The sequence below is a fragment of the Carassius auratus genome, chromosome 44 (genome assembly GCF_003368295.1).
Source record: "Carassius auratus strain Wakin chromosome 44, ASM336829v1, whole genome shotgun sequence".
Taxonomy (NCBI): domain Eukaryota; kingdom Metazoa; phylum Chordata; class Actinopteri; order Cypriniformes; family Cyprinidae; genus Carassius; species Carassius auratus.
Genome location: NC_039286.1, coordinates 5523396 through 5595484, shown reverse-complemented (window position 1 = coordinate 5595484; position 72089 = coordinate 5523396). Strand labels below are relative to the sequence as shown.

Genomic DNA, 72089 nt, shown 5'->3' with positions numbered 1-72089 from the left:
TATTCTGCACACCGACAACCAGAACAAAGTGGAGACTGGTGGGAGCACCGCTGATGAGAGAGATGAAAAAACACAACACCATTGCAAGAGTTAACAACAATTAATAGTACAGCCCATTCAAAATGTTGGACAAGATGTTCATTTTCACAGCTCATGATTTCTGAACTTTTTTTTGCTTTATCAAAATGTTTATATAGATATTTTCAGTGTTTTAAGAAAGCCAAGATGTATGCAAGACATATCTAAACCATATGTCTCTTCTGAACAAGTAAATAGCTTTAGTTACTCCCTCTTTTTGATGAAATCTCAGAATAATTCATTCAACTGATTCATTCAGAAGTGAATATGTATTAATGAGTCATTGAATCTTTCACTATAGCCACTGTAATTCTTCCACGAACAGAACAAGAGTCATTTGAGTTGTTCATTGAACAGATTTATTTGAAAACACTGATTGTGTCAGGAACAAAAAAGTGAGTGTCATCTAAATCATTCACTCAACCAGTTCACTAAAAAAAAAAAAATCTTTCTGATATAAAACACATGACTTGTATGTAATTTATTAGTGAATTATTGAATATTTCTCTTTACCATTTGATTCAAAAACACAACTTTTTATGAGACAGTCATTTGAATCATTCTCTGTTTTCTTTCTCTCTGTATGTACATCATTCATATCTAATGTTTTGGCTTTAGCCCAAGCTGCAGATTAAAGAAAAGGCAAGTAACTATTGTAGAATTTGTATGGCAAATCACAAACAGCACTTTCAGCAATCCTCTCCTGGAAGAGACATGGCCCACGAGAGCAGAGATGGGCTTTGATTGAGCTCCATCGCTCAGTACGGTGTAAAAGGCCTCAGTTCTGTTTACTGTTCTGGCCTGCTGAGCACACGAGTGAGGGCCCTCACCTCAGCTTCGAGCTCTAAGGGGGAAAAAAGTGACATTTGAGGGGCACTTTACAAAACTCGCTGTGCGAAAGATCTTCTGTATCACCTAAAGAGCCTTTGTCAGTCATTGGAAAGCTGTCACCTGGCAGGGAGATACAGCCAGGCGACCGGATGACAGGTTGGAATTAATGAGAAGAGTATGACAGCAGCCAAAGGAGAGATGGGGGTAAAAGAGAGAAAGAAAGAGAGAGAAACTTAGAAAGGGGTAGAATGGAAAAGGATGACATGGAGGTCTTTGTTTCTTATAAAGAAATGTAGTCAAGGGGTTGTGGACCTGCAGAAATGAGGGATGAGAAAGAGGGCAAGAGGAAAGATACTAAAAGAAGAGTGTTTGCAGTGGATATTGTTAATGGGTGACAATGTGTCTGGTGCAATATCAATGTATTGTACTCCTCCTCTTGGGAACTGGAATCAAATTTTCCTATAGTTCCTATATTTTCATATTGCTATGTTTTTGCAGACTCTAGTAAAAGTGACAGTTCATCTAGAAATGGAAACTTTGTCATAAAGAATATTATGGCAACTTTTTCCTTGAAAAAGTAAATGAAGACAATGACTATCATAAAAGTGATCTTTGTGTCATATGAAGATTTTATCCAATCACTCCAGAAAATGTAACTCTCTCATATTATTTTAAAATAATAATCAAAACAAATAATTTATATGGTATATATATATATATATATATATATATATATATATATATATATATATATATATATATATATATATATATATATATATATATATATATATATATATATATATAAAATAGAAGTATGCACCCCTAAACAAAACAGTCACTGGGTTGTCAGCAGATACAAAAATGTATGCATGTGATCATGTGACTTTATTCAAACTAGCCACCAATTTGCCAAAATATAAAATAGCTATGAATTGCCATGAAATTGTGATGGGTATTTTGGTGATTATTCACTTCATTTTAATAATCTAAGGAGTCATTTTCCACTATAAAGATTTTTTTTTTCATTAGAAAGGTCCCATAAATGTTAAATATTCTTCATGGAACCGTAGGGGCCAATAAAGAACCTTACTTTTTAGTAGTGTAGTTGCTGACGGCACATTCATCAGAGTTCATGAAAGCAGTGGCAATGTCCGATTCATGAACGAATCAGTCATGTAATTCACAACTTGCTCTGATATGCTTCTTGAGTTCAACTCAATGATTCAATGATCTAGTCACTTTATTTTTATGTGCTTTTGTGTATCACAGAGGACAAAAGTCAAATGGATTTGAAACAACATGAGGACTAGTCAATATTGACAGAAATTTCATTTTTGTATGATATAATCTTTTAAGAATCCAGTTTTTCTAAGGTGGTAATCATCTGAATTCTGCATTAGCTGCACTGTAGTGCCATTCACACCGTGCAACTTGTCAGTCTAAAAAGCGGCAAAAGCTCTTTTCAAAGCCTGACAGTCTTTAAATCTAATCAATCTCACATCGTGTTTCAGCATCCACGTAAATGCCTCAAACAGGTTCTCTGTTTAAAAAGCAATCAGTGCATCAAGCAGGAGCAGTGCGGCCTGCATGTGTGCATTTGCAAGTGGGTTTATATTATTGTAACAATTTGTGTACTGTGGACGGAAACATACCTCTCCAAAACAGTAAATGAGTTCTGTCAATGTTTGCACATCTCACTTAATCAAGGGGAACAATGGCCAGTGGGGCTAGAGGCTGTCAGGGACAGTTTGTTGGCGACACGTCAAAAAGAGACACTGCAGGCTGAAAGACATCTCCACTCTCCCCGGCTCTTAGATTTTCCAAGACTTTAATTGAACACGTGTCTAAAATGAAGAGTTGGCTACCTAAAGTCAACATGAAATAAAAATTTAATACTAATTACTTTCATCGTATTGTTCTTGTCACAGTGCATGTTATTCACTGTGTCTAGGCTTGCCACAGAAAATGTATTGAAAATGATACATTTTATTTTAATTAAATTTAAACCTAAATATTTGAATAAATTATTATTTTTTTTTTAAATTGACTAATTAACATACATATTAAATGGTTTAATTTGTTTAGAAATTCTTAAGTACAACAAATAAAATGAATTATATATTTTAAAAAAAATTGTTAGTTTTGCAAAATGCTCTTATGAAAAAACAGATAAATTATAAATAATTATATTATTTACAAAAAGAAAAGAATTATAACAACAATAATCATATTAAATATTATTATAATTATTTGTAATACATTATTAATAAAATGTATTATTTATTTGTTTGTTCGTTTGTCTGTTGAGTTAATAAATGGCATTGGTCAGTTTAATCATGGAATTAACCAATGAACATTCCATTTTGTTTTAAGGCACACCCCTTGCCAGCATCATTGGACAGAATGACAAAACATGTCATCATGAAAGCAGGAACTTTGTGTGCGTGTGTTTGACTTTAATGCTCCTTGGATCCGCTTTATGCAGCCCTGCTGATTTTTTTTATTATTATATATTTTTTTTATGTTACAAATTAGATGTGCATACATAACATGGGTCAGAGATTTATTACTTTGGGTGTATATCAAATATTGCTATAATTGATGATAAAACTGCGACTCTTGCTTATTTCTAGATAATATAAGCACCGGACAAACTCCACCCCACCACTCGACGACAAAGGAAACTGTGCAGGTATGTAATAAGCTATCAAGACTTAACACTTTTTGTTTTCATCACATCTTGAGATTTGTCAAATTGGATCTCGTTACACTAATTAAAATACCTAGGGGATGGAGACTTAACCATGTCAGTGAGACAGAGAGAAGGAGAAAAGAGGGAGAAGAGGAGATAAAGATAAATGGCGCATCAGAAACCAATTATCACAGGAAGCAGATTAAAATGGTTTCGCATTTTCACACACAAAAGAGAAAGCGAGTCACTTTTTACTGATTACACCTTCCATCTCTCTCCACAATCGTTAACGTGTTTGTTAAATCCCCTCTTGTGTTCATTAGCTTCTTCGTTTAGCTATAATGCTGACATTTGCTCTTTCAGCACTGTTTGTCCAACAAGATCTCCCTCCTACCCGTTTGAAGGCGGAGAGATGGTGTTAGCAGTTATTCCGTTCAGGCCTCAGCAGAGATCACACGTTGGGGTGACACCAGTGAAACTGATAAAGCTATCTGTCAGTGGAACCTGAGGAACCAGATTTAGCAAGTACTTACGACATGTTAAAATATTTTCATGAATAACTATTATCTGCCAAAATATCACTTCAGTTGCATGTTTCCTCCTCCTCTCTCACTCTCTGTCATCAGTCTACTTTATCTTTTTCTACTGTATTATTTGTCACCACAGTACTCTCTAGTAGAAGCAGTTTCTCCTATCCACTAACCTTTTTAATTAATTTTTTTGGCCATCTTTATTTAAGCAGAATAGAGAGGGCAGAAAATTATGGTGAGAAAGGGAACCGTGAGCATGATTCGAACTTGCATTATCCACATGAGCACCACAGCTCAATAGTAGTGCATAAATCAAATGTGTTTCCTTCATTCAAAAATGTGCACTGACTAACGGATCATTTTCAATTTGTGGCCCATAATTGTAAAATAAACAACAGAGTTACCAACTGTACATCTGCTTATTACCTGGCAAAAATAACAAATTAATTAATAAATTAATGAATGAACATGGAATACCGCATAAAAATAAATATAGTGGTGCACGTAAATGATGCGACCAGATCGAAAAACTTTTGTGCTCCCCTGTACATACACACACACATATATATATATATATATATATATATATATATATATATATATATATATATATATATATATATATATATATATATATATATATATATACATGTGAGAAGAGAGCATGGAGTGATATGAGAGACATGCAAATTGGTTGCCAGATACAACAGTCAGTTATAGTTTAGTGGTTGTTATGCAAAAATAATTGAACTCAGAATGATGCAACGGATCGATCAAAATAAAGTATTCCAGAGAGCGAAAAAAAAAAAAAAAAAAAAAAATTATAACATTTACATTCTAACATTTATTCTTTCATTATTTTTTGACTATTATCACAACTAGCACAGTAACTTTTATGATAATAATTACAACATTTTTATTCAAAAGACAGTAATTTTTCCATTAAATAGAGTAACAAAACTTCAAGTTTATCTGCATATCGCTTTTTACGATACAAATCATTTGCAAAGCAAATTTACAGACAATTAAGTTTCTACAATATTTACTACTAGCTTATCAGTGGTGACTGTCAGTTGGGGGAAGTCATGGCCTAGTGGTTAGAGAGTTTGACTTCTAACCCTAGGGTTGTGGGTTTGAGTCTCAGGCTGGCAGTTCCATGACTGAGGTGCCCTTGAGCAAGGCACCGAACCCCCAACTGCTCCCGGGAACTGCAGGATAAATGGCTGCCCACTGCTCCTGGTGTGTGTGCACTTTGGATGGGTTAAATGCAGAGCACGAATTCTGAGTATGGGCCACCATACTTGGCTGTATGTCACATCACTTTTTTTTAATCACTTTTATGTGAATATGACAGAAATGTTCAGAAAAATGAAAACAATCACACTTGTAGCAATATTTGGTAGTTCTGTATGTTGTTTCAGGGTAAGCATCATCTGAGGTCCTCTGAGGGGTTTGCATCACCTCTTCTCAGGTGTTCTGGATCCAGACTGAAGCTTGTGTAAATCCTAGTTACCACGGGATGTAAATCCTGTGGCAAAACAGAGAAACAAATAGAGACATAATTAGCGTAGCTGCTGTTCCAACCAAGTAAGACTTATTAGTTTAACCCAAGCTAAAGAATAATAATGTGCATTTGATCAGATACAACTGCAGTCACAAATTATGAGATGCATTATTTGAATGCTTGGTGAAAGAGATGTGTTTTTAATCTAGATTTAAACAGGGAGAATGTGTCTGAACCCTGAACATTATCAGGAAGGCTATTCCAGATTTTGGGAGCCAAATGCGAAAAAGCTCTACCTCCTTTAGTGGACTTTGCTATCCTAGGAACTACCAAAAGCCCAGCATTTTGTGACCTTAGGGAGCGTGATGGATTGTAGCGTGTTATAAGGCTAGTTAGGTATGCAGGAGCTAAACCATTTAGTGCCTTATAGGTAAGTAATAATAATTAACTGATATAAGTAACTGATACGGAACTTAATAGGTAGTCAGTGCAGAGACTGTAAAATTGGGGTAATATGATCATATTTTCTTGACCTGGTAAGGTCTAGCTGCTGCATTTTGGACTACCTGTAGCTTGTTTATTGAAGATGAAGAACAACCACCTACAAGTGCATTACAATAGTCCAGTCTAGAGGTCATGAATGCATGAACTAGCTTTTCTGCATCAGAAACAGGTAACATGTTTCGTAGCTTGGAAATGTTTCTAAGATGGAAGAATGCTGTTTTTGTAACATCGGAAATATGTTTTTCAAAAGACAATTTGATGTCTAATATAACACCCAGATTTTTGACTGTAGAGGAAGTAACAGTACATCCGTCTATTTGCAAACTGTAATCTACGAGATTCTGTGTATTTTTTTCTTTTGTTCCAATATGACCAATATGTAATATGAGTATCATCAGCATAACAGTGGAAACTAATCCTGTATTTTATAATAATATTACCAAGGGGCAACATGTATATTGAAAATAGCAGAGGACCTAGGACAGATCCTTGTGGCACTCCATATTTTACTGTTGATAAATGAGATGGCTCCCCATTTAAATAAACAAAATGTTAGCGATCGGACAGGTAGGATCTAAACCATATTAGTGCCTGCCCTTGAATACCTGTATAGTTTTGTAAATGATCTATGAGTATGTCATTATCTATGTTGTCGAACGCAGCACTAAGATCAAGTAAATCTAGCAATGAGATGCAGCCTTGATCTGATGCTAGAAGCAAGTCATTTTTTAATTTTAACAAGTGCAGTTTCTGTGCTATGGTGGGGCCTGAAACCTACTGAAATTCTTCATACAGACCTTTTTTTTCCGCAGGAAGGAGCACAATTGAGCAGACACAACTTTTAGATATTTAGCATGTTGTTGGTTTAGATGCAGTGATAAGTTTATTTAGCTCTTCCTGTCCTATAGTTGTAAAGCACTGCAAGTTAGTTTTTTTTCTCCATTTGCACTCAACACTACGAATTTCTTTCTTGAGAGAGTGGGTATTACTGTTATACCATGGCACAGTAAATTTTTCTCTAACCCTTTTCAATTTGATGGGGGCAAAAGCTTCTAATGTATTAGAGAAGATAGTGCCTATGTTGGCAGTATTTTCACCTATTTTTTTGGGTACACATAGCAGTCTATATCAGTAAGATCGATTCCATGCGATATAATTAAATCTAAAGTATAATTAAAATGATTAGTGGGCCCTTTGACATTTTGCTTGACTCAAAAAGAGTTTATTAGGTCAGTAAATGCAAGTCCTAATGCATCATTTGTATTATTAATGTGAACATTAAAATCTCAGATGATTAGCGCTTTATCAACTGTAACCAAGGTCTGAGAGGAAATCTGCAAATTTTTAGGAATTCTGTATACGGCCCTGCTGGTCTATACACAGTAGCCAGAGCAAGAGATACATTAGATTTCTTTTGTAAATCTGACATTGTAACATTAAGCAGAAGTATTTCAAATGAGTTAAACCTGTATCCTGTTTTCTGGGTAACATTGAGAATATCACTATATATTGTTGCAACACCTCCACCACGACCAGTCTGACGGGTCTCATGCTTATGGAGTAACAGTAGTTTGGTGGAGTAAACACATTTAGACCAATATAATCATTTGGTTTTAGCCAGGTTTCAGTAAAGCAGAGTGCATCAAAATTGTGATCTGTGATCATTTCTTTAACAATAACTGCTTTGGGTTTGAGTGATCTAATATTTATGAGCCCAAACTTTAAAAATTGTTTTTATTCATTTATTTAAAATTTTTCTGGTTTAATCACGATAATTTTTCTTGATCCTACATTAATTGTATATATTGACCCCACTATTCGGGGAACAGACACAGTCTTAATAGATTGGACAGCACAAGTCCTTCTTTCATTTAAGCGGGCAGAACAGAAGTCATCATAGTAGTTATTTGAGAATTGGCTTACTAGTCATATCGACTAGTCAAACCGAACGGAAACTGCACCTGCACTTAATGCTGTCTCTTTTGAGTCCTGCTTTAGCTCAGCTAAGATAAACATCCTAGATTAATTGGGACTCTTTCTGTGGTACTTACCTGAGTTGCCTGCCTTTGAAGTCTTCAGCTGGTGCAAATGTGCTGCTCTCTTTTAGCATGTGACAGATTGACTCTATTTTAAGCTGCGATGAACTGTTACGGTGAGAGAGACGTTGCAATTTGATGTATAATCTGTGACAAATGGTACGAAATGTGTGACAATAATAAAAGTCTAGTTAGTTGAGATATTGTGTGTGTTCATATAAACGTTTTCATCAGGTATCATCTTGTTAGAGTGCACGCCATTGTTTCTAGCAGACTAAACTGTATTCAACTGTAATGTATTCAGTGTGGGCTGTTATGTACAGTTCATGGACAAATGACTCTTATGAACTGGTTCATTTTAATGATACTGTAAAAAAGTTTTACAAAACCCATTAATGAGTTAGTGATTCACTAGTTAGTGATGTTACTAAGTGTAGAGCCGACTCACTCAGTGAGCCTTGAGTCATTTTTCAGTTATGTCTGATTCAAAATGAAGCTATGCGTTTGTGAATGGTTAGTCATATGACAAAGTATAATTCAAGATACGTTCAGTTGTTTTGTTTTATTGACATTAATAATAATAATAATAATTATTATATTCTTAAAACACCCTTAATTTTTATATATATATAGTATGAGGTCTGTTTGAAAGGTTGAATTTATTCTTAAAACTTTGTTTGGACAACATGTTGGAACCACGATATCCAGAACATCATTCATTCATTCATTTCATGCAGAAATACTATTACAAAACAGAGCCAGTGGTATTTATTTGGCTGAGATAAAATCTGGATCACTGTGACAGCATTAAATTTGAATAAATGTATACATAATACACTTAGAAAAACATCCTAGATTCTTTTAAAAGAAATTAATGATTTTGTTCCTAAAAGTGACAGTACAGGCATCTATAAAATAAAGAAATTTTAACAATGTATTCTTATTGCAAATAAATGTTGTTCTTTTGAAATTTATATTCATCAACAAATCACGTATCATGAAAAATGTATAATTGTTTCCAAAAAAAAAAAAAAAAAAATACGCTTGTTTTTACCATTGATAATAATAAGAAATGTTTCCTGAGCAGCATATTGGACTTATTTCTGAAGGATCATGTGACACTGAAAGCTGTAATAATGATTGCTAAAAATTAAGCTTTGCCAAGATTAAATTACATTTTTAAATAAATTAAAGTAGAAAACAGTTAATTTAAAATGTAATAATATTTCACAGTATTCATGCTTTTGTATTTTTAATCAAATAAATGCAGCATTGGTGAGCATAAGAGGCTAAGCATAAGATTTTGTCATTTATGAACTATCAAAGTCATTTGGCTCCTAAATATTTCATTTCAGAAGTCAATAGCTCTCTTAAAGTGGTAAAAAGAGAAAAAAATTTGCATCCCTTCGTTCAACACAGAAGTAAGAAAAAGCCAGTAATATCAGAGGCAGAGATACCCACCAACCGTTAGAAGTGGGATCAAAGAGATAAATAAAAAGTGTATGAAATATTCGGGAGGACAGGCGGGCATGATGGGGAGGGGAATCCTCATGCTCTTGTCCCTATGGCCTGTCTCTGGCCTGTGGATGACCTCTCATTACACCCTTCTCGCGTACACTTACTATCTTTCTCCACATGTTGCCATGGAGAACAGGATCTAACTCATAACACACTAACCCCTCTCTCTCTCTCTCTCTCTCTCTCTCTCTCTGTCTGTCTCTCATATTCACTCTCTTTTTTGCACTATAGAGGGGGACCATAAAAGCTACCTCGCCCTGGGCTCCCTGTCTCTTATTGGTAAAAAAATAAATAAAATTAAATCGACCTGATCTCACACTATCGTGTGGTGCACAGCCTTTGATCGCCCCGCTGTGTCTCTCTCGTTTATGCGCCGTGTGGACAAATGATTAGATACAGATGCTCAGCTAAACTACATGGGGGAGCATGCACAGTAAATTTGTTTGTTTAAGGTCGGGTTTAGCATATTGTGTGCGGGGAGACGAGATGATAGAAAGAGGGAGGATCTGAAACATCATTGCAAAACTAGATGAAGCAGGGCAAGGACAGATGAAGCCAGTGCATTTGGTCATTTGTCATTTAGCAGATGCTTGTTATGGATTCCATTTGAACAATTAAATTATATAATATATATATATATATATATATATATATATATATATATATATATATATATATATATATATATATATATATGTATCTCATGTCTAATGCTAATACTTTAAAAATGTATTTATTAAGAGTTAAAGAGATTTAAAAAATTATATTTTGTGTTGGTTCTCGTACCAACGTTTGTTTATGAGATTTTTAACAAGGTTACGAGCTTGTTTTAACACCTAAAGGTATTTGATTCAATTTCTTTATGCCAGCTTTTGTTGGGATGATTAGACGTTATAATGGATAAAATTCATAGCAATCAGTTAACACATAATATTTGCAAATTAAATAATACAGGGAAAACAAAATGGCTTGAGGGTTGGTTTTGATTAGTGTTTCGCTGTGATTGTCTGAAAATGTGTGTTGGGAAGTAACTAAATTAGATTAAAAGTTGCGACAACTAATTTGACTTTGTTTTTTTTTGTTTTTGTTTTTTTGTAGTGTGACAGTAGTTTGGCTATTTTCATTGAAGCTTTTCTAAGTAACAAGCTACATTTTCCAGTAAGAAATGGTGTAGCATGACGAAATGTTTTTCTCACATTGTATTGCAGGTGCAATTTCTAAAGTCAACAATCAAATACACTCTACACGCAACTTTCGTAAAAGTCATATCTCTCACACACAAAATACTGGGAAATATTTTAGTGAATAAGCTCATTCAGATGTAAAATTAACCAGTTCAGAAATGATTCACTGACTCACTTGAGTCTCGATATGACATTTTAAGTCTGTATGTATTTCTTTTTTTCTGTGGAACACGAAAGAAGAGTTTGAAAACTAAACAACATTAGAGTCATATATCATATAGAGCCATTTTTTTTTTGTATAATAACAAATCCATACATTTTTTGAATGATATTGGGTGATCAAATGATGGCAGGAGTTTATTTTTTTTTTGAGTTAATTATCCCTCATTGTTTTTGCGCTGGATATTGATTACAGAAATTGATACACTACCATTCAAAAGTTAGCATTTTTTTATATATATTATGCTCACAAGGGCTTCTTTCATTTTTTTTATTTGATTTATTTATTAATTTAGTTTTTTGCAAATACAATAATTTTGCTAACTAATATTGTGAAATATTATTTAAAATTCTATTTTAATGTATTTTATTTAAAATACATAAATTACATTTATTCCAGTGATGGCATATTTAATTTTTAGTAGCCATTACTTCAGTCTTCAGTATCACATGGTCCTTCAGAAATCATAATTATATGCTGATTTGCTGCTCAATAAACATTTATTATTATTTTGAATATTGAAAAGAGCTGTGTTGCTTACAGTCGATACTTTTTCTCAGGATTCATTGATGAATAGAAAGTTCAAAAGTTCAGTATTTATTTAAAATCAAAATGTAAAGCATCGTTGCTTCATTTTTTTTTTCAAATAAAATATAAATCTAAAGTGACCACCAACTTTTGAACAGTAGTGAATACTGTAAAAACTATAGAAAATATATATATATATATATTGTAAATTTTTTTTTGCCATTTTACATAGCAACAACTATTTTTTTTTAGTAGAGTTCCAAACTACATTTTCAAAAATAGATTTTGATTATAGTTTCTCCAACCTGGTCTAACTTCTGGATAAAAAGTATAGCTAATTAAAGACACACACACACACACACACAGAGAGAAAGAGAGAGACTCGGAAGATTAAAGAAAGGTCTGATAAAAGGATGTACTACAAAGAGTGCAGGTAAAAAGGTAAAATATATGGTCAGTAGTTCACTCTAAGCAGAAATTAATTACGTAACCTATTGCAGAGAGCTTCAAAAGTTCACGGTGCATGAAAAATTACTGTGAGCTACCTCCACCTTTATGGGATCATAAAATTATACTGTTGTACTAAAAATTTTTAATAAAGTGACAGAACATTTATTAAGACTGGCATATGTTGATGATCTAAGGAACAGGCATCGAGTCTTTAAAAACAGTCTAAGGCTGGTCTAGTGTCGCTTCTCAAAGGTCAATAATATTTTTATAATACACCTTTAATGGTTTCTCTCCTCTTCAGGGACTTCCTCAAGATGCAGAGTCGTGCACAGAAATGAAAAGCAGATTCGTTAAATGAACATCCTAATGAATGAGTGTCAAATATGACCTACGTATAATATGGGATGGCTCAGAGTATTATTTGATATACAAAATGTTGTGTGTATAAGTGTAAATAAGATGACCAGCAAAGAAATGGAAGGTCTGTATTGTGGCCTGATCAGACGAGGTTGGTGTAGATCAGAGCTCGACCCATCTCCTGTGGGATTTCAGGGTCCTGGTGCCATCTGAGGAACGAGTACACACTACACTTGTTATTGGGTGACTCAATAAGATGCAAGATTGGGAAATCCTGTGTTTGCCATGTGAGATCACAGCACCAGAGACTGTTTACATGTTGTTTATTCCATGTCCATGTGGTACAGTGTACAAACCGATCGACAATTTGTTCTTTGGCAAGGCAAAATATAGGTTTGGCAACTGTAAATTTGTGTAATTGGTATCTTAAAATGGACAGTTCATTGAAAATTGAAAATTGTCATAATTTACTTATTCACATCATTCCGAACAGCTAGCTTTGTTCCCGTGGAAAACAAAATGAGATATTTTGAACAGTATTCATAATAGTGACCAGACGCTGTCAGTGTCCATAAAATTGGTCCATACAACTCGTATATTCTTCTGAAGCCAAAGTGTTGTAATTCTCAAAAAATGTTTCCATCTGCTGTAACTCTCAAATCTCATTTGCACTTGCACACTATTCATGACTCGATGTGTGGAGACACTTTCATGACAGTCATGCAAATTGTAGCATTGTTATTTAAGTGATTAATATTTTTATTTCACACGGATGCATTAAATGAATCAAGAGTGACAGTAAAGACTTTACATTGTTACAAAAAATTTCTTTGAAATATATAGTGTTTTTTTTTATGTATTTTTCAAAGAATGTATCGTGCTTTCCAAAAAAATATTAAGCAGCACAACTGTTTTCAATGTTAATAATTACGATAATGATTAATAATAATTAATAATTATTTTAAATAAAAGCAGCCTTGGTCAACATAAGAGAAATACTGAAAAATCTTATCAAGCCCAAAACGTTTCCATGTTATATTTATTCAATCATCAAACTTAAAAGGAGAGATTTGCATGCATGCATAAAATGCATAATGTTGTAAAGAATAACTATTTTATCTTGTAAAAAGGATGCTACAGGGTAAAAGCATCAGAAGGTGACAAAAATGTTCAATGAAATTGTGTCATGTGATCATAGTCTTTTAAAATATTGAAAAATGGCTCAGCCGTGGCTGGATTGTTATTTGTGCATGAGCTGAAGTATGTTTAGATGCAGCGCAGCCCCTACATCCGAATGAAGCCCTGCGCCCGCAGACATGCCTGACTCTCCCATCAGGCCTTGCTGCCTGCGTCTGACAACACTCCAGCCTGTTAAGGTCAAGACCAACAGAGTGTCAGCGAGGATGATGATGATGTATTTTTTGACTCCCTTGTTTTTTTTCCTCCTGTCTACTCGACTTTATACTTTCTCCTTGTGCCAGTGTCAGCGGTCCATCTGCCCACTGCCGACTCAAGCGCCGGCACGGGCGAGCTGATCCGTCTGAACCCTGTATCCAGCGATCCCCCCACCCCTCCTCCACTGCCCGCCTGCCATCTTCGACTCCCCCCGTTTCAAAGCCACGATTGTGTGAACAAGAAAACACACAAATACACACATATGCCACCGAACTCATGTCAGGTAAACCACAACAATTACAATCTCACAGTCATAATGAAACAGTGACAAAATTATACCCTCCGATCCCCCTGAGAGTCACAAGATTTTAATATCTGACATTTCTGCACATTGACACATGTGCGGCAGCATCTGCTGCCTGGCTGTGAAATCTGCTCATCTACGGTGTCTGTCTTTGAGTGGGTGGGTGTGTGCGTTGTTTCTGTAAATATATATGTGTGCGTTTCTCAGTTTTTCCAAATTCATGTGGCTCTGTATTTGTATTTATACAACCTAGTGATATGCTTAGGATACATAATTTTTGGCCAAATTGTATGTACCCCTCACAGAGAAGACCAGAATGCATTGCAATTAGCTCAGTTAAAAAAAAGTCAAGGCATGAAAACATACTAATTATATCAGTGTGACTTTGGTACTACTTATATATTATTTAGTTGTTGTATATTTATTGTTTAGTGTAGGTTAAAGGGGTCATATGATGCGATTCAAATTTTTCCTTTCTCTTTGGAGTGTTGCAAGCTCCTGGTACATAAAGAAGATCTGTAAAGTTGCAGAGTAAAGTCTCAAAGAGATATTCTTTATAAAAGTTTATATTTTTTATAATCGTTTATAAAAATCTCATCCACGCAACCCTAAAATGGCTCATTCAAACACGCCCTCACATCTCTACGTCACTATGTATGGAGATTTGCATAACGCTTGCCCAGATGTTCATGCAAAGAAAGAAAGCAAACCTTTTATTCTCGTTGTAGTATTATTGTTGCCGCTGCTACCATGTTGTATAGACGAGATTACTTTGGCCTTCAAAAAGAGGATGATATCCGCTTGGTCATGCCTAGAGCTGAACCGTGCTGGTCACTGAGGAAATCAACTTTGCACTACGGATCACCATATTGGCTTTCACTGTGGACAAATCAGATTCTAGCCCAGGGTTGTCACGTGGTTGCCGCAAGCTCAACAGATGCTCCTTCATAGAATCTACCGGCCGTGCTGTTCTCAAGCCCCCTGCCTCTTCCCACTCAAGCCCGTCTCCATTCACTCTGGGCCACGGCTCACTCTAGGCCTCCGGCCTCCGCTCACTCAAAGCTGCGTTGTGTGATGCTGTTTCATTGAGAAAGCGAAACTACTTTGTTTGGTATTCAAAAAGAGGACACGACAAGAAATCATGTTTATATCATGTTTATAATGGGTTTTATGTTTATGTCTCATCGCTCTGGCCGGACAGGGCATCACAATATGTTAAGGGGTGTAACATTTCGGGCACATGCTTGAGATACAGTATTCGGCCAATCACAATGCACTGGATAGCTGGCCGATGAGCCTTGTAAAAATCAACGTGTTTCAGAAGGCGGGGCATAGAGGAAAAACAATAATGTACATTATGGAAAATAATGTTTTTTTTTTTTACATCAAAACATTTCACTACACCAAATAATGTTCTTTTTAGCAGCATCATATGACCTCTATAATGTTTTTTTTAACATTAAAGATTTTTTTCAAAAGACAGAATTTTGAAAAACTATTTACCATTATTTACTATTTGTAAATTTAAAAACATGCTAATTGACAATTATTTAAAAAGTGGTTTGTATTTAAGGTATACAATATCACTCCTTCCTTTGGGAACAAACCAACAACCTTGACATTGCTATGGAAAACTCCACTGAAAAAAGTTAGGGGCATGTTATTCTTGTAGCACTTCCTATTGAGAGTGTTCCCAATTAGTAAGTTAGGATGCTGTCTTAGAAGGCAGCTGCCTAAGTAGGCAGTATGCAGCACGACAGCTCACTAGCTCTAGGAAAATGTGCACCTTATGTGTTTGTCTATTTGTGGCTATGTATGTGTGAGCACTACATCACTGTGTCTACACATAATTAGACCTCGCCAACCGAACCAGCAGTCAGACTGCCAGTCGCTGGGATTGAATGAGAGAGACACTGGGCTGAGCAGTAGAGTTCCATAAACATCTCTGGGTTTGAGTCTAAGTGTTTGAGACTGCTGCCTTAGGGTGACATGAGTGTGTGTGATTCTGAGTGGGAGCCCGGAGCTAAAGGCTGAGGGCGGCATGAAAGATACGCTGGCGTCTCCCTTCCACCACAGGCTGCACACTTTCCCAGTTCTCCCCACAGAGCAGCCTCACTCTTCCCCTGCAAAGCTGTCAGTGCCACTTCAGCGATGCCGCTTGTCTTTGTTCCAGTCAGATGAGGATGATACAGATGAGAAGATAGATAAGATAGACTGCAGGCTGGAGAGGAAGTGTCGGCCGCTGTTTGGGAGTCTGCGGCTTGAAACGCCTCGCGCGTGCTTTCTGGTGGCACGGAGGAAGTGTTAAATTGAATCTGTGCTCTGTGTAGTGTGAACTACTCGACGTATCTTAATGTCTTAACTCGAAGCCCCCTTGCCAACTCAACACATCAAAGTCGTCCTTACCTTTTGTGTGTTATATACAGTAACTATTTCGAGGCGCTGTAAGAGGAAGAGGCCTATATATGCACACATTTTGATCTAAAGTGATAGTTAGGCACAATAAGAATAATAAACAATAATAGATATAATAATACAACAAAGAGAAGGCTGCATAAATTGGATGTGACATTACATCCAATATATGTAGTTTTAGTACACAAAACTATATATATATATATATATATATATATATATATATATATATATATGCACACATATATATTTAAATATCTGCATGTGTGTGTATATGAATAATAAATATGCATACTTTATAAACAGATTATGTAGTTTTCTAGTTTATCTTTATAAAACTGAAAATGAATATACACAATTGCATTTAGTATTCATTAAATTAAAATTTGTTTTAATTTAATTATTCATTCAAATTGTATTTAGTATATATTTATTGTATAAAAACACAACATATTCTAAAAATATAAATTGATGTTTAATTTGATTTATTTATATAAATTTTAAGTTTTTATAACTCAATATATAAATGTACCATTAGACAAATATATACAAATAACTTTTTTTTTTTTTATCACGTCTTATCACGCCATGTGTACAGAATGAGTCAGGACAACCACAGTTCCTCCTCAGAAAAGGTGCAAGAACCGTTTTTTATTTAGTCTCACCTGAGCCTCTTGGGTTAAACAAGGTGTTTACTTTAATTCCAAGAGCCAGTTTCAATGTTAAACATGCTCTCAACACGCACCACTACATGATAGTTTCTGTATTTTAGTGAACAGAGAATCTTTTGTCTTGTGAGGAGGCATTCATTTATCTTTGCAGTGGGCCTTGACTGTGGTAATTGTTGTGTGAGGGCAAGTGGTGTTTCTCGAGTAAATCTCTGTCTCTCTCTCTCTCTCTCTCGCTCTCTTTCTCTTTGAGGCATGTAGATTCACTCTTTCCGACATGTGTGCATGCAAGAACCTTAAACTCAAACCTGCAGCACGTCATGTTGAGCACATCAGTCAGAATGGAGCACCAACACAAAATAAATATTTCCAAGTTCAGGACAACAAAGGCTTTGGAAGTCCTAAAGAAAGTATTAATAGTGGCCTTTCATGTTACAGTACACTACAGCTGCTGTTCACGTGTGTGTTTGCAATCTCTTTCTATAGCGCATCTGAAACATTTGTAGTAGTGCGCAGAAAGTATGTTTGCTGCTGTGTTTTCTCTTTATGTAGTATGTATGGCAATTTGTGAGTTTCAGTATATAGTCAAGAACAGCCTACAAAGATTCAATACGGTAACCATCATTTCCAGAACAATGCTATAGTTACCACTACCTACAGTTCTTGTTTTCATATTAACAACTGCTGTCAATTAAAAAGTTTATGGAAAGGTTTCTTACATTATTAAAATGGGAACCTGTGTGAATTTAATATGAATTTACAGTTGTAGCAGCTTTGTTTTTTTATAGATACTTAATAAACAAACATTAAACTTAAAAAAAAATGTAGCGGAAAATGGGAGGTTGGATAATGGTGGATTGTGAAAATTCACTATTTGACACAAAAATGTTATTATTATTATTATTTTTTTAAGACTGAATGTATAAATTAAAATATTTTTCTTTAGAATAATGCACAGTAATGTAAATTATTAAAAGCAAATAAGTACAGATATTATGTTGACATAACATTATACTTTTGTAATTGGGAGGTGTAAGTGACAGACTGTGTTGATATAATGAACAAAGAATTTTTAACATTTTTTTAAATTCACAAATTATCATATTAAGAATGCACTTTCTGCCTGAACACTATCCATATTTCACTGCTGTCACACAACAAATAACATCTTCCCTAACATAACCCATAATCAAAACCCCCATGCGGTCATGATTTTTCATAATCAACCCAAATACTCTGACAATCCCTTTTTGCTTTCCCCAAATTTCCCTCTGAATCTCCCAGTGAGCTTGGAAGAAAGATCTCGGGAGTGTTTTCCACTGCTTGTGCTATTGAGGCTAAACAATTTCACTGCACTAATTGGCCAATGTCAGGCGTGACACTAGGATAAACAAACGCTGCTCTGAAAAACTGAGACAAATGTTGGCTAATTAAACTGATGGGGGAGAGAGAAAAGTTGACAAAAAAAAAAACATTTGAAAAAAGAAAGAAGAAAAATCCCACCCTGTGAGGCAGGCTTCATATTTCCAAATGTCTTTGCTTCTCTATTTAGTCTTTATTTGGCAGACAGAAGAATGAAATAAATGTATGTAGAGGTAAATAAATAAAAGCAGTTGTGTGGCAAAAGTCAAAGCGATTTTGCGATTTTGCGCTTTCGCGTCGTGACCTATGAAAGAGGACAGAACGGTTGTTTTAGTGAAGGACTCAGATCTCCTGTATGATCGCTTCTCTTCATCTCCTTTATTCACTTCTGTCAATTTATTACTCTCTGTCTGGTTTGTGAAATAAACAGCTTGACGACGGACCTTGGCTTTGTTTGCGTTGGACTTTGAGATGCGCTGGCACTCACAGATACATTCTTGTTACCTTCCCTTCGTTTCTAAATCATTCCTCCATCTCTTCTTCCATAATCTCTCATGCTGTCTCTCTCCCTGTCTGAATTCCTGGTTTTACCACCCCGGCTCCTCCATCTCCTACTCTGGAGCGCGTGTCACTGGATGTTTATAGGCTGTTGTTTTCGACGCTGATGACCATTGTCACACAGTGTTTCTATTACCCATCTGCCCTGATGGATGGCCCCTCTCTGCGCTCATGCTGATATGAGTGTCCTTGATCAGCAGAGGAAGAGAGTGGGAGAGAGAGATGGAGGAGGGGGGCCGGCTGAGGTGGGGTTGGCACTACCTGTCCATCCACGGTCTCGGCAGACTGCAAACTTCAGCCATGACACATGTAGATCAGCCCACTTACAGACACGCAGTGACACGCCGGTTGTAAATTGGGCCGCTGCCAGCTGAGGTGGGTGTGGACACAGAGTCCCTTTCACTGGTTAATTGGCAACCAGCAGTCTGCTGAGGACAGAGCCTTCTTCACCGTACAGCTATGTTTAAAAGGATTCTGTGGGACAATGGAGTTGTAACGGGCTAAAGCTTGAATTAAAGACATAAGTTGGCTGTCTCTGTTGTGGTTCTGTGTTTAGCAAACATCTACAGATGTTGCTTTTATTTTAAATACAGATTTCAATGAACAATATTAATTCTTAAAACTAAAAAAAATGACTTAACTTTTGGCAGGGTTTAACAGACAATGGAGTCTGATTCAGGAACAAATGACTCTTACGAACCAGTTCTTTTGATTCTTAGTGATTCGTTATCCCACACTGATTCAGGAGTCTTATAAGCAGGTTATTTTAATGAATCATTCAAAGAGACTCCTGAAATATGTGTGATTTTATGATTTAAAAATTATGTCATTAATAATAAGAAATTATATATATATATATATATATAACATTTATAGGAAATTGTTGTAATGTACAAACTTAAAAGGTTCCCTGTATTTGTTTCGTATGTAAGCAAAAGGGACATTGAGTCTCATGAGTCGGTTGTTTTAATGAATAATTTAAAAAGAAATCCTTAATTATATATCATTTTAGTACTACTAATTTTAGAGTATCTGAAGCTTAACATGAAAAGGCTTGAAAATGTATGGTTAGGATGAGGTCACTTTAAGAAGTGGATTGTGGGCCATATGTGGAGTCGTTTTGAGTGTGTTTCATCTCTGATAAGAGTCATATTAATGATATTCTGTGTGGGACCAATGATAGCAGCGATTTACCTCAGCATTGTCATTTACTGATTGATTATCCCGTGATTTATGTTTTAATATAAACGGGTGGGGGGGTGGGGGGCGCACATAATACAATATCCACAGTTAAAATAACTTAACGAGCTGGAGGGAGGGAAAAAACAATGAAATTTCAAATGGATAGAACAGCTTATCAGTTATGACCCCTCTACACATACGCTCTAAGTGTGCGCGTGTATGTGTACATGAAGAAGAGACAGCGAGAAAGCAGAAGATTGAGAGCGAGTGCGTGTGTTTCCTCTGTAGACAGTAGGCTGATGATGAATTTTTAAACAGATCACACTGATAATTGTATTTCATATCTGTCAGTGACGAGAGGAGACTGGCCACTGAGATGCTATTTATGTCAGCGCACCTCGCTCAGTACAGCCCTCAATAAAACTCAAATCATGAGGGAGATTGTTAAGTCTCCCACAAGAATGATTAAATCGAAGGAAAATTTATGGATGACACTTTATAACAATTAATCAAGAGATGTTGATTAATAAAGTTCTCCTCCTCCTCCTCCTGTCAGGCAGCTGAGGCGTCGTTGTCGTCTGATATGGTTTTGTCGTTCTTTCTGATTAATGCAGCCCAGACAGACACCTCCTCCTTTGCCCACCACACCCCAGCCCGGCGGCCCGACACACTCCAAGCATTTTCTACCTGTTAACCTTGAGAAAAGATCGGAACGAGTGGGGCAACAGAGAGCGAAGGAGATCATGTGGGACTGACTGAAAAAATACAAAATAATAAAAATGGAGATTTTTGAGAATGTCACCCAGCCAACCTTGTCACTGTGATTAGGCCACTGTGATTAATTAGTTTAGTAAGATTGAGCAATTAGGTCAGAATTGTGTGTATATGTGCAGGGACATCATGTACTTTTTAGTGGAAGTGGAAGACTATATATATATATATATATATATATATATATATATATATATATATGTATATATTAATTATTATTATTAGTAAATTTTTATAGACACACATAGTGCGTTATAAATGCAAATTTAGAATATTTATAAAAATTATAAATTAATATAAACATTCAAAATGATTGATATAGTTAAACATGAGTTTCATGAGCCAGTTTTCTTTCAAAAAACCTCAATAAATATAATGACAGATATAGTATAGATGACTAATGAGCTGGTTATAGTTCAAAAAGACTCAAAAGATATATAATGCATATTATATATAGTTTATTGTTTGTAGTACATACTATGTACATCGTATGGATAGTTGTTGTATTAATTAAAATAGTATAAACAATATTAAAATACATAGAAGTACATATTTATCTATTATTACAATGTTACTAATATATTATTGTGTGTGTGTATGTATATATATATATATATATATATATATATATATATATATATATATATATATATATATATATATATATATATATATAACATTTATTTTTTACTTGCCTTTACAGTATATTGCTATCAAATCTGAAGTGCCCTGAATTGGGCATAAAACGTCTGTATATGTGTGTGTATAAATAAAGGAGAATTTCAGTTGACGAGACCTCGAGAAAGAGAAAAATGTAGGAAAACCTCTGGCTTGTGACCTGGCCAGTACTTGTTGAACAAAAAAAGCTCTCATTGAGAAAGATGTGCTTCGTGTGAACGTTTGCAGGGTAGTGTTGGGGTGGAGCAGGTCCGTATACGTCTGATTTGCTGATCTAGTCTTGAGGCTGGCGTCATCGGTCGATGCCGCTGCAGAGACCAGCCAGAGCCAGCCGAGGCTTTTGGGAAGACAGGGACAGCGTTCAGGCTCCTGCCCAGGGTGTGGAGGGACAAAGTAGGGCTGGAAAACCTAGCCTGGTTCAACACCCGGATCAAAGCTAGTGAAACTCTATAGAGTCGTCTGTGTGAATCAAACTATTTCTGGCTGAGAGGGTGAAGGGACGTTCAGTGTGGGAGATGGGGGACTGAAATGGTGCGTACGGAGCCTCCTCAGTGTTACATAAACCAAAAACCCCTATATAAACACCTCCTGACTACTGAATTGTGTTTTGATAGGCAGACATATGTACTAAAATAAACACATATTGCAGGATTTGGCTGCGTTTGCTAGGCAAATTTTTTTGGGTTGTATTTATCATATCATTTTACTAAAACTCTAAAGATAGTTTCCCCCATGTCTTTCTAGTAAAAAAAACATCAATTTGAATGGTCTTGAATAAGCTGTTAACATATAACAGTTTGGCATCGTATGGGATATTTTAGCTTGTCAATGGAGAAAAGAGGAAACATTTCTTGTTGTTCTTATTAATGCTTTTAGATCTTTTATAAAAACAAACACATTTCCACTAAGCGTCAGAAGTAGAGCACTCGGAGCAGCTTTAGGGGGTTGTTTTTCTTTTTGTTGCATCAGTAGTGAGGAGAGATCTCTCTCAAACTGAAACCCCACAGGTTCCGAGATTAACTGAAGCAAAATACAAATAAAAAATCCTATTTTGTTTCTCTTAAAAACCATACATTATCAAAGGTGCCTCATGCATATCTTTGAACTAAAACGGTTACATCTTAATAATTACAGATCAGATGAATAAAGGAACCAAATGTTTCTGTTTTTCATTCCGGAATCGTTCGAAAATTTTCAGCGTTAAAATAAGACCTAACAAACAAATAAATAAAAACCAACAGAACTGCACTACTATATTATTTAATGACAAGATATGGAAAGAGGAGAAATATGCTTAAAAAAAAAAAAGAATATAAATCACGGTGTGTAGCTTTTGTTTTTCTCATTTCATTTCTTTCACTTTTTATAACAAATCATCCGGTTAATAAAACGCTGAGAGTTATTTCCATTAATCCTATATTCTTAAATATAACTCCAAGAGTATATCTGTACCACGTTTTCTGGCCACTCTCTTTCCGAGCTTCTGCGGAAAATGATGTTTTTACAGAACATTTCCCTTTGCAACCAATCAAAGAGGTGCAGTCAGTGGTAATGAAACAGGAAAACATTTCAGCACTCCTCTCTCCTCTTTAATGGCTGAAAAATGCTAATTGGAAGAAGACCGCATGTGTCAAAGAAAACAAAAAGAGGTGGTATGGCAGGCAGCGGGACTCATGTTGGAGGATGGTATTTTGAAATGTGAAATGTGTCACTTAACTCCTGCTGAAACGCACAGGGTTTGGAGGGGAGGATTGAGGAATGGAAGCCCCTCCTGAGCGTAGAGGTGCAGCGGAGCAGGAAGAGACGTTTATGAGGTAATAACCAGACACATTCACACAGAGTATGAAAATCTGCTTAAAGAAACCTGAAAGGTCCAACTACATACTGATCCAGTCGTTCCTGACACGTATCAGTCATTGATTTTCATGTGCATGACTTGTTACATACATACATTCATACATTACATCTGTTTAAATTGTTTTCATTTCAGATCCCTATTTGGATTCTAAAAATGTCCTTTGGTAGCATTTATTCTTTAAAACACTTTAATGCATTTAGCTGTATAGCAATAGGATTTTTCTTAACATTTCAAACTATTTTTAAAAAATTAATCCCTATGTGCCATTTCTGGATTCTCAAGTCAAATAAGTTTTGCGATCAGCATTTAGTGAAAGTACAAAAGTAATGAGTTACGTAAAGCTGTGTGATGGGCCTCCTTCCTCCAGAGAAAGGTGACATTTTAATTACCCTGCCTTATCTGATGGATTTCAAGATTTTCTTCCCTGTAAAAGCCTTCTCTTTATTATTTTTGTATTATATATTCGAAGTTTTTGCCTGTCAGTGACTGAACAAAATTCATTTGACCCAGTAGTTGATTGAAGGTGGAAGTTTTTATATTGCATAGAACAGCTTTCATGTGAGAAGCGTCTCCTGCTTTCATGACAAAAGACAAAATCCCTACGAAGGAATAATTGGGATCAAAAATATTTTTCACTTGAACAACATAAAACTTGCTAACTCGATTTTTTTTTTCTTTTTATACCACCTTTTCATGAAGTAATAAAAAATACATTTCATATATAATTTAAAATGATACCAAAGACACCATAACTTTGTCCACTATCCTTTATTTGCATGATTGTATACATAACAACAGCAAATAAATGAAGCAGCAAATTCTTTCTATATTATTTCAAACACTAAAATTAACAATTATTTAAAGTCAAAATACAATTGTGTAATATGTATTTTATTAATACACTAAAATGTAAAAAAGTTAATTATTAGCAATATAATAAAAATCTCAAGAATAAATAGCAACAACAGCTGATCCATTGATCGAGGCCTATAAGTGTAATACTGTATACATTTTTATGGGTGAATGCAGAGATGTTGTAATATTAGTTTTAATAAAAATAATTGCAGTGGTGGCATGTGAAATGGCTTTGATCGTGATCGCAGACTTAAGGTTACACCGCACAGCCGGTGTGGTGTATTATTACAACTATTTGGGTTGCCCCGTTTAAGTGCAGTTATAATTTTAGCTGTACTGAGGTTAATACCAAATTCTAATAACTATCAATAACCGCATGGCTTCATGTACAATTGTGAACAGTGTGCAGCTTTACAAAAAAAGTTATAATATTCAAATTATTTTAAATACAAGTGTTGCTGACCTCTGACCTGCAATATTGTCCTTTTTGGAGAATGGCAACATCGCCTATAAGACAAGAACAACATTTTGGAAGCACAATCAATACATCTGAGTCAAATGCAATGTTAGAATACTTTTTCACAAGAGTCACAAAGCTATATCTTTAACCCCATGGGGGAGATGTGTTGCTGAAAATGCAGTATCCTGTAATTGGTATTTATCTTGCCTGCTGATTTTGTGAAATGCATAATATATATATATATATATAAAACATGCATATATACATAAAACATTTTTTTTTTGTCAAAAACATTGTCATTGACAGGCTATAGTGTTTCTCTATTCAGAATTACAGCAGTGACAGTATGCTATGTTTTTGTTTATTAACCTTCAGATTTCATCTTACGTTTCTGTGGACACGTATGACGGCATTTTGCCTCGTGTAGCGTGCGAGCAATTTGGATCATAATTTGCTGATGTGATATGACATGCTACATATATATAAAAAACTACTTCAAAGACTATCACCTCAAATCTCCCTGGCTTTTTTAGTTCAAGTCTTGTAACATCCGTGAGAGGTCCTTTAAGCAGACAGCGTAATATTAAGACATGAAGAATTTCCACGACATATAATGTGCATTATAGCATGTCCTGGCATTTTAATGCAAATAGGGCCATCTCAACATCTACAGTAAATAGCCGATCAGATTGAAAAGCGTATAAATCTGAGGGTATTTTTCATAGCATAAGGGAAATGAACCAAATCCAGTTGCTGTCAGTCATTATAAAGTATCCACATATAAAAACTGTGAAAGAGAATTAGTTTAAAACATTATAGAACACCATAAAAAGCATAACGTATATAATCCCTTAGTTTGATGCTGCTCTCTTTAAATACATTAAATTGATAAATTAAAAATTAATATATGTATTACTTATAATAAATGCATGTTGTGGGTGAGGACGTAGATTGAGGGACCCAATTTTTTTATATTTTTTTTTAAATACAATTCACTGATGCTTAAATGCTCTTTTTTTTCAATCATCTCGAATCATTCATTTAATAAGAAACTAAAGAACTTGTGCAGGAAAGACAAACGTGAACATTTCTTCTATTAGAGATTTAACTAGGACTGTAGAGCTGAAAATGGCACAGTTCAGGCTCCACATGAACCTTTCAAAGTGTGTTGGCATTGCATCTCGAGGTTTATGCTTGTGTTTGCGTGGCATACCTTCAAACATGGCATTTTACAAAACAATAAGATGTACTACACCGAATAAGATGATAGGTACACACAAACATTTATATATTATATATGGACAGCCATTCCCAAAACACATAAAACACACACACACAAGCATACACTGACCTGTCGACACTAACTAATGCTCACTACCAAAATTTGCGTTGCCGATGATTTGTGCTGGCACATATTAATAAAATACAAAGTGCATAAATAATGGCTTGTTTAGAAAAAGATGTGACCATTACAATTCTCTTACACATCAATAAAAATACTGTAACTATTTGTATATCTATTCATCTAAAATTATTTCTACAGGATTGTAGCAGATCATCAGCATGCGATGAGCACAGCTGTGGATAATTCACCATGCCAAGACAATCTCGTCTGGGTTTGGTGAACGATAAGAAACCCAGCATGAATTTTTTTTAATGCATGTTTTTTTTGTTTACACTTTACATTACAGTGATAATGTTACAGTTAAATTACTGTTACAAATGAACAATACATATACAATGTGTAATAATTTGGGGGGGATTTGTAAATTCATATTGTTATTGTTGCTGCTTAATATATGTTTCGCACAGACACTGTTATATTTAAGCATTACATTCCTTTTAAGTGCACACTAACACCTTGAAGGAACATCATCACAAAAATCTCAAAAAAAAAAAAAAAAAAAATCTCTAAGGCAATGCCACAAGCTCCAAACAAAAAAGAAGAAGAAAAACAAGTAACTGACTTTAAAGTCTGCTGGGATAGACTTAATAATGCGCAATGATATGAATAACACGAAAAAAAGAAGGAAAAAAAACTGCATTTATTTCTGAAGAATGCAAATTAATTTCAATGGGACAGTTGCACAAGTGAGCAACGGTTTAAGAAAAGTGAAAGAACAGTGAAGAGCTTCCTCAAATGTTTTTGAAGATTTATTTTTTTCACGTTGATAATAATAATACATATACTAATTATTAATAGCAGTGTTATCAAAATTATATGTAATAAAAGTTGAAAATAATTGGATTGCTAGAAAATACACAGAAATCGCACGTTTATTTAAAAAAGAAAAGCTAATTATCATTGTGCTGTCGTCTTTCATCGACACCGAAGAAAATCTGTTGTTTAACAAGCAATAATCTCGGGAAACCGTAGCATTTTAACCCAGTGATCCTCCTGCTCTACAGCGGGAAAAATCTCGGCTTCTTGGAGCCCGATGAGTTTCTGATGGGAGATTGGTGACGTAAGAGCCATCAACAGCGACAGGCTGATCGAGGTAGTCGCGAGGATGGATAGATGGACAGATGTTGGGGCGGAACTTGGACATATTTCCACATTATTATCCCCTACCGACAAGCGTACAGCATAAATGATCAGTTAGATTGCAACTGGCAATAGCTCAAGGATGCGCAGCACCGTCAAAGGTAAGAACATGATTTAAACGTCGCGTGCAGAAATATCAACGCTTTGGCAGCGGTGGTGATGGTGTGTAATATCTTAGCCTGGCTTGTTCGTACATTTACACTACACTAACAAATGTGTACACTCACCGGGATACGATATGCAAGGCGAAGCTCTAGCGTCGGTCCACAAACTGAATGATCCACTGAAATAGGAGCAGAATCCCCGCGTGCCGAGCCACCGCGCGACGAAGAACCTTAAAATCCGTTAGAAACATCAGGCGACCGGAGCGAGCAAAGGCCACCTCAAAAAATCCCTCGTATTTCTCGTGTTCCCCTTCCGAGCGACTTAAAAAACGCACCCACCCACTCGCCGACTTCTAGAAAGAGTGGACATTGCGCCAACGCTGGTATAAAGACAAAAACAAAGTTGAGATTTAAGTCTGATTTTGGGGGGTGTCAGGTTCACCGGTGTCAACAAAGTACTGAAGAGCAGATATGCGGTGGATTTATTATAGGTCTTAACCTAATAGGATCCGAAATGTCTAACACCGTGGACTCGTTATTTAATTTGTGGATGTTTTGCAATCGATGAATAAGTAATGTGTAAGCGTTGTAGAGAGGCTTGTTACGGTCATACTCAACTTGTTCCAGGAGTCCCTCCCCTTCCCGTGCAAAGTGTTCACTTCCTAGTAAGGTGTAACGAATCAATCCGTAACTTCCAACTGTCCTTTTTTTCGGCGATGAAAAAAAAAGGTCGCAAATAATTTCCTTTAAGCGTTTGAGTGCGTGGAATAGTTCGCGGGGTTGTTCGCCCCGGCAAACGTGCGCGAGACATAAACAAAACTGGCAAAAAAGGGGTGAAAGGATCAATAAATGTTAAATGCATGGAAATAAAATGAAATGTTTACAGCGGACTGCCCCTCCTCTATGCGTTTGAATGTTTGCGCGTGACGTGAAACTTATTTTATTTTCAAGATGACGAACTGGAAGAACAGTAGGCTAGTACAACCATAGTACATTTTTAATACCACTGTCTTGTTGTTGTTGATGTTTTAATAAAACCGCATCCTGAGTATATTCATGTGAATGGACAACATCCAAACAAGTGATGTATTCTCCAAAAAGGCAGTTCGTTGTCTTTCAAACGCTCCTGTTTTGTGGGGAGGGAGAAAACAGAACAATTAAAAAGATTGACAGGTGGGTTTTCACTGTCAGAGTGACGCTCCGGAGGGGTGGAGTAAAGAGAGGCAGGAAAGGCAACTCGATGTGTCTGTCTATCAGTTGAGACTGTCTGAACCGCTCACGCATCCTGAACGCGCGATACATGTTTCAGCGTAGAGCCGCGAGACCAAGAACGCCGTTTCACTCCCTCGAGTTTTCTTTCCTTTTTTTGTTGAAGAGTAATTAGTTCACGTTCGTTGCGAGATAGTGTTTTTTGTTTATATATCGCTCTGTAGTAAACGCGTCACGCTCGCCCGAATCAACTGTCCACATGTTTCCCTGAGCGTGGACGGACAGTGTGTTTGGTGAATATCGTGGAGGAGCACGAGCAGAGACTCTCAACTGCGCGCGTGGGGAATTTCTAGTCCGTTGAAAATGCGCACTGAGCTCGAGCTCAGTGACTGACATTAACTGTCTCCTGTCTGCCTGTCTCTTCCCTTGGTTTTGTACCATTTTTAGGCTTTTCACCGAACGAGAGGACGGAAATACAGCTGGACGGGCTCTCCATGACTGGAAGTTTCTTCCGTTTTGCTACAAACTATTGCCATAATCTAAGGAAAACCTAAGGAAGCCTTTTTTTTTTCTTTTTTTTCCCCTGCACCGTTAGACATGGACGGGAGATATTTCTATGCTCTTGGTAATCATGCTATGACTTAGAATTATTTAAGGTGTCGGCCAGATACACCTCCTTTTGTGTTTACAGACGTCTTAAGTCTGTAAAAACATCAACCCCTTGACCCCTCTTAGACTTCGCATCGGCTCAAAAGTGACTTTAAAGAGGTGGAATAAAAAAAAAAGACTGAAGAAAAGAGGAGCGCGTTAATACATGTTTTATTACATCTTTTTTTTTTTTTAATTAATTCTTTCCCCTCCGTCACTGGCATTTTGATTCTGTATGAGAAGTCAAGTGGAGGGGACGACGACAGTATGCCGCGGAGAAAGCAGCAAGCGCCGAGGCGCTCTTCAGGTAAGCGGTGCATGCATGGTTTGTTTACTAATAATAGTGCATAGGGAGGTATTGCTTGCACTTCATTATAGTGTTGTTTGAAATGCTTAATCTAAATATTACATGCAGTTTTTAGACTCTTTTTTTTTTTTTTACTTAAAAGCATGTCAGAACAAATGTAAGCCTACTTTCCTTAAGAATGCATTCGATTTGCTTTAAAAAAAAAAAAAAAACTTGAGTAGAACGCGTGAGTAACTTTTTTTTTGAAGTTGTGCCAGATTAAAACTTATTACTCCACCGTGGCCTATATAGTCGATTGAAAATGTAGTTTCAAAGTGCTCCAGTTCGTCTGTTTAGACGCGGATTGCCATTCTTGATTTGATGCTTGATTGATCGCCTGTCATGTGGCCGCCTTTGATCTATTCATTCCTGATAAACATCAGTAAATCATTCACCATGGAAACACGCATGCGCCGTTGGGCCGCAGCCACTCAAAGGACAACTTTTGCCCCCGTCGTGCGGGAAAACAGAAAGAAAGAAGTTTTCGGCAGGGTTATACTATTTTTTTCCCCCTCATTCAAAGAGAGGGAGAGAAAAGGGTGATAAGGGATTGCTGGGGCGTGTCGAGAGCACAAAATGTAGCAGAGAGAACATTTCTTCCCTTCACTGAGCAAGGCCTGTGTACTAAGATCTGTTTTCCTCTCAGTTCAATTTATTCATGCGAAAGGTACCTGTGCTCTTTGATGTTACAAAAGAGAGCTGGTTTCAGTTTTTAATTAATCTTCCATGAAGAGCAAGAGAGCGAACCTCTGATTTGTGATAATAAACTTGGATTTGTTTTGGGGTGATTAAACACAAAATAGCCATATATTTTAAACCATTTTTGTTGTATTGTACTAAGGGAGTTCTTACCTAGTCCCTTTGGCTTTCTTTTTTCTGCATTTTTTTATTCCCCTAGTTTTATTTAATCTCTGTGACTAACAGGTCCATTCTCTCCCGAATGAAGGCTCTCTTTCAAGTTCAAGCGTCAGCAGAGTTACAGACCTGCAGAATTAGGCCCCGGTATTTGACTGATGAGGGAACAACCGACATACCAGACAATCTGCTAACACTTAGAACTGTGATACATAGTTGAGGTTTCATTCCTTTGCACTGAAAAACATTTATTATTCCTTTATTTTACATTTACCTTTCTGTTCAGCAGGGGGAAGTGGTGTTTTGAAGGGATTATGTCGTCTCCCAGGCTGTATGGTGAGACTGACATGGGGAGTTCGAAAGCTCACAGAGGTGAGATGGCGCCTGGTAATCTGACCTGGCAGCTCCTCCACAAAAACAAGCCATCAGCCCCCTCCACCTCAGCTGAATATTGATTTAATTTTCTCTGTTCTGACAGGCATGTTCATCATTTGCTTTAATGGTCATTCAAAAGTTGGCAGGCACATTGTTTCCGTTTTTCCCAGAGCCTGACACTTTCCCCTCTCCATCAAAATAAAAATGTTAGGAATTATTGATTGAGGGAATAAAAAGAAAAACCGCTTAACTTGACAAGGTGATTTGTTTTTACTAAAACTTCTTCCAAATCATTCAAGCTGCCTTAGAATTTTTTTTTATTTTTATGTTGCACTCTGCGTTAAAAGCACTTTACCATTGCTCCAGCGCTTCACTCTTCCGTTATGCTCCACCTCTTTTAACGGATGACTTTGCCTCGATCTGGTTGCTATCATTGCCATTGTTTGCTCTGGGTGATTTACATGCGTCGGCTGTGGGCTCAGGTCGTTTTGGTGCAGTGGGATCGGAGTGGCCCTCTCTGTGTTGGGCTGCTGCAGTCATTTGTATTTATTTGCTGGCTTTTCTCTGAAATAGACACAGGCCTCCCACATAGAGCACAGACTGTGTCTGTGAGTTTCAGGTCTAGCAGAGAGGAGCCAGGGGAGGACTCGGCAATGAATGTGCTATCTCTCCGCTGCTCCAGGTTTCATTTGGTTTTGTGTTTTAACGACCTCCCACACAGATAGAGACACGCTCAGTTCATGTCCATTCCACGCACCTCTGTCCTCTGGAAAGCCGGGACATAAACACTGCCATGAGGTGGTTTGCAGTGTTTTTTTCCTGTTATTACTTTAACTTCTTTATATATATATATATATATATATATATATATATATATATATATATATATATATATACACACACACACACACACACACACACACACACACATATATAAATAGCTAAACACAAAAACACTTGAAAGAAAATAAAACGTGAGGAGTGGGAACCAGCACAGGGAGTCATTAAAACGCATCCTGTCCTCAGCACCAGAGGCTTCTTAATTATCCGACTTAAAGGTAAAGGTTCCTCTGCTGGCTTCATTAGGGAGGAACCCTAATTATCTGAGCTCCTGATGGATTTGTGACAGGCTCTACCGATTAAAGCTGACAAATTCAGCGAAGTGTCAGGTCTGCAGCTGCCTTGATGTAATCAAGTTGATATTATACAGTCCCTTTAGCCTGTAGTGCTGAATTAACTCAATTTTCTGGTGCAGGTGACAAATGGACTTTGCTACCTGACTAATCACGTCACCGTGGCAATGCTGCCTAATGACCTCGGTAATCCAGGCTCTTAACCGCACCGCTGGGCCCAGAAAGCATTTGAGGCAACCAATCAGAACAGCCCCTGCGTTAGCCAATCGAGACTGGCGCTCGGCAAACACAACATCATTCTGTCTCAGTGCTGATGGACGTACCGCTGTTCTGTGTCATTGGTCGCACTGCCGTTTGAGCTCTGAGTGTACAAACACACCATGCTCCTGCTGACAATAATCGCACTACCACGCTTTCGAAATCTGAAAATACTGTCAGAATTTGAGTGCTGTTGCGTGGCTCGCTTTGCTTAAGTCTTTCAGTGCAGTGTTGCATACAAATCAGCCAGCTTTGAATTTACAGATTATTTCTTGTGCAGGGCTGTTAACAGCTCAATTGTGATTTCTGTTTTTGTAGCAAGAGTATGAGGTTAATCCCTTTTATTCTTTTAAACAGATTTATTATATTGCATTAAAGATGTGGAGGTTTTGTTGTAGTTTGTTAAAAAAGCGTGGTGCCTCTTGTCTTTATATTCATTCTCATATCAGGTGAGAAATGTGAAATATCCTGAATTATCTTTTCTCATTTTGGGATGTATTTGTATTAAGAGATAGGCGTTGATGCCCATCATTTGTTTTGTGTGTACGGCACAAATAATAGAAATAAATCTGTAGGGGTACATTTAGATGACATTTAGATTACATTTAGTTTTGTCTGTTGTGCTTTCTTTATGCCTTTTTTCATGCGGGCAAAAGACGTAAAAATGCAGCATGACATCTTGGCTCACCTTGGGTTGGCTTCTCTGGAGGGTAGACATGAGAGAGGATGAGTCATTAACAGTTGACATTGACCCATTTAGTCAATATTCATGTTGGGACCCACCACTTACAACTAATAGTTTAATTTGCATTTGGGGATCAAGCCAGTGGCCTATAGGAAATCAAAGCGTGTCCAGTTATTCTGAGTCCTGAGTTTGCCGTTCCCCTTGTCCGAGATCGTAGAGGTTGAGTTTGATTAATGAAGATCGATGACAGGTTTTGTGGTAAGAGTGGATCAAAATTAAAATATGTTGGGACTTTGCATGAGCCAAGTGCGATGGTACACAGTCTGCGGTAAACAGTGCTTTGTGTGTGGTTTTAATGAGCTTAGCCACATTTGGGAGTTATCTGGTTTCCGCAAGTTTAGTACAGTCTAAAATTAAGAATACTTCCAGACGTGTGTTTGTGCGTGAAAAAAAGCGAGTGTGTCTGCTGATAGATGCTGAAAAACGAGAGCACAGAGGACCACAAAAAGCTAGCGTGGCACCAGAGGAGGTTTGGATTAGAAGTACTGAAGCATTATGGGAACTCCAAACTATCAAAAGGGCCAGCTGTATTCTCTCTCTCTCTCTCTCTCTCTCTCTCTCTCTCTCCTCATCCTGTCTGTTTTGATCCCCCAAGTTTCATTTCTCCGCTAATTTAGTCCACAGCGAGTCCGTAAGATGAGGGGGGACAAAAGAGAGAAAAGCTTAAGTCATGACCCAGCAACGGGAGTCTCCAAGCTAGAGGAGTACACGGAGGTCAACGTGTACCCAGGGGATCCCGTGTCTGCCTTCTCTCTGTCCTGCCCTGAACTCATCTGTTGCTGCCTACCCTTGCTTTTTTCCCTGGCTCACAGGAAGGATGGTGTGTTTTTAAAGGTTCGGCAGAGTTTTCTCATCCCAGTATGCCTTTTCCTCATGGTGTGCCTTATACATCCTCATCAGATAAAACACAAACAGCTTGGCCAACAGATCTGTGCTGATGTTTACAACGGGCCAGCAGGAGATTGAGCTTTGATGCTTGTGTTGAAGGATCTGAGGAGTGTGTGGCGTCGCGAACAGGATGATGCTGTTTGTGACAGTATCTGATTAGTTGTGTATTTTTATAGATGGCTTAGTTATTGTGATATTTCAATGGTTGACATCATTTTATCAAGAACGGCCTGGTGTACTAAGGATCAAGCCTTGCGGACATACATTCATATTTAGCAACATTCATTTTGACAGCATGAAACGAAAGGAAGCTCTTTGATGATGTTAAGTAAACACCCATGAAGCCCCCTCAAACTCGGGAAAGTCACGTCCTGGGACTCACTGTTCCTCCTCCCAACAACCACTGTATCCTCCACTCAAAATATCCTGCCTGTCTGAACACAAAAGACCAGCTAAAGACAGATGAAAGAGAGAAAGCACACTTTGTAGTTTCGTCTGCTGGTCCCTTTGCCTTATTTTCGTAAACCAAAGTTGTACATTGTTTGAGGTCATAAGAAAAAGTACTGTCTATGCCGCACAAAACTGCAAAAATATTGACTGTTTTCAAACACGTTTTTAAAATGCTTCCCCTTCTGTCATTGGCCAGAAAAAAGAAAAAAAATCCAGCCTCCCATCGTTTGTTTGGGCTATTCGGGATGTTTAAACCGTACTGGGTCTCATCCACTAATAATTGCATTTTAAATAATTCCATTTTAACATTCTTTTAAATTTGTACTCATAGGAGAAGTTCCCAAATAAATTTTTTGCCTAGATATTATGAAAATTAAAAAAAAAATGTACAAAAGTTAACTGGTGAACCAAAAATGTTTAAATGCAGATTTTATGCACATTTGATGAATTAGACCCAGTGTTATGATAGCTTATTTGCTCTGAATATGAAACTTGTGTATGCCATTTTTATATTAGATAATGACACGTTCAACTCCAAGAAAGGGCCTCGGGAACAAGATTGTGAATCTGAGGGTTTTGTGAGAAAGCAGAGATGTTCAAAAATGCAGAAAGTAAGGGGAAAGAAGGAAGAAGTGAAAAACAAATGAAGGAAGTGAGCGATAGAAGAAAGGAGTGGTGCTCAGAAAGGTATTAGAGCTGACAGATGAAGAGGAGTGGGGAGAAATTCTCCCGCAGCAGCTGGGACTGCAGTCATTATCCTGACAGGTGTCAATTAAGAATTACTGCCTGCCTCAGTCCTCTGCGCAGCCCAGCTGTCTGCGCAGCAAAGAAATAACACTTTACCCTTGTCACTTTGTTAGTTCGTAGCCATAGCCTCCGAAAATGAGTCGCCCCAACACTAATCGATAACCAGTGTATTAGCAATTATTTTGCACATTGATTTACGAGGGCCAACGACTTCTTCTGTGCTGTTATTAGCCCTTGATTAGATCTGCCCGCGCACACACACATTTACACACACATTCATAGCATGCTGCCCTGTTGCCAGGTGGATATATGTTTCCTGCGAGGCCCTGAGGTCTAGAACAATCTTAGTGCACAGTCTTAGTGGCCCTGTTGGGCCTTCCATCACCCGTGGCCGTTACAGAGACAGGCCCCTGTTAAGCCCCCACATGCACCCACACACACACAAACATGTACAACACCTCTGTGTGGGTTGAAATACAGCCTCATTTCAGGCTGGCCCAGGATAAACGCTGATAGAGTTTGAGTATGTGTGTGTGAGAGAGGGGCTTGTAAAAGGCAAGAGTATTAGTGTGGTGTCGTGGTCCGTTTCAGCTAAATGAATGGCCCTTTGCTGTAGAAGGTGCTCCTGGTTACCGAGAGTTATGGTTGACCAGATAGGGGGCTTCTGGGTAATGTCTGTGTGAAGGAGTGCTGATCCTTTGTTACACTTATTTTCATGCCTGCGGTTATTTAATACTCAACTTTAAGGCCGTCGTCAAGAACTTTGTTGGTGTCTTTATGGCTCTGTAACAAGTTTGATGGTGCGAGATCTAAATTTTGGGATTTATTTGTTGTAAAAGAGCTAGTTCACCCATAAAAAAAGATTCTGTCATAATTTACTCTCCCTTGGGTCGTTCTAAACAACTTCTGTAGATACTAAAACGAGAAAGTTGTGTCCATACAGTTACAAAGAACAAGAGCTAAAGCTTTCAAACTTCTAATTGATATAATACCATTCGAAAATGTATTCTGCAAGGATGCATTAAAATGATCAGAAGTGATAGTAAAACATTTATGATGTGACACTGAAGACTGGATTAATGGCTGCTGAAAATTCAGCTTTGCCATCACATGAATAAATCATGTTTTAAAATGTATGAAAACAAAATAATTATAGTTTTACTGCATTTTGATCGAATAAATGCAAGCCCTGGAGAGCATGAGACTTCAAACAGATTTCAAAAACATAAAAAAAATCTTCTCAGTCCTGACTTTATATTAATGTGTGCATGTATATTTTTAAATGTATAAGCTTCAGTCATCATTTATTGTAATTAAATAGAAAAGTTTGACCAGCACAGTATTCAAACCTTAATTTTTGTTTCATAGAAGAAAGTAAGTCATACTGCTTTGAAATGAAATTTGAGGTGAGTAAATTACATTACAGGTGATTAAATGATGGCAGAATTTTATTTTTTGGTGAACTATGGCTGTAAATATTGTACTTTCACAATGAGGTAACTAGGTTATAATGTCTCCCAAGTCTGAAATCGTCCTCTCACCCTTACATAGTGGTGGATTGTTCTTTATACTTGAGAGTGGGATTCGTGGTTGCTCGAGTGTGACCTTTGACCTACAGGAACTAAAAAGAGAACCTAATCCCTGGGTCCCCCTGATGTGGCAATGTAAGAATGGAGATCCCTTTCCCTCCACTCTTGATCAGAGGCGTTACGATTCTCCTCTATGAGCGCTAAGCCAGTGGACACACAATGAGTGGATAAAGATAAGCCTCCAGCTTGTGTTGACACTCTCATTGAGCCCCATAATGCACTGCTCCGGATCGCTCTCATAAAGACCAGGCTCCTCTTTTTACAAGGCGTCTTTGAACGGTCGCACAAAATGCCTCGATTTTCTGTGTTTTTATCCTGACACTTTCATTGCTCGTTTTTCATGTGATGTTTAAGACCGCAGTTGTAGTCCATCACCCCTAAAGCTAGGTAAAGAGCTACGTGTCACCCCCATCTCCTGCTGAGGGTCACTTTTATTAGCTTCATTGATAAAAGCCTGCCTGTACACACAGACAATAGCTGGTGGATCTTGGCTGTATTTTTATTTTATTTTTCTTCTGGATTAAGAAGTGTTTTATTTAACTGATAGGATGTTATCCTTTTTTTTTATTGTCCCCAGTTTTATGGTGCTGATAAGGCATCTGGGGAAAGTGTAGCCTATAGGAAATCGGTACAGTTTCTTTTGAAGAGGACAGCTGGTAGGATGGTTCCTTGTCTCACTATATATCCTCACTGTATACACTTTCCAATCTTTGATTTGTATATTAACGCAAAATATTAATCTCTAACTTACATATTTCAGAGTTAATATCAGTTTTAAAATTACTAATGTGACTAAAATAACATCTGGTTTTCACTTCATTCATGCACAGAAGCCCTGAGGAACATGAACTGTATTCAAATCTTCCTCATATCTGTTAAAAGATAGGCGAACATGTCGTGACTAGACTCCCAGACTAAACTTTATAGGTATTAACAGTGATTTGGACACAATCACATTCAAATGCCAAATGCCACATGTTTTGAGAGGCCCAAAGCTCATTTTGAGACGGACTCGTCCAGACAGTGTCAATCATAGTGCTAAGCCTTTGCTCTGAATCTTCTGTCTGAGAAACCAGCGGGGGGTGTCCTCTCCAAATCTGCTCCCACCTCCCCTCCCCTTCCTGTTTTTGCCCTCTTTTCCAGTGGCCACCCCTTTTTAAAAAAAGCCATATGCCTCCCAATTAGACTTCAGCGTGTGCACACATACACATACGCCAAGACTATGACATAAATGAGGATCACCTATTAACCTTGTCCAGCTGACTGGACAACTTTAACCGAGGGACGCATCATTGATCATTGAATTGTTCTCTTCGGCTTTTGAAGTCTGTGAGCTTGAGAACTTGAGATGAACAGATGTGCTTTAAAGAAGAAAAGTCAGGTGACTCAAAACGAGGAACGCAAACATTTACTCTTCCATTAACAGATCTGGGCTTTATAAAAGCAAGACAAACTATTTAGGGAAGAATTAAATCAACAATAGAGGTTCTAGACCTTAGTACAGATTGAAAGTCTTGACATGTCAGGTCAGAAAGTCAGTATCTCAGGCCTAAACTGGTTCTAAACCAAAACATTGTGATGTGTCAATCATATTTGATAAAAACATAAGGAATGTGCCAGGGAATTTTTTTTTTTTTTGACCGACAATAGGAGACAAGCAGTTTCAGTGTTCTGCTGAAATGTAGAGTTGACGTATCGGTGTGTTTTTGCATATATGTGTGTGTGTGTAGATCTTCACTAGCACACCGTCTCCATGTTAAATTGGTTATGGCAGCGCAATCCAGCCCTACTTAGAGCCGTCAGAGCAACCGCTGTGTGACGAGCCTCAGCGAGGACGTGTCATAAATACTGAGGTGTCGTTTCTTTCATGTAAATATACCTCTTTTTCAAGTATCGTCCATCAATACTGCACATGGGGGGAGATATCTAGCTGCTGCACAAAGTGTGTTCTCTGGAAAACTGCAGCAGCTCCTATTAGGCCTGGTTTTGTCTGGGAGTAAAATAAACACTTTTAGAAAAAAAGAAAAACAAGGGGGCATATATAAGGTGTTTTTTATTGTTATTTTTTTCTTTCTTTGCTTAGGCATTCCCCTCCACCACTAACCTTTGTTTTATTGTGCCCCAAAATGTTTTATTTAGTTTTCCATGACCATTTTCCACTCTGTCTCAGATCCAGAGAATTAAAGGTAACATAAACATATATACATAAAGCTAGTGTCAGCTGAGAAAATAGTTTTAGTTATTGGTTTTTTTTTAAACAGATACAGACAATTTTTATTTATATTACATGCACTGAAGAACTGTTCATACTACTAAAAATAATTTTGAATTCCTGGTATTGCTTCTGTACATTTTAAGATTTAAACTACTGTTCACAAGTTTGTGGTCTGAAAGATTTTTTTTTTTTTTTTTTTTTTATGTTTTAAAAGAATTATCTTATGCACACCAAGTCTTAATTTGTTAATGGAAAATTATGGATAATTTAATTTGACACTTATTATTGTGGAATAAAATGTTTAAATTATTGTTTTCACTTATAATATTTGAAAATTCCATTTATTCCTTTGATGGGAAAACACATTATAAATGTCTTTGCTGTCACTTCTAAATTTAATGCACCCTTGCTGAATAAAATAAATCAATAACTCTTGCTTGACCTGTTGTGATCGTCTAACCTCTTTTAAAATTTTTCACTTTCAGTTATCAGGACGGGCCAAGCTGCTAAATTGTTATTACAGCAACAGACAGCATCATATCAATGGTTGACATATCCATGATGATTTCTGAATGAACCATTTTTTTCTTAGGCTCCATTTACACTAGTGTGTTTTCATTTTAAAACAGTGTTTTAGAAAGAAAACGATCATAGTCTACACTGGCGTGTCCGCTGCGTTTCAGAAACAATCTCCGTTTACACTACACAACCTAAAACGCATGTCACGTGACCATTCATGTAGGTACAGCCATAGATATGAATAGGCAGATTCCCTATGATTTAAATTGCGGACGCGTCTAAGTACTTGACAACAGTGTGCATGATGTTATTGTTTACACAGTCATCAAGGATACGCAGAGCGAATGTGGGCAGCCACGCCATCATTTTCAAAAGTCTCAGTTTTGGTCCGTTTACACTGAAACGCAACCCCAGAGCTTTCAAACTAAATGGGGTCTGCAGCATTTTCAAAAGTCTCCGTTTTCGAGGGTCGAAAACACCGGAGTAGTGTAAATGATAGTCGTACCCGTAGCAAACGTTATGGGTTTAAAAAAAAAATGCACTAGTGTAAACAGGGCCTCAGTTTCTAGAATTAATGTTGCGTGGACCTGCAAGTTAGTTGGAGTTTGTCTGTATAGCATACATTATACAAACTAGGAAAATTCAAGCTTTCCTTGATATGCTCGTTTAAAATCACTGTACCTTGAAGGATTTGGCATTTACTGCCAGACAGTGAGGAACCAGAGCCACTTTGCAGGTTCAGTGTGACGTTTCCAGCCATTTGCCTTCGAAATGGTGGTGATTTGAAGTTTAAGTGAATAGTGGCTCTCAAGCCAAATGTTTGGACACTGTTGTGGGACAGACAGTGCAAGGAGGAGGGGCCAGCAGTCTAAAACCCATCATTCATTGGTTAATGATACTCTCCTCTCATTTAGTCTCTCCACTCATCCATTCCCTCCTTCTTTTAACCCTTCACAAATCAGACGCGGGGTCATCCACAGTTCACGACCCCCAGGTGGTGAGGAAAGCACTACCACGCCCTGGAGGGTCCGTTTGATAGTGTGTGTCTGTGTGTATGTTTTTCCTAAACTGTTGTCCAGGTGCCGATTTCTCCACAACTTCATCGCCACTGCTCTGTTTTTTGTCTCACCGCCTGTTTGTCTGGTGTCAGTCTCACGGCTTGTGCGCGCGAGGTGTTTTTTGAACCCGGTGGCAGATTTATTGCCTTGGAGCTGTTATTGCGGTGTAAGAGCTGAAAAGTGTCTTTCTGTTCCTGTCACTAAAGTATGTCAGATGTTTTTCCTTCGTCGTTTTAAGGTGTCTGTTGATTGTAACCCACTGGCTGTATAAAGTTCAGGATTGCAGATGAAGACATGTAAAGCATTTGCCTCGTGTATGTTTGCTGTTTGTATTAGGATTTAAACATGCGACAATCAAAGTTCTGCATAAGCCCCGCCTCTTGTGTTTGTTAGTTGTATTTTTTGACTAATTTGCGTTCAGCTACCAATAAGAGTATAATACATTTTACCATGGTTAAAACCATTTTAAATCCCGACCACATCAGCGCTGCAAATGTGAAAATTGTCATCAAATTCCGTTTTTGGTCTTGCAAAAATATTAGTCTGCACAAACAATTTTTTGTGTGGCTCACTGACGTCCATCCTTGAGCTTTTCCTGCAAACTGTCAACTAACTAAATGCAAAATGAAAACCTCCCTCCCTCCTGCACTCCCCCTCTCTCTCTCTCTCTCTCTCTCTTCCCTTCCACAGTATCCTCTTTTCTCACACTACATTTAGGTCACAGCTGTAAAGACAATGAGGCTGATTTGAGTATTTCTCTAGTACTTCCTCTGATGTTTGGTTTTTGTCTGCAAATAGACATGTTTCTTCAAAGTAGAGATTGGTAGTTTCTCAGTAGTGATAATGTGTCTGTTCGTTTCCTATCAGGTAAAGAGAAACCCCAGAACTGTAGAATTAAAGCCTTTTACCCATAATCCATCAGACATGGGTTTGTTATTCCCTCACTGCAAACCTTAAATCAATCTGCAAATTCAGTTTTGTATCCCTGCTCATAAAAGACTCTCATTTCGCTTTAAAAAAAATGAAGAGAAAAGAATGGGAGAAGAAAAAGCAGCCGTGTAGGAAAGCAGGGACCTTATATAAAGGGCATGGTCTGCGTCCATGCCAGAAAAGCCTGATTTCCTTTTGCAGTGCGGCCATACATCAGAGGCCCTCCCAGCTGGACTGTCACACTCTGACAGAATGACATGTGTCATTTATCAAAGGGGCCAGAGCTTGGGAAAACTCGTATGACAAAGCCTGGGAGAGTTCATTCCCCCTTATCCACGACACACACACATATAATCCATCTCTCTCGTTCTTTCACTCTCTCACACACACAATTCCCTCCCACCTATTCACTGTCCTGTTGCCAAAAAATGAGTCTGTAATATTTCTGTCATCTACACACCAACTTGCTGTTCTTTTCCTCTTTCTCTCTTTCACTTTCTTTCAAAGTTTTCACTGTGTGTTCTTCTCAAAAGCTGTTTTGCAGTAGCAACCCTTCATCCGCATAATTCCAGCGTTAATTACAGAATCGTGTGCATTTAAAGTGATTAAACCCTGTGTAATGAAGCTGAAGATCTCAGATATCCTATATTGCGCGAACGTTCTGCTGGAATCCATTCGTCATCTCAAGCAAACTTCATTCTTAAGTCTACTTACACCAGCTGAGCGAGAGCGGGAAGGAGAGGGGTCAAATATAGTTCACACCGCTGTGTACTACTCTACAGGGCACATTCACCCATCACTCAAAATGTGCTTTCTGTCTCTCACTCTGAGGGGTGGGAATAGATGAATTCCACAGGCTCTGAGCTCTAAGTTCCAGCGCTGCGTGGCTGACCTTCGACCCCTTAAATGAACTCTGAATATGTGGAGTGTAATGATCCTCGCGCTGTAAACATTTAATGATGCAGTGACTGTCATGGGAATCTTCACAGTCCCCACCCAGAGAGAATGTCAAAGAGAAGATCCTGTTTGTGAGTTTAAGTTTATGTAGTATGACTTTTTGTTTGCTTTAAGCATGAATCTTTGTGTACCAATCTTTGTTCTGAATTAGTCAAACATCTTAACAACAAAGTGTTTGAGTCATGGCTATTGGCAATTTGAGCTACAATGCTTATGTAGGTGATAAATTAATTATCACTAATTTTCTATTAATTTATGAAGTCAAATCTGGCTCAGTTTCAGTACGAATCCTCTGCTCTGAGAAGCGATTCATGCTCTTATCAAAACTTTGAGTGTGAATCTTTTGCTCAGAGTACAAATCTTATACATTGAGCCATGTTTTCTTTATGTGATGTTGAATCTAGCTTGTTCTCAGAACAAATCTTCTGCTCTGTGCTTTGAGCAAAGATTCAAGATTGGAGGAAAAGATTTCTTCGTGGAGTACCAGTCTACTTCTCTAATTATGAATCTTCTTCTTTGAGTCAAATCTAGCTCGCTCTCAGTATATGAATCGTCTGCTTGGAGAAAACTATGTGAGCTCAAAGCATTAATCTTTGTATGAGTCTTCGAACAAATCTTTGCTCTGAGCATGAGTTTTTGTGCAAGTCTTTGTTCTAAATCAGACACATAACATCTTTATTAAATGTAAACATCAATTTAAAAAAAAGCGTTAAAGTTGGCAAGTGAAAATAAAAGTTGCATGGCAAATGTAGGCTTATGTAAATGATATGAAGTTGAATTTGGCTCACTCTTAGTTCAGATTTTCTGCTCTGAGCAGTGAATCTTTGGCTTGGAGAACAAATCTGTTGATACATTGAGCCATGCCACTTATTTCTGTGATTCAGTGTCGAATCTGGTTCGCTCATAGTATTAATCTTTTGCTCTGAACAAATTTGTTTCCTCCGAGCAAAAGATTCATACTCAGATTGCCAGTCTTATGCTCGGAGTATGAATCTTCTGCTTTGAATGTGAATCTGTCGGTCAGATCAAATCTTTTACATTATACATTAAGCCATAGGGTGAAAACTAATGTGTCTGATGCCATTCCCCCTTTCTTCTCCACATCCATCCCGAGGACGAATCTTCATTCCAAGTACGAATTAGTTAGAACTAATTAGTTCGTCCAAATACTTCATTCACAGGCCATTTTGTTGAGCTCTTTTCCGCAGGATATGAAAATTATGAATAAAAAATGGAAAGAACAAGATTAAATGAATAAAAATCTGTATTGGTACGTGGTGCTGTACAACGTCATCTTCCCTTCAGGAGGAAATCTCTCTCTCTCAGCAGGTTGCCGCTGCTCCTTTCACAAATGTTCTTTTCTCTCTCTCTCTCCCCTCCACTTCTCCTCATGTTCCCCTCCCTCCCTCCATCTCTCCCTCCCTCGCGGTGGCAGGGCAGGCCTTTTCATTTGTCTTCATAAGCCTAATTTATTTTTGCAGCCAGATGTGAGCTGACAGGCATCAGTCAGTGGGGCCGTTGGTCCCCCCCCACCATACTCAGGTCAGCAAAGCAGTCACGTCTCTCCGTTTGACTGAGTCCCCCATCAACATTACACAAGATGGATGTGTCTTTAAAGGCCAGATTGATTGTGGATATCGGAGTTATGGCATCATTTATCATGGTGAATATTATTTAGGTGCACAGGAAGAACAAGAGAGAGGAGATGGGGGGACGGCGTATTGTTAGAGGGCAATTGGAAAGCTGTGAATGTTTAATTGTGTGTGTGTGTGTGTGTGTGTGTGTGTGTGTGTGTGTGTGTGTGTGTGAAAGAGAGCGAGAGGAAGGAGAGGTTGTTTGTTCTAGAAGGTTTAGCGAGTTTTGCTATGATTTCGCTTCTGCCTGGGAATATCATGTTGTGTTGAGAGATGAGCTTTTTGCACCCCCCCCCCCCACTTATTTTTTTCTCTCTCCTGCTCACTCGCTCTCTCAGTCTCTGATGTGTTGTTATTGATTGTGTGTGATGTGGGCCTCTCTGTGATTTAGTGCTCCTCTCAGGACCCTCCATACACTCCGCTTCCCTCTCAGCCCACTTTCACGCCCATCACAGAAGCTTCTGGAAAAAAAGAAAGAGTCTCCAGCTCTTTGTGTGGCTGGGCCCAGGGTCAGCGAAGAGTGTTCGGGACACCAAACAACAAATTAATCATTTTCCGTCCCTCAGCTTAAGTCTCTCAATGTGTCGAAGCTGAGGTAAGGTTTATTGTTAGATACAGCAACACATTTTCCTTTCTGCTTTTCTCTAGTCATCTTTCATCTCTCTTTAGGAAGGGGGATGTTCTATTAGAATCATAACTTATTGTGAAGTGTGATTGTAGACAGTGTAGAGCAGTTGCAGCAGACACCTTGACACCTCTGACACCTTGAGCCATGGTGCTCATGTGGACGATGCAGGTTCAGATCTCGGTGGTGTCCTTTTTTTTTATTTTTATTTTATTTTTAGTCCTTTTCCATATGTTTTCTGCTCCAAATCTTTTTTTTCTTCTATTTTACAGATTTAGTATATTATATTGTTTCTCTTATTGTTATTATTTTTTAATTTGTCATGTTATTTTCTGATTCAGTTCCATTTTACTACCATCTCTACAGATTTTTAATGAAATTTTACTAAATTAGTATATTTACTCTGTAGTCTAATCTCTACTGTATTTTTTATATTTCTTTTTGTGTCTTTAGAAGTTTACCCTTTTTTTGATTAAACAAAATTAGTGTAATTCAGTATTTTGTTTCTAATGTTGTTGTTACTTGATAATGCATATTTTTTATTAGTATCATACATTTGCCACACATTTGACATTTAACCAGAATTTTTTAAAGTGCTTTCAAGATTTGCATGTTAATGTATAATGTTTAATATGTTTATTCATTAGTAATCAACTCCTTTATCTTGCATTGCTAGCGTTATGCTCTCTACCAGTTGCTCTACTATGGCCATGAACCATTTTCTATTTATTTAAAATACTTTTTTTGTGTATGTTTTTGAGTGTGTGTGTATTTTGGCACAGCAAATACCATGACTGGTCCATTCGTTTTTCCCTGCTCACTTCACTGATGTCATTGGACATTACAGGAGCCAGTAGTTGCCCCTGAGCAGACCAAGGGCAAATGCAACACCAACAAGTGCTTCTCAGAGCAGGCGTGAATTGAACAAAAAAAGAGAATACGGATGACATCAGATATAGGCAGTAAAAGGTAGACTGTAGAGGAGAGCAGAACATTTTGTGGGATGGTATGGAGCATTATTTATGACACCGGCCCCTTTTTTCCCCCAGCTTGGAAACGCTCTTTGGAGCGCAACCTGATATCCAGTAGTAACAGTCTGGTCTTCAGAGAGCTGCTAAAGTTTACAGTGATCTGACCCTCAGGGGCCTCCATCACAGATCATATACAACAGGAAATCAGGAATAATGTTTTTAATTCTGTGCTCCTATAGCATTACAGGATGTTGAAAGGCAAAGTTCCAGGGTGTATATGTGTGAAGGGGCTCTCCAGTGAACACTGACTGTCCATATTTTTTCTGTATCCTACAGTATTTCAGTGATTTTGCCATATGTATATATGTGTGCGTCCGGGGATCTCCACCAAACTGCTGCTGCCCATATTTGTCTCACATGTGCAGGGTTTCCCGGTCAGGGAAGGGTCAGGCTCTGGGGATGTATGTGTGTGTTAGATGAGGGGTGGGATGACGGCACTGGCACATTTGATTGATGGGTAATTGTGCAACCAGACTCAGCTAGACTGAACTGGGGAGGTCACGGCCCAAGAGAGTAGGTGCTTTTTGTCTTTCTCAATTTTTCTTGTCCCTCTCTGTGACGTCTTGCCATTATCTTTTTATTTTTTTATTAAGTACTAGTAGTTGATCTTTCTTTTTTTTCTTTCTCTCTCTCAGCTGACCATCTTCTTTTCTCTCCTCCACTTCGCTGTTTACTTTGTCCCTCTTGCCAGGATTCCTCCTGTAGATTTTTTTCTTTTTTTCTTTTTACGTTAATTATTTTCTGTAGTCACATGTTGATTATGGAAGTGTCCTCTTTCAAGAAACTTTTTCGACAAAGTGCTCTCATCGCAATCACTTTTGTTATGGTTTAGAGTAGATCTTAATCTATGATCTGCTATCGAACCCTGTTTTTACTTTGCTTCAGTTATATTTTATCCCTCAAAGTTAGGAACTTGTCGCACAGCGATTGTTGGATGCTCCCCTCGCCGCGTTTACAGGTGCTGAACGGAACCTTGCTTCACGGCTGTTTTTCCTCTGATACACTCCAGATTAGATTAAAACCCACAACCCACCTATCACCAAACAGCTGCATTTCAGTCACAGATTTGACAGGAAGTCTTTAGCTCATGATAAATAGGAACACATCAACAAACACGTGTATCGCATTCCTGCTAAATTTGATTTCTTTTTTGCTACTTTTAGAAATAAAGTAACCGGTTTGGGAAATTTCACCAGTAAGATTCGAACTTTGTACTGCAGGCTCTACTGTTTTTCATCTTTTTCTTTCCGAGCAGCTTGATTCATGTTAATTATCCATATTTAGGATCATCTATCAACTGGTAGTTGCTAGGCAATGGGAGCAGCTGCTGTGTGTGTGTGTGTGTGTTTGGGCTGGCGAGTTTTCTGTCAGGTACTCTGCTTAGGTGATGGCCTAGTGGAGAGGCTGTGCTAGGGGATTTAAAGAGACAAAAAACACATTTTTTTCCTTCATCCTTGTTTTCTAGCTCTCTTTCCCCTGCTCTCAGTTTCCTTCATAGCTCCCTCCACATGGGGGTTCTCTGTCTGTTCTGACATTGTTGTGTCTCTGAGCACCAGGGTGGATGGTGTGTTATCTGTTTTCTCAGTGAGGGCACGGCGTTGGGGAGGCTCTTTATACGGCTGGTGTGTTTGGACTCCAAACCTCTGGATTTAACTCAGGATTAGGGTAGCTTTTGAACCTGTGTGACCAAAACGCAAGCATTTTTTTTTTCAACTGAAAGAACTGTTTCCCCATAAAGGGCCAGATGGGGACGAGACTGCAGTGCTTAGGATATAATGGCCATTGTCTCACGGCTGGGCTGTTCCTCTATGACAATGGCGAAGGGTGATTTATTGACTGCGCCTGACCACTGACGGCCCACCAACCACTATGACCAAACCTCGAGAAAAACCCTGGAGAAATCAAGAAGCATAAAGAAATAGAAAAAAACACTGCAATGCAGGAACAAGCAGCAGAAGATTGAGGATAAACGAACAATATGAAATATGTGTTTATTTTACAGCTGAAGAGATTAATAGAGTCCGCTGCATAGATGTTTGGAAAATCGCTTATTGAAGTCATTATTGATTACAATGCACATGCTGGCTTTGTTCTTCTCCTGCCTCAGATACCAGGATCAAGCAGAACCCCTGGACTTCAGGCCTGTTATATTCATTCTTCTCTCGTCTGAATGCTAGCATAGCTCTTCACCTCAGTTCAAGGGAACCACAAGTCCTGCTTATCGAAAACACATTTTTAATTATGTGTGCGAAATGGGATGCATTAACAATAAAACTAAATGTCTTGTTTACAAACATTAATTTACCTCAATTCCATTAATTTTCCAAGCCATTCAAATATTTGATTTGATATCTTCCTTGAATTCCAACTGAAACTTGCGTTGTGTATCAGATGTGTGTCGCACGCAAACACTCTATCAGCAGCGCTAATTACAAGAAGGTAATTATTTGTGGAAGTGTTCAGGTGAAGATTGAGGCACCTTCAATTACTCAGCAATCATGAGTGCTGTTTAATTAGCTAACATGCACTCGGTTAGCCTCTCCTTGTTTACTCGGCTCTCCATAATTCAGTGTGGAGCTCGCACAATAACATCAGGCAGCACAGCTGCTTCACTCAGAATGGAAACGACTTGGGGTGATTCTTCACTTGAGGGAACTTTTTGTCCCCTAGGATATATTTAAAAAGAAAAAAAATGATTCTAGTTTTAAAGTATACGTTACAGTAGCTTTCAAATATATATATTTTTTAATGTCATAAACATTTGTTTTTATTGGCATTTATTTGAATGTTATATTAATTTTCAATTTTGACAGTGTTTTTCAAAAATTTCAAAAATTTACGGTTTCAGTGATCTGGTGTTGGCGTTTGTGTCTGGACAAACTGACAAACCGCATTGAAAAAGCTGTGGTTTTTGAAACTACCTGCGCTCTTGTGCACAGGGCCTTGGTGTTACAGTCAGGAAAATATTATTGTGTACTTTTATAAAGAACTTAATATAATGATAATTTGGGGAGCCAATCTACAAGGACAGTACTGTAGAATAAATAGATTTAGATTTAGATTTTTTACATCTCATTACAAAATTGGTTAGTATTTAAGATTTTTAATTGAGGAAAAAAACAATTTAAATTGATTTTTGTATATGAAAAATACATAGAGACAGGAAACAACAATTTGAAGTTATTTTTCAAAATTAAGCAGGCAATGGTTATTCCTATCTGAAGAATCATTCTTTAACTGACAAAGGCTCAGTAAGAAAAGCTGGATTTTTTTTTTTTTTTTTCAACCAGAGATGATTTTTTTTTTTTTTTTTTTTATCTAGTATCAACATTTTGTGCTTTACAAACATCTGTAGTAGATTTCTTTTAAAAGTGTATATTGTTTTACTAATCATTTTATCCAATAAAGTGCCTTTTTTTTTTTAAAGTTAACTTTAATTCAGTTGAGGAGATATAGTGTTGAGCTACGTATATCTCTGGCCTAGTGAGGGCATTACAGTAACGTGCTAATTTATGCTATCAACTTTTCTAGATAACTTTGTTTTATCTCGACTCAGGGCCAAGTATTAAATCAAATAAATGTAAACTGCAAATACATTTTTTGGTTTATCTTCCTTTTTTCTACAACCAGCACAGCTATTCATGCTATATTTAAGTAGTGAAGCAAACGTTAGCTACGCACACGTGCTTCCTCTCTTTAAACTATGTCTGACCTCACCGTACTCTTGCAGGGTGGATTACCTAAGTAAAGTAAATTGCTGTTAATAATCCGTTAATTGAGCCCTTTCATTATTCAGCAAGCATTTTGATATCAGTGTTCAGCAGTCTTGGGGGATGACGGGACGTGAGCGCCTTGTTGTGGTTTGTGCGGCTATGAGACTTCCATTCACAGGCTGCTCTGAATGAGGACATAACTGTGGCTAAAGGAGACAGACCCCGTCTCACTCCCCCGGTGCTGCTGTCACCTCTGCTTTACGCTTCCCTCCCTATTGTTTGAAGCTAATGTAAAATGCACTGTCTATATGACCCATTTTAGCAGCCCATTAGCATAATTTGGCTGTCGCATGGCCACCGAGTTAATGTACTTGCAAATGACAGGGAAAGTGTGTTATACGACCTTAGGGTTTTTAAAAATTAAATGACAAAGTAGGCCGCACTTTGCATAAGTATGGACTTGACATTGGAGCGTGTGTGCGCGCGTCTGTGTGTGTTATCAAGTGAATGAGTGATTTTGTAGTGTGTCAGTATGAGGTGAAAGCATTTACACAGTAGTATTTTAGTTTGCTCATCTACTTATCAAAACTTAATTTCTTTTTTAATTTTTTATTGGTAGAGATACAGAAAGCATTAGTCAAATTTGATATTTTAGCTTTTTTAATGGCTTATGAACTTAGGAAAGACCTTTGACATGGGTTATTATATTTAAAAACTGAAACTAAAATTTAAGACCATAAAAACACACTAAAAAACTAAAACTGAAATAAATTTATGAAACTATATAGACATATTAAAAATGACAAAAAAAAAACAGAAAACTGCAAAAACTTTAACAAAAATGGAAAAAATAGAAATAAAATTGTATTAAAATTATAAAAATTATAAATTAAAAACTATTAACTGTATTAACAATAGATATATTTATTTATTATTGTTTAGTATTTCACACCCAAATATTCTAAAATACTGACATTTTAAAATAATCAAATGTAATCTGAAGGAATAACTTTTAAATCACTAGTGCACAATTATCAGGCTATTTTTCTTGTGTTCTCTTTTCTGTTTGATGTAATTCCCTGTATTTTTAATAGAGCGTTCTGTTGGCCTAGTTATATGCCTCCATCCATACTCGTCCACAAGTATCTAAAGCAAAAAGATGAATTTGGAGCGCAGAATGGAATGCCACACCAGTTCTTCAGGGGCCTGAAGCTATTCCGCCATATGGTAGCCTGTTCCACACGGAGGATGGTGAGAGGGGGCTGGGCCAGCCTTTTACAAGAGATGCTTAAAGAGGCAAAGCAGATATTAATTCAGAGAGCCTACTCCAGAGTGTCCGCAGGAGCACAAATCACTGTCAGCGGATACGGAGAGGTGGGCAGGGTCCGTGTAAAACGCCCGTCTGCACTTCAAAGCCTTCTTTTGTTTAGTCTGTAATAAAGTTAGATGTGTCTCGCAGAGAAAAGGGATGAAAAAAGCCTGGAGACAGAGCACAAAGGAAGTCCTCAAAGAGGACGATTGTGTGGAAGATGGTGAAAAATGTGAAGGCTTTTCTCCTCTCATAGGTTCACATTGGGCTAGAGAGAGAGAGAGAAAGAGGGTGTGGGGGTCAGATCTACAAGCCAAAGCCCCCTCAGAAATCTGTCCATCTCCACAGTGCCCTTATTACTTTGAACAGCAGCCATCAATCAGTGAGCGTCCGCAGAATAGAAACAACGATCATTATTCACAGTTCATAATAAATGGAACAAAGGAAGTAAGTGCAAAAAAAGGTTTACAGGAAGGGTCCAAAAGGAACACTTGCCAAGCAACAAATGGGAGTTAGAATTACCCTTGGAGATTAATTTTAACAACGTTACTTCCATTGAACTGCAACATAATGCACGGCTTGAATCAAATCGTAAGAATGATAATCTGACCCTCACTGATGAAGTGACGTAAGTGTTTCAGCACAAACCAAAGCCAAAAAACCCATCAGTTGTTACCTTTACCTCAGTAAATAACTTGAATGTATCAATACAAAATTAGAAACATATACTAGGATGCAAGTTATGTAATGACTTGCACAGTTTGTAACTAATATGCATAATATGCAAAAAAGAAACAAAACTAAACACTATTCTGATAAACATACATTTTTAATGGCTTTTTCTTTATTTACCAGCAAAATTAACAAAATGTTGATTTTGGACTCTTTTACAGCTACCTATCTGAGAAACTGGCACAATTCACTACACCTACACAACATATTGTCGATCTCTGTTTACTGTGGTATATTTAGAAAAAGATTTCACCCAGGAGTTCTGATATGTTGTAACACTCACATTCTGCATTAATTTCTAGAAGCGGCGCAGTTGCGATCGCCAGTTTCACAGACAGCCCTGCCAGATTGCAGCAGGCCATAAGTGGACTGGGGCAGACAGCATCATGCTACCGAAGCCTTGTTTTAACTGCCCTGGAAAAAGGGGAGAGAGAGAGAGATTGCTGCATTCTCACTGACATGCAGAGCATTACCATAATTGGCTTTTCTACATGATAGGACAGAGGAAATAATAATGTCATTTTATTTACAGCCTTCAGTGTCCTGCCCCCCTCCTCCTTTTCTCTTTCTCTCTCCATCTCTTCTCCCTGTCTGCCTTCAGCATGCTGCGTAGGTCAGAAGACATGGTTTGATCAACCCTGTCCAAAGGCATCAAAGTTGAGTGGCATGTAATGGAGACCCAGTGACAAACCACATCGACCAGCCAAATAAGGCTTGCCAGTTTTCCCATTAAAATGTCGGGTAAACGGCGCAGCTTTCCTCTGCACACTCCAAAACCACTCTGACCGGCTAAATCAGCCGACTGAGGGAAGGCAGAATTGGACATTAGTAGTGCAAATGACTGTAGTGATTGCCCCCTCTCCTCCTTGATAAAATAAATAAATAAGAGGAAGGAGGCGGGGGAGAGAGAGAGGTGTCGGTGGGCTGCGTTAGTGACAGTCGAGGAAGGAGAGGCCTTCGGCTTCTCTGCTCTGTCCATGAGCATTCTTGTTCCCCTTTTCGAGTTTGAATACTTAGGCCTGACACGTCTCAAGTGCACAAGCCAGCTCAATCAGACAGACCTGGTTTTGTCAAGCAGACCACTTGGAAGCAGCAGAAAATATGTATTTTTGAAGAACAACAAATGTTTTTGGCCCTCCAAAATCACTTTGTTCCAATACGTAACAAGCTATTTAGGCAACGTTTTGAGGCATCACAAGTAAGCAAGATGGCTATTAAAGTTCTTTAGTGTTATATGGTGTTTAATGTACGTTTATGTAATTTAGTTGTTAGCATTGTGTTCTGCAGTTCATATGGGAAATTTGAGTTTGAATCCAGTCTGCAATTCAATTCCTGTTATTTCAACCTGAAGTAATTGTTAAACAGAGCTTTAATGTTTTTTTTTTTTTAGACTTTTGTTTGCAGAAACAATTCAATTTCTTCTAGAGTCACGGCCTGCTAATTTTCCGCTGTTTGTTGGGCAACTGCATGCAAATCTCAGTGCTCGTATGTGGGTGGTGTTTCTAAGAGCTGGCATTGGCTGTGTTTGTGTGTGCAGTGTCATGGGTGTCTATAGCAAGAAGGTTCACTCTTCGGCTGATCTTTGTTGGCTGAGACGGTGAGCTCTGCTCGTGTGCGTATGTGTGTGTATGTCCCGCTCATGCCCTGTTGCTGTGTCACCTGTCTAAACTCAGTGAGATCTCAGCAGCCACAGTGACAGCTCCACTCTGGACACAGATGGCCACGCTTTCCTGCACAACACACATACGCGCACACACCTCGTACATGCACACAAGCACAAGGACCCGGTGCTCTGGCTGATCGTTTTAGATGTTGGTGGGCACTCAAGAACATACACACCTTTGTTCTGTCTGTCCGTACTGGAGTGTTGTGTGTACAAGCACACAGAAGTAAGAACAATCCTAAAATTGGGTTGAGGGGGAATTGCACATTCAAAATATTATCAGCCTAAATATTAATTAGATGCCATCATTCTTGTCAGGTAGTTTTAAATGATTAGCTGGAAGGCATGTGAGTGTGTGTGGGTGTGTGCACCTACATAATGTTTGTTTAAATATTTTTAAATTAGGAAAAAAATGTGGTGTGTACTGAAATCTAATGAATTGAAAAAAAAAAAAAATGTTTTTCTTTTGTCGTCCTGAATTTGATGAATTTTGTTGAAAAAGAGTTTCAGGCCTTGTTTTGTATGCTATCCCTGGAAAGTGCCTGCTTCACTCAGTAAATCAAACTCTTTCTCATTCCCCAACACATCAAAAGCATCGTCTTTTTATAGCAACTATTGATTCGCTTAATTGTGTGTATTCTTAACAACTTATCTGTGCCGTTTTCTCCTGACAGTACAATGCGGGCTTATTTTTGACTGACAAACACAACAAGCCCCCCTCCCCCTCCCTCTCCTCTTAATCCCTCTCTCATTGTTTGGCGTGATGTTTAAAAGCAGGCCCCCGATAAGAGATGTCAGCAGTCAAACTTCTGATTGGGTTATTAAGTGTGAGCTGTCGTTGCCGTCGTCTGGCGGGTTTCTTTTTTTTTTTTTTTGACGTAGATGGCAAAAAATTGCCAAGTCGTGTTTGACGGCTTGATGCGAGGACAGTGACATGCCAACGCACATGCCTGTCAGATGCCACGCGGTGTCAGGGGCTGAGGAGACGCGCTCGATTTAGTGTCAGGTTCTGCCCATCTCTTTGCGAAAAAAGCCTTCCCGTTCTAGCTTTCTACTGCGCCCCCCCTCTCACTTTTCTCTCTCTCACGGCCCCTCTATCACGCTCTCTGTAATTACAGCAAAGATGAAGAACTTCTCTGTTTGTTTTAACGTGATAAGCTGTCTTAAATGCTGCAGTTACTTGAAGGAATTATCAGGGCTTCAATCCACTGAACCGTGTTTCAGCGTGAACATTTCTTTTAAAGCGATATTTGGATAAGCTATTTATTTGACAGTTCGTAATGTTTGTTTCACCACATCCTTTTATTTTTTTGGTATAATGCCGCCGCCTTGATTTCTCAGAGGAACTGACAGATTGAAATCTGTCAGAGAGCTTGGGAGGTATCAGTGATTCTTTAGGATCAGAAGCCGTCCTTAAAGAATATCCGAATAACGGGAACACCATGTTTTCCAGCTGTTCACGCCCCATACAGTTTCCTCCACGCAGCTGTAAATGGCACCTTCCAAACATCAGGTACGGAGTCCGTTCTGATTACGTGTGCTCAGCTGCACGCCGTTTGAAGCTGACAGCACATCTGCTTCAACCAGTGAGACGGATCTTGGCATCTCGGACAGACATCTCCTGGTGGCTCGCTGAGATAAAGGAACAACTCTCCATGCACTGCCTGTCTCTTTTTCTTCTCTTTACTCTCTCAATCTCCTCTTCTGCTACTGCTTTTTCCTGCTCTGTCTCTTCCTATTGCCTTCAAAGTTGGGCAGGCTGTTGTTGTGGCTTTTCTTTTTCGTGTTCAAAATGGCTGATAGTAACAAAACCGCTCTCACAAAGCGAACAGGAGGAGTTTTTGTGGCTGGACACGCTGTGAAGATGCACGCGCACACAAACACACAAGCACGCTCGAAAGAGGTACTTTGATGTGTTTAGATGACGGAGAGCTCATTTTGTTTATCTCGCACTGCAGATCGAAACCAGCTGATGAAACAGGAATTTAATCCTACCGCTCCTCATTAAGCACTTGGTCTCATGGACCTTTATTCTCTTTTCATTAAGCGAATTAAACGAGTAGCATTCTCTCCCTCTCTCTCCCTCTTTTTGTCTCGCAGCTGTGGGTGCCGACAGTGGGCTATCACTCTGTTCTTTTCTGTCATAGCTTTGTCGGCACACAATAGCGTGAAGGAGCTTTTTGTGGCTGAAACATGAAACCTTACATTTGTGAACATTATTGTTCTGTTCCTTTTCCCCTATGTAATACATCTGACAGTACATCTTATTACCACACATTTAGCTGAGGAAAATAAGCATTTTCTGGTGTGTGGTGTAGGCAACATTTTTCAGTATGCTCTTTTTTTTTTTTTTTTTTTTTTTTTTTTTTTTTTTTACCTTGAGAAATAAATGTGCACTTAGCAGTAATATTCAGAGCAAAAAAGAGGCGTATTGGCTCAAATAAGCAGAAATGTGCGTTTCTGAAGCAGGCATTTGTGGGCCGATGCTGTTTTCACTAAATAACAATGCATTAAATGGTTCTGATCAATCCGTTGGGACTCTTTTGGTCAAAATATTGACTACGGAAGAAGACATCGATGCCAATGCTTAGAGAGCAGGTGGCCGATATAGTACAGATATACATATAAAGCAATTTAAAAGCAACATGAAATCCAAAATTACCCTAGTCACTTTATTTAAAGGATATTTCATCCAAAAATTTAAATGTCATTAAATCACCCAATGTCATTCCAAACCTGCTTGACTTTTCCAAAAGAAAATATTTTAAAGAATGTTTCAACAGTTTTTGTACAAATAATTTAAGTAATTTTGCTCCAAAACAACAATGTACCACACTGACTTTTGTTGCATGGACCAAAAACAACAACAACAAAAACAACCTTCCATTTAATTTTTAAAGTTAATTAAGTTATTGACAATTTGGAAGTAGATTTTGAGACTGATGCAAAAACAAATCCTGCTTAATCCATAGTTATCAATCAGTAATTAAATACTGTCCAATTAACCAGCCTAACACTAGAAGGAAGGTTCTCTAAAGATGGTTATGTATCGTCCTGTATTTTCTCTCACTCTCTTTTTTTTCCCCTGTTGCTGCACACTCTCTTGACTCCCTGAAAGTTAGTACAGTATGGACCATGACAACATGACATGCCATTTCCACTTGCATTTTAGCATGATTCGCTGCAAGAACTTCCATCGCCTCTGCCAATAGCATTGAGGCAAGCTGCACCCCGTGCTGCATCCCTGGCAATAACTCCGACACAATCTCACACTCAGAGGAGTCTAGCTTGGCTAGTGCAAGGGAGAACTGGATCAATGTCACACACAGTCTGTGCCCTCTAACTACAGGGAAAAGGAGGATGAGAAAGAGAGAAGGAGAATAGTCAATATGGTGGTGTTCATGTGGAGTTAATTTTTGTAAACAAAAGGGTTGGGGGGTAAATTTGGTGATTATTGGTTGTAAATTATGATTTTTATTTGGAATGATATACTAATAATTATAATAGAATTTTATTTTATTTTTTTGACAGTACTATCACATTACCATTTTGGCTTTAGCATATACTTATAATATTCATCTGTATAAAAAAATTGCTTCAGAGAAATGATTTCCAAGGGAGGACTCTCCTCTGCCCTCTTTACCCTTGCTGAGCTGTTACACAGGATAGCTTTGTTAGTCTCAACAGTGAAGGGTGCTATCTGTCATAGTCAAGATATGGATGTTTGCCACTTTATAATTGCAAACCTGCGTCCTCTGCCAGGACTATTGACAAAAAATATCTTTAGGATCATTATGTAGGCATGCTCACACACGTACAGTTATACATTTTCTACACCTAGTCCAAATAAAGTGAATTAACTTATTCAACAATCTATGTTAAGTTGCACATTTGGGGGGCTCTTTTGTCTCACCATCTGTTTTTTCCCTTTTGTTTTCTCAGCCTATGTGCCGGAGGACGAGCTTAAGGCAGCGAAGATAGATGAGGAGCACCTGCAGGACGACGGACTCTCCTTAGACGGTCAGGACGCAGAGTACCTGTGTAATGAAGATGATGATGGCCGTGAACAGCTGAGCTACCAGAACTCTCCACTCAGCAATGGCACCAACCCAGATGCTGGCTACGGCTCACCCCTCAGCGACACCAGCGATCACCTGGCTGACTTCAAAAGCACCTCCTCCAAAGAGGGCCAGGATAAAGAGGAGGTTGAAGACATGGAGTCAGATGCTGGACTATCTTTGCAGGACAGCCTGGCACAGATGAAAGCAGTCTATGCAAACCTGATTTCTGATGCTTCCTGGTCGAGTATCACAAAGGACATTATGAAAGGCAAGCAGGTTAGCGCTAGTAGCACTAACAGTACTCAAAGCAGCCACAAGGGGAACAACAACATTGCAAATAGCCATGCAAGCAGCATGACTAGCAATGGAGCTAGCAGCAATAGCAACGCTAGTGCTAGCATGAAGACAAATGTGTCGCCAAGCAGCAATTCTACAAAAGCCACCGCATTAAACAATGCCAGCAATGGACCCATCAACGGTGCTAACAGTGGGGGTGTTGCATATGACTGGCACCAAGCAGCTCTTGCTAAAACCTTACAGCATATGCCCTACCACCTCATGCCTGAACCAAGTCTCTTCAGCACAGTGCAGCTGTACCGACAAAACAATAAGCTGTATGGGCCTGTCTTTACAGGTGCCAGCAAGTTCAGATGCAAGGACTGTAGTGCAGCCTACGACACGCTTGTAGGTCTCACGGTGCACATGAATGAAACGGGCCATTATCGCGATGATAACAAGGACAAAGAGGAGGAAAAGGGTAAGAAATGGTCCAAGCCACGGAAACGATCCTTAATGGAGATGGAGGGCAAAGAAGATGCTCAAAAAGTCCTGAAATGCATGTATTGCGGCCACTCGTTCGAATCCCTACAAGACTTGAGTGTCCACATGATCAAAACTAAACACTACCAGAAAGTGCCTCTCAAAGAACCAATGCCAGCTCTTGCCTCAAAGCTGGTGTCCTCCACCAAAAAACGAGCGTTCCAGGACCTGATGTCTCCATGTTCACCTGAGTCAATCTCAAGCACCCCTGGCATTCCACTGGCAGAGACTGCAACCACCAAAGATCAGAAGATTTCCAACCCATATGTCACAGCTAATAACCGTTACGGCTACCAAAACGGTGCAAGTTATACCTGGCAGTTTGAGGCCCGAAAAGCTCAAATTCTTAAGTGTATGGAGTGTGGGAGTTCCCATGACACTTTACAGCAGTTGACAGCCCATATGATGGTGACTGGACATTTTCTCAAAGTCACAAACTCCGCTTCTAAAAAGGGTAAGCAATTAGTTTTTGAACCTGTGGTGGAAGAAAAAATCCAATCCATTCCTCTTCCACCCACGACAACTCGTCTGCCGGCTCCCACTTTCAAGTCCCAGCCTGATTCACCAGTACACCCATCTGCCATGGATGAAAGGAAGGAGTCAGAAGAGGAGAAAGTGGAGGAGACCGAAGAGAAGACAATTAAGCAAGAGAAAGAGGATCCTGTTGAGAAGGTGGAAAAGACAGAGAAACCCAGCCATTACAAATATCTACGAGAAGAGGATCTTGAAGAGTCTCCTAAAGGTGGACTAGATATTCTCAAGTCATTAGAAAATACGGTTTCCAGTGCAATCAGTAAGGCTCAGACCGGTACGCCCACCTGGGGTGGATATCCCAGCATTCATGCCGCCTACCAGTTCCAGGGGTCTGTGAAATCATCTATACCTTCTGTCCAGAGTGTCCAGATTCAACCAACATTCAATGCCAGTGGCTTGAAATCTTTGACATCTGACTCCAGCACTCTGATCCATTCTCCAAGCAGCCCATCACCACCTCCAAACCATAAAAGCAATGTCCTAGCCATGGAAGAGTTGGTGGAAAAAGTAACAGGAAAAATCCCTTCAAAGAAAGACAGGGATGAAACATCTACTGAACGTGGCTCCAGACATCTCACTGCTGAATTACCCTCTCCTGTTCTCAAAGAGCGAAAGGACCTGCCAAGACCAGACGATCTTAGCAAGCCAAAAAAAAATGGCACAGTGGATAAAGACCTAGAGCATGTTCCGGTTTGGGAAGGAGAATACAAAGAAAGCCATGCCGATAATCCTCTAAAGAATGGAACGGATGTCCTCAAAACACAAGTCAGAAATGGTTGCAGTAATTTAGGAATCATCACTGACCACTCACCAGAACAGCCTTTAGTCAACCCCCTCAGTGCATTGCAGTCTATCATGAACACTCATTTGGGTAAGGCCTCCAAAACTGTCAACCCACTCCTAGACCCACTAGCAATGCTGTACAAGATCAGCAACAACATGATGGAAAAGCCCATGTACAGTCCAGCTCAGGTCAAGCAAGTCGAGCCCATCAACAGATATTACGACAATGAAGACGATCAGCCCATGGACTTGACAAAGGCTAAAAGTGGCAACGGACCCACAAATAATTGTTCATTCACTGTTATTAGCAACAGCAACATCACAAACAGCACCCGACCCATCTTGTCCAAGCTAACTGAATCCTCATCTCCTCTTCGGGAGAATGCCCTAATGGACATTTCTGACATGGTGAAGAACCTCACGGGTCACCTGACGCCAAAGTCATCAACCCCTTCCTCTGTATCTGAAAAATCGGATGCAGATGGCTGTGCTTTTGAGGATGGCCTGGAGGATTTTTCGCCTGTTCAGAAGAGGAAAGGCAGGCAATCAAACTGGAACCCTCAGCATCTGCTGATCCTTCAGGCTCAGTTTGCATCCAGCCTTCGGGAAACCCCTGACGGAAAGTACATCATTACAGACCTAGGTCCTCAGGAGCGTGTACATATTTGTAAGTTTACAGGTCTCTCCATGACCACCATCTCCCACTGGTTGGCGAACGTCAAGTACCAACTCAGGCGGACAGGTGGAACAAAGTTTCTGAAGAACATAGACTCGGGACAGCCAATGTTTCTGTGTAGTGATTGTGCCTCCCAGTTCAGAACTCCATCCACATACATTAACCACTTAGAGTCCCACTTGGGCTTTAGCTTGAAGGACCTCTCAAAGTTATCAATAGACCTCATAAGAGACCAGCAAGCAGTCACTAAAATGATTACAGATAAGACATTTAGTGCCCTTGGCTTGACTGAGGAGGACTCTAATTCCATATTTCAGTGCAAACTGTGCAATAGGACTTTTGTCAGCAAGCACGCAGTGAAACTGCACCTAAGCAAAACGCATGGAAAGTCACCGGAGGACCACCTGATCTTTGTTACTGAGCTTGAAAAGTTAGAAAAAGCCTAAGGAAAGCAGGCTGGTGGCAGTGAAGTGACTGGATTGAGAATAATTGCACTACTTCACTGTACTGAACTGAGCCTTCAAAATCAGTCCAACTTCTGTCATGAAACTGCCTGATTGGACCATGATCTGTTTCTATTTTTTCCCTCCTTTTTTTGTCTCTTGATTTCTTTATCCTGCTTTGTACTGTATTTATCTGATATGTCGGTTATGTGCATGTTTGTTTGTTTTTCTGAGTGACTTAATTCAAACAGAATTTACAGTTTGTACTCTGTTGAATTGGGAATGCAACAAACATGGTATCCATGGGCATGGTCTAAAACAAAATGGCAAAAGAACTGAATAGATCCAGTTGCATTGTACTGAACTCTTACTATATGTCAAAAAAGACTGACTTCATTAAAGCACTCCATAGTGTTGAATGTTATGAGAATATGTATAAAATGAGACAGAGCTATTTTGTTAAGTTGAGCTCCAATTCTCAGATATTGGCTTGAAATAAATCAAACTGCAACCCTTTGAAGTGAAAACAATGCATTGTAGATTTTGTTGAGTCTTCTAAACCTCGAAGGATATTGAAGAATTTGACAGGCTGCCTATGATTATACACTTTGGTTTTTCAAAGGCATTTCTTTGTTTTTAATAATCATTGTTTTTTTGTTAAGTATCATTTTATACAGTAGCAATTTGAAACGTATGCTTTGGTACCACTGTTTCTCTTTCTATGGTTTCGCTTTGGTTTCAACCTGTAAAGACTATTGAAATCTTATATACAGCACATATATTTAAATGATCAGCGAAGATGTGTAAATTTCCATCATATCTTGCCAATTGCCGCAGCTCAACATTGTTTGTATGGTGTGCATTCTTTTATATTGTCATTTTATATATAGTAAATGAAAAGGAAATAATATGTACAGAGATGTATATGCATTATAAGTGCTGTAGAACCACAAATCATCCTTTAGTTGAACCAAGTTCTCTGATGTGGTAAATATGACTGAAGGAGTTGCATCGCTGTTGATGCATAGATTATGAGAGGGAATCAAGCAATGCAAAACATGAAATACAGTACATTTCAGTGTTTTATCATGCCATTGTGAAAAGTCCCATCAATTCCCTTAATTAAAAAGAAAAAAAAAAATGTTTTTGTCCCTTAATTGTAAAATAAAACCTAAAGCATTTCTTGATTAATGCTGTTCTCCATTTGGTCATTTGTGTGTTTTTCTCTTTTCCTGCAACCAACAATTAACGGCTGTGAACACATTTTCTTCTACTTTATGGACTTTATTTTTGCTACTTTAAAGTTGAAATGTTTGTATGTTCATTGTCCATTTTGCCTTTGTTATTCTTTGAATGCAGCGCCTTTTCTGTGCTGTATGTAAATGAGAGAGATGTTTCTAGACACAAAACCTGCTGGTAAACAGGAAACACTCTCTCTCGCTGGAGCCAAAATGGGCAAAGAACTTGTGGATTTAACGCTTTTCCATAAAGCCTGTGTATCTGGCTTCTCAGGACCGATTCCATTGATCCAGACCTTTCTCTTTTTTTCTTTTTGGAGGATCTTAGTGCAGTCCCTGTACGTATTCTATGTAAATTACAGCAATCATGACAACTGCGACATTGGGAGTACGTGCAGAGCAGAGTGAAACATCGGCAGATAGAAGCAGTTTAAGCAGATTTGCAATTTTTTTTTTTCTCTTGTTCACACAAGCGCTCTCCAAGCATTTCACAGGGATTTCAGACATAGAAATAAATGCCCGATTTCTAGTGGGATCGAAGATTTACTCTTTTCAGCTCAATTACTGAGTGATTATATGTGTGGACACAGGGGGGCTTGAGGAGAAACAAAACAAGAAGGGAAAGGGCTGAAATATGCGGTGTTTGCACAATAATCTCAATCTCCATTTGAAGCCGCTTTGGGGAGTTGCACTATCAAATCCCTTGTTAGTTGCCCTATTTGAAAGTATCCTCTCACTCAAATTGGCATGTTTTGATTTCCCAGTGGTCCCATACTGAATATTCTGCGCCTCCATATGCTAGTTTTGCTTTCTTCAATTACTGCAATTCTTTTTCATTTTCATTCGAAATGTAGGATATCTGTGCAAACTGTTGGACATATTAAGCCATATATATCCAAAAGTATCCAACTACTTTTGCATAAATAGCCAAATGTGTCATCCAGATAATTATTTTTTTACACATGAAGGAAGCAGGTTTAGGCTTTGAATATTTTCTGGAGTAGACTTAAAACTATTAATTTATTCAAGTCATGGTTCTGGCGTAACTTTTCCACGCATTGGAATATCTTCGACATAATAAGCTGAAAGCAATTTTGTTATTGAAATCAAACCTTTTTAGTATGGAGCAGACTAAAGTGTATTATAAAATGAAGCCTTCCATTTCCTTCCACATCTGGGGTCCCAACGCACATGAAGATAAAGGGGCTGTGCTGGGTCTCTGTTAAAGAATTGACTCGTCTAAAGTAGATATCTTATGCTATGAGAAACAAAAGTTTGTAGGAGCATTTCACGTCATAAGCTCCAGTGAAATGCAAATGCAAACACAAAGCTTTAGGTGCGACAATGTTAAAGACTTAAAAGTTTTGGATGCCTTGTAACTTGCAAAAAGTGGCAATCAAATTTTTAGCAGTAAACAAGCTTTTTTCATCTGTTCAGAATGTGTTCCTGCCAAGTACATTCTTAATATACACATTAATCATGATAGTGATACATTGCTGTTTGTGAAAGAATGCATTTGGAATTAAATGGAAAAAAGAATTAAATTGTGCAGTTACCACTCTAAAATACGAAGATGTTTCATATCGAGACAGGATGAAGTTCTGAAGGAAAGCAGAATTTTGAATGTCTTTCCACGTCAAACATCAGTGTCATTACTGATGCAACTCATCACTGGGAATTCATCAGCTTAACCTTGTGTCTCACGTTTTGTTATTTCACTTCAAGCAAACAGGAAATAAATCATCTCGGTCGGTTCCTCTGCGGCTCGACCTCACAGACAGACGGCAAAGCATAAATATGATGGCACACAAAAGAATTCATTGATGGTGGGACTACGATGAATTTTAACTGGTTACAATTTGCTGTTTTCAAAAGGCAAAGCAGTGAGACCTCAGCATCATTTGAATGTTCCCTATCGAAATTGCACACTTTATCCTGAGAGGAATAAGTTGACGGATTGAAATTACACATTGTGGTCTTTGAATAAAAATAAAATGGTTCCAAAAGGGAGTTTTTGCAGTGATGCCATAAAAAAAAGAACCTTTCTGTTCTATTAAAGAACATTTTAAATCATATTAGAAAACTTTTGTGCAATGGAAAGTTTCCATAGTTGTTCAAAGTTTGCCTATAAAGAACCTCATTCATTGTATAAACTTCTGTTTAATGTCTTCTTTTTTGTTCTTCAGATTAAAGAAGGAAATACACGTTTGAAGTGGCATGAAAGCAAGCTATTATTGTGTTCACCTTCACCGAAACCCTGGACTTCTTGAGTCAAATACGCAACTTTAAAAACTCATGCAGTTTGAAATGCACCAGCGGTGACACCTTAAAGTGTTCCTCCATTAAATTAGAAACGTTTTAACCTTTAAAAACTCATTTGACACCCTATGAGCTGACTATTTCCAGTCTGAATTTGTTATTCTTAAGCTGTCCGCAATGAGGCCTGTGTTCCTGTGAAACGATAGCTGTCAAACTACAAGGCAGAATGTGTAAAATTGAATCACAGTTGAACACCGTAGAAAACAAAGGCCTGTCAGATGAATGCAAACGGCAGAATAAATTGTGAGCCTGTTTGAATGGCAGCTCTAGGACGAAACGTACATTTCCGAGAATAAATATGGCTGGAAAACTTTGAGTCACATCAGGTGATGGACTGCGGGATCATTGCATTAAGACTTATTTGATGCTTCCTTCCCAATGGATGTGTGAAGTGTTGGGGAGATCGCATCACAAATGATTGTGTTCCTGTCAAAAGTGAGCCGTGTTTGGAGATGGAACGTCTCGCTTTTTCATCTGCGTATGGATAGTGGCCTGAAGAATGGAGATGTGACAAAATCGCTTCTTTATAGAATAATGATGGCTGACACAAAGCCTAATGGATGCAGTGTTTTTAATCTCTGTGAAGGCTCAGTTCGGTGATGGACTCGGCTGCCAGGCCTACAGGTGTGCTGTGACAGCCTGTCTATTCTGCTGCTCATCACTCACGCCGAGCGGAGACGACCAGCTTCACTTCAGCCCCATCCGTTCAGCCACTGTATTAGACTTGATTGAAAAGTGGAGGGGAGTGGCGCCAAAACCCAGGCTGAAATCCACCCACAGGTTCTCTGGCATCTTTAAATAGAGGTTAAAAGAGTCAGGTCCAATGATGCACAGCATATGTCAAGTTTGATATGACAGGAAGATGAACAAGTTAGCTTCGTCAGGCACACGCTTTCAAAATGTAGATAAACTGCTGGATATTTGAGGAAAGACATTCAGATCCTTCATGAAAATAATTTTATAAAGTCAAGAAACCCCCATGTAAAAACATTATGAAATAGTTTGACTCTGTAGTGCTTTATATCAAAATAAGTACATGGATGAAAAAAATAAAATAATTGGTGTTCCTTTTTTATTATATATATTCATTGTTATTTTTATTGGTGTTATTTTTTGAAAATAACCAAAAATTGTGGAAAAGTCCTTCCACGGTCAGAGTTCAGAGTAAGGAAATGCTGCTCAAATTCGGATCCTGATTTTCTACACGTTTTGTTGAAAAGGTAAATCATTTGATTGATTTTTAATGGATTTTTCTATAGTTCATTTAAACATTTCATTGATGTTACATTATTAAATGTTTCATTTAATGTTATAATTTATTGATTATAGTCTCAGGTAAGAGGTAAGCTTTTTCAGACAATATTGACCACCTGAGAAAATGTATTTTTTATTTTCAATTATATTTATATTCTTTATTTATTATATTTATGTTTTATTTTTACCAATTCAACATAATCAAGTTAATTTCATGTTTTCTCTCAAATATATATTTTTTTTCAAGAAAATATAATTAAATTAGCTTATTTTAGTGATTGCATCATCATGAGTACTGTTTTCATCCTGTTAATAGAATAATAGTTAATAGAAGTGCTTATAATTTCTGACCTTCTATAAAGATGTCTGAATACAGCTGGAAGATATTTTTTTTATTTTTTATTTTTTGCAGTTCACTCAACGGAGAATGATAGAATTTAGAATTTTTGCTAGACTTTTTTGTGAGACAAAAGCTTCTGCAAATGTGGCTGTGGGATTTGTATACTATTTCAGATTAAATTGATGTAGGGAAAAGACAGCGAGTGATGCAGAGTGAGAAAAAGAAGGGAGGGAACAAGAAAGATCTGTGTGAATTAATGAGCACAAATATGCTTCTCTGCTATTATCATTCGTTGGTGAAAAATGTATATCCATACTCCCTGATGGCCCGAGCAGCTGAGAAAAAGTAACTGACTTTGTTGTTAAGTTTCTGATTGTTTTTTTCAGATTCAGTTGTTTCCTATCAGAGGCTTTCGACTGGCAGAACGCATTTGTTTATCTTCGCATCGCACAGGTAAAGTAAGTGTAAAGCATTTATTTTCTTTACTACACAGTATTCATCAAGAACAACTGAAAGACTTATGTGACAGATGGGTATTACCATTGCTGAAATTATGTGTCATGTTTACATCTTTGATTTTTAATAAAAGTACACTCTTCAACCAATATTTCTCTTTCACTGTAGAGAAGTTACTTTCATGACAAGCTAATTAAAAGTTACAGTAACTAAACAGACAAGCTATTAAGTTAACTGAAGAAATACAATATATTTTTAATATATACTAGAGTAATGGCTGCTGAACATACAGCTTTGCCATAACAGGAATAATCTTAAAATTCAATCAAATAGAAACTGCTGCTTTTACTGTAATTTTTATTTAAACAATAGTAATTCCAGCTTTGGTGAGCGTAAGAAATATCTTTCAAACACATTAAATAAATAAATTACCAAACCCAAATAACTGGACAGTACTGTATTTTTTCTTTCTCAAAACAGGCATAAATAAATTAACATGAATTGGAGTAACAGTATTTAAAGGGGTCATATGATGTGATTTCAAGTTTTCATTTCTCTTTGGAGTGTTACAAGCTGTTTGTGAATAGATAAGATCCCTAAAGTTGCAAAGACCAAAGTCTCAAACCCAAAGAGATATTATTATCTTAAAGAATTATGACTTGTTTAAATGCCCCCAAATGTCTACATCACTGTGTGAGAAGATTTGCATAACACCGTCCAACTGTTCAAGCAAAGAAAGAAGGAGTAACTTTGATTCTTGCTGAAGTATTGTTGCCACCACCATCATGTCGTGGAGACACTGTGTGTTTCGTTTTGAAAGCGAAAATACTTTGTTTGGCCTTCCTTTCTAGGACACAACTAGAAATCAGTGGTTAAGTTGTATTTACAACACTGTTCCAGAACAGTTCAACACAAATATTCAGATGTGAGCAGCACATTTCATGAAGGACTGTTTCCTGAATCTGGGAGAGTAGCCTACAATGCCGGGTGTTCTGATTCACAATATGTTTTCATATTTAAAGGATTTGCCACTGATTCAGTAAAATGCAGACATGGTCTTATGTTTACGTGGAGCAATGCAAAGCAGCACGTAAAAAGACAGTATAAGTCAATATAATCAGTAATCATGTCCTCACTGGATGCAACAAATGCCTCATTTATAATGGATTTTATTTTTTTTGTCTCAGCATCACAATATGTTAAGGGTCCTAACATTTCAGTCACACGCTTGAGGTATTCTGCTAATCACATCGCACTGGATAGCTGGCCAATCAGAGCACACCTTGCTTTTCAGACTGATGAGCTTTGTAAAAATCGACTCGCTTCAGAAAGACCACATAAACACATTTTATTACACCAAATACAAAAAAATAATGTTATTTTTTAGCAACGTCATATGACCCCTTTAACTTTCATTTTGCTGTAAACAATGGCCTTTTAGGGATTTACTGAATTGTTTTTAGAATAGATACATTAAAACAAACTGATTCACTAAAATATGTTTACTACAGCTGTTGTTTAATTTGGTTGAAGTAGTCTTTTTTAAAATTATGAATTGTATCTTTAAGTATATCAACAAACGCACAAAACCCCAATTTTTTCAGTCCCTGTGTTGTTCAGTCCAGTCTTTTTCAGACAAAATCCAGAAAAGTTTACACAGTGTCCTGCGTTACAAGATGTCCAGTGTTTTTTTTTCTTGTTGTGTTGCAAGTCAGACACTCAAAATTGTGTTCCACACCAACCACCTTTCCACCTTTACAAACAACTCCAGTATGTCCACCCCATCGCCAGCTTAACCTGACATGCGTCTGCGTGGTGTGTGTGTGTGTGTGTTTTTCTGCCTCCTTTTTCTGGTTTGAATTTGTTTTAATCAGATGGAGGGTCTCTGCTGACAATGTCAAGTCTGGGCTCATACACGCATACACACACGCGTGCTCAGAAGGACAGTGGGCTGTCCGGTGTAGCATCATTAGCTCAGCGGAGACGTGGTGGCCCTGACACATGTCGAGCGGCGTGCAGCCAACCCACGGACGAGCATGAGTCGCTCCTGCATAATTTGAAGGTAACGCTGCATTTCTGTGCAGGCATGCTGTCAGTGGTCCACGGAGAACAGGGGACACTGGGGTGGGGGGAGGCAAGGAGAGACAGAGAGGGGAAGAAATTTATCCAGAGAGCTGTAGTGGTCTTCCTCATTCCTCATTCCTGCTTCTTTTGGAAAAACACACCTGTGCGCATCTTCTAACACGGCTTGAACAGAATTCACTGTCTGACAAGTCAGAGTTTCAATTGTCAACCAAAGCTGATTTATTTCTTTCTTCCTTTTTTAATTAACGGACATTGTTTTCATGAATGCTGCTTTTTGAAATGCCAGACCTGAACTCTTAATGAAAAATCCTAAAGTTGGGGTTAGTGGGAACCATGAGAGCCTGCAATACCATGCCAAAGCAAACCATGATCCTTCCTATTTATCCTGACAGTGCTTGCTCAGTATGTGATTTGATTTATCATTTATCTTCACTGGATTCAGTACATAGGAATATACTGTACAGGTGCTGGTCATATAATTAGAAAATCATCAAAAAGTTGATTTATTTCACTAATTCCATTCAAAAAGTAAAACTTGTATATTATATTCATTAATTACACACAGAATGATATATTTCAAATGTTTATTTCTTTTTAATTTAATGATTATAACTGACAACTTAGGAAAATTAGTTAACTAGGAAAAAAAGTTACTACTTTTTACAAAACCTTGACCCCTTGGTGGAAGATCATTGAGAATGGAGGCAGAAAAGCAACTACTCCAGTGCCCGATTGGGACCTATCATGAGTGATCAATAATTCTATTACCGACAATCAAACTCAATTGTACTTGAGTCATGTCTTTGCAACAAACCAGAGTCCTGCTTTTACAAACAGTACATTACCTTTCAAGTTGCATCCGTGCAGAATCAATCAAAGGTCAAAGATACTATTCATGTTTTCCAGCTCAGTGCTAATATATGCAGCAGTACTGCTCTGTAGGTATTTCACAGGCCTCATCCATCAGTCCATCCATGCATTATGCATATCAGAGGTCATATTGGCGACTGCCTCCCCTGCAGAGGTGTTAATCCTTATCTTAGCTGTAATAACAAGATTAGGCTGGCTGAGGGGCTTATTGGGGCAGCTGGGGGGTCCTGCTCTGACCGCAATGGGGTTGACAAGGCCGAACCGATGGGGAAATCCTGCATATTAGGCCAATAGAGCTCATTGATTACTTTAACTTAGTAAATTGGCCCCGGGATGTGTTTGATGCAGTGTATGGAGTCAATCTGTTAAACAGTAGTTAGCTTCACAGGGAATGGGCTAATGTCACGCCAGTGGTGCTGAGTGGAATATACTTGGACAAGCTGGGATAGAAGTGATGCTTTAGGCAGCTCACATCACCTTGGTATGGTCATAAAGGTTTACATATAATTCTCCTCTGTGGATGTTCAATGTTACCAGCTATGTTTTTCATTTAACTTATTAATTAAAACTGCATTATATGGCCAAAGGTATGTGTGAACATCTGAACTTCGCCGTATATGTGCTTTTTGAATGTTTCATTTCAAAATCTCTTTAATGAATTGCAATACACTGGACAGTTTTTGAACAAAATTTTGGAACATGGCTGAGAGTACTTTCTCTCATTAAAGCCACTAAGCAGCCATTAATATAAGCCTAGTGGCGTATATTTTAAATAATTAACCTATAGCACAAATACTTTACAATCACAAAATCCATAAAAAGTAGTTTGCCAGGATTCAAATTATATAACCTTTTAGACCCCGGTTATCAAAAGCTGTCAATTTATCATTTGCAAAAGTAATGTGATAAAATACATTTACAGTACACCTGTGGTTAGCAAACCTGTGAGCTTGAAGTGAACTTTGGGTAAAAGTGATTTAAAATGCATAAGTCATCTTAGTATAAATGTTAGTTTTATGTTTGGGAACTGAAAACAAGTTCCTGGATTGGAATGATTTTGAATTTCTTTTAATAAACCACAAAGAGCTCGACCAATTCCCAAACTAATGACACTTATAATCTGGTTCTTTCAGTGATTCACAAACATTCAGTGTGACCAATGAAGTCCAGTTCTCAAAGGAAATACTTGTGCTTTTAACTGAATCACAAATGTTCGTGCAATCAGTGAAGTCTGACAATGTGTTCCAAACTTCCAAGTGAATACAATCATGGCGCCATATTAAAGTGTCATTCCAAACTAAAGTGCACAAAACTGGCCCCTTCAAAGGGCCCTTTGGAATGAAGGATTTCGAAGGGTACAACTGATGGACACTTTGGGCTCCCATGATCCTTTGTGCAGATTCTTTGCATGATGACGCAGAAGAGCACTTCAAGAAACAGTTGTTAGGTCCCCTACACCCTTCAACCCTTCGAAGCTCTCACTCCGGAGGATTCTCAGTGAATGAGTCTTGTGAGTCCATTCTTGGAAGTGAATTCCCCATCCATAGACTCTTCCACGTGGATGTGTTTTGAGAATCCTTCCTGGCGTTCCCCATGACTTGAACGGAGCATCGCTCAGTGCTGCGATGGCCCTATTCACTCTCAGGTATGCCTCGCATGTACTTGAGATTCATAAACATTTTCACCGTAAGTAATTTTTATTCCTCAAAAGCACATGTCCCATAACTGTCACAGACAGATGCTTGCTTGGAATGATGTATGAATGCTCGGGATGACATGGCTGGCTGCTTTGAGCGGCAATGTTTAGAGTCTATTAATTTTACAGTGCTGTTTGGAATTATCCATCTGTTTAAAGGTTAACTGCTTTCTTGCTTGTGAAGAGTACATTTCTCACACACACTCAAGCTTAACACACGTAAAAACATTATCATCATCGCTGCAACGCAAGTTTTACCGCAGTACACCATGCATGTCAAGCGGCAAAGCCCATTAAAGGAGTATCGGGCAGCGCGACTCTCTCCTCTACTTTAACAGGCCTTCTCGGATGTGCACTTCTGTACGAGATGCATTATCAGGCAAACAATCCACTTAATGCCCAAAGTGAAGTGAAGAGGCATTTTTACAAGTCTGTAGATGAGCCTCGCTTTCATGGGCGCTGTCCGTACTCTGATTTAGCACGCTAGCCTACTACTTGACTGTCAGTCGGCCAGAGTAATCTCTCCCCGTCAGCTGCCAGCGAGGGTGAAGTTCATGTTTGCAATAACGTTAAATGCACTGGCGCTTCATCCTTCATGAATATGAATGGCTATATAAATAGGAAAGTTGAAGAGCAGATAGATTGGGTCGCTGTCACTTCAAACTTCCTAATCATCACTGCTAAAAGCAGGCCTTGCCAAGTCAGTGGGACTTGACACAAACCTTGGGTAAGTAGTGCTGTTTTGCTTTGTTTCTACCATGCAACCTATCAAATGCATCTCCCTCACGAGAATCTCATGGGACGGGTGTATCAGCTGCAACATGCTACGGCGGCCCGATTACAAGACGTGTCTTATCTTTGATAATGCAGTGCGCAGTCTCCTGAGGGTTTCCACCTACTGTGAAGCACATAACGATTCCTAATTCATTCTAGCTCAAAATAATACCCGTTGAATCTTACTGCTTGTAGAAAAATGAAGGTGAAAATGATATAAATGATTATTTAGGCACATCAACAGAGATAGATCATTTGTCGCCTTTAAAAGAACAGCTCTCCCAAATATAAACATTGTCATCATTTATTCACCATCATGTTGTTCCGGTCTGTATGACACTGGAACCCAAAAGGTGCTATTTTTAAAATCCAATTCCTTTAAAAGCCAAATCTATGGAATCTTAAATCCACCACAGGAAAAAAAAAAAAACTAATTAAATTGAGACTTTTATTTTACTATTCTTTCTTGCCCTTAGATTTGCGAGATATTAACTCACAGAACAGAGTATGAGTAGATATAAA

The 72089-nt window shown here is 38.2% G+C and overlaps 1 protein-coding gene and 1 long non-coding RNA gene across 2 annotated transcripts in view; both read left to right on the top strand.

Moving 5' to 3' along the window:
• Positions 1 to 4607, top strand: part of LOC113061980 (uncharacterized) — a 10874-nt gene extending 6267 nt beyond the window's left edge. Inside the window, exons 2-3 of the long non-coding RNA XR_003278480.1 lie at positions 3546 to 3604; positions 3968 to 4607. This is a non-coding gene — a long non-coding RNA (uncharacterized LOC113061980). The remainder of the gene's footprint in view (positions 1 to 3545; positions 3605 to 3967) is intronic.
• A 22561-nt stretch (positions 4608 to 27168) lies between these two features.
• Positions 27169 to 61062, top strand: LOC113062239 (teashirt homolog 1-like). The gene is made up of 3 exons (XM_026231950.1): positions 27169 to 27587; positions 29247 to 29754; positions 57162 to 61062. The coding sequence occupies exons 2-3, from the start codon at positions 29715 to 29717 to the stop codon at positions 60536 to 60538; spliced, it is 3417 nt and encodes a 1138-aa protein (XP_026087735.1). The 5' UTR covers positions 27169 to 27587; positions 29247 to 29714; the 3' UTR covers positions 60539 to 61062.
• The last annotated feature ends 11027 nt before the right edge of the window (positions 61063 to 72089 follow it).

Excerpts from the sequence above, each read along its gene's own strand:
- LOC113062239 (XM_026231950.1), top strand. The coding sequence starts at position 29,715 with ATGCCGCGGAGAAAGCAGCAAGCGCCGAGGCGCTCTTCAG. Across the intron at positions 29,755-57,161 it reads AGCGCCGAGGCGCTCTTCAG|CCTATGTGCCGGAGGACGAG; the intron begins GTAAGCGGTGCA and ends TTGTTTTCTCAG.